The 72,089-nt window shown below is 43.5% G+C and overlaps 1 protein-coding gene across 20 annotated transcripts; it reads right to left on the minus strand.

The window, feature by feature from the left end:
• Positions 1-15,224: 15,224 nt before the first annotated feature.
• On the minus strand, positions 15,225-58,208 carry LOC145132834 (uncharacterized). Of its 20 annotated transcripts, none has more exons than XM_079067770.1 (6): positions 57,988-58,208; positions 56,860-57,824; positions 56,687-56,779; positions 56,445-56,514; positions 46,243-46,296; positions 45,506-45,957 (listed from the first exon to the last, which is right to left on the minus strand). In XM_079067770.1, the coding sequence occupies exons 2-5, from the start codon at positions 57,073-57,075 to the stop codon at positions 46,286-46,288; spliced, it is 390 nt and encodes a 129-aa protein (XP_078923896.1). In that variant the 5' UTR covers positions 57,076-57,824; positions 57,988-58,208; the 3' UTR covers positions 45,506-45,957; positions 46,243-46,285. The 20 variants fall into 20 exon arrangements, 9 of the variants coding, with proteins under 9 accessions (XP_078923896.1, XP_078923898.1, XP_078923897.1 ...); XR_013718257.1 differs by lacking the exons at positions 45,506-45,957; positions 46,243-46,296 and adding an exon at positions 55,331-55,953 and having other exon boundaries at positions 56,445-56,511; positions 56,860-57,258; positions 57,669-57,824; positions 57,988-58,205; XR_013718252.1 differs by lacking the exons at positions 45,506-45,957; positions 46,243-46,296 and adding an exon at positions 55,331-55,953 and having other exon boundaries at positions 56,445-56,511; positions 56,860-57,258; positions 57,389-57,824; positions 57,988-58,205.
• Between the last annotated feature and the right edge of the window lie 13,881 nt (positions 58,209-72,089).

Genomic DNA, 72,089 nt, shown 5'->3' on the forward strand with positions numbered 1-72,089 from the left:
ACAACTACAAGGTATGTAATTCTAGCCATCTTTCATGTTAAAAGTTCCCCATGTATGCTAGATAGGATTATGAACCTTGGAAATCATATTTTGCATGTATTATAGACAAACATAGATCCAAGGTTTTCTACGGTTGCATGTACACTTAGGAGTGTTAAAATGCTCAAAACCCATCAACCCTTGCTTGTCTTAGAAAATTTATTTCTTTAAAACATTTCTTTTTTGAAAAAAACTTTACCAAATCCCCAGTTTGAGTTCAAACACACCCGAGAGTATGTCTGAATCCCTCCAACCAAGGCTATGATACCAACTTGTAACGTCCCAAAAATAAGACCATAAATTTTTTTGTTTTTAGATTAATAAACATCAAACCATATCATTATCATAAAACCAAGTTATCAAAATGTATCGATACATCATTGATATCAGAGTAAAACACAAAATGCAGAATCGAGTGGTGTGTGCTCTACAATCATCCCGAGCTCTTCCCTTTGGAACCAAAAGTACCAGATACATAAACTGAAAACTGTAAGCACAAAGCATAGTGAGTTACCCAAGATACCACATACCATACATAATAGTCACATAATGGGCCATGCCCAGCATCGAGCCCCGCTCAGTATACAGATCGGGCCCCGCCCGACATACATATAAACATATAACATATAAACACATACACATGCAATAATCACAAAGATACATAACATACAAAATGGTCATCGGACCCCGCCCGGTAAGCATAAGAGTACATAACACATGCAAGAGTCACACACACATCTAGCATCTTAACATAATAAAATCACGGGTCGGCATTGGTGTCTTCTACCTGCCAAACACGGTGAGGAAACTCACATCGCACTGTTGAATCTCACAGAAAGAATCTCTCGCTGCTGGCCCGCTAAAATCCACGCGCTATCAATTACAAAATAATCATCCAATAAATAATTGGATCCCAACTCACAAAAAGAGTCTAAACTTGGGTAAAAGACCTTTTTACCCTTCCTTATGTTTGGCCCAAGGCCCACTCCCAATCCAAAATGTCCAAAAGCCCAAAATTCCATAATAATCATTCCAAGCCCAATTATGGCCCAATTTTCCAAATTGGGCCCAAATCTCTTTCATGGTCCTTTTCCAAGCAAACCTAAACAAGTATCAACCCAAAACCTGATGGCCCAACAACGCCCTAAGCATCTAAGTCCAAAAATTGCCCAAACCGAAGCCCAAGCATTCGAAACCCAATATGCTGAGTATGCGGGGCGTACTCAGCACGTATGCGCAGCGTACTTGCTTTAGGGCTTGTACGCTATGCATACCTACTTGTACGCCCAGCGTACTCCCCCATTTAGGGCTTGTACGCTAAGCGTTCCTACTAGCATGCAAGTCTATAAGGTCATATAATAGGCATACAAAGGCAACTCTCCTAGCATTCTATCATGCAAAAACTGACCAGATCCTTAGCCCTAACTAGCATGCAATTCACAGATTCACAGATCAAATCATATCAGATAACATGTATGAGTATTTTGGGAAAACTTACTTGAGCTCGGTCGATTGCATGCACCACACCCTTGCTTGTCTTAGAAAATTCATTTCTTTAAAACATTTCTTTTTTGAAAAAAACTTTACCAAATCCCCAGTTTGAGTTCAAACACACCCGAGAGTATGTCTGAATCCCTCAAACCAAGGCTATGATACCAACTTGTAACGTCCAAAAAATAAGACCATAAAAATTTTTGTTTTTAGATTAATAAACATCAAACCATATTATTATCATAAAACCAAGTTATCAAAATGTATCGATACATCATTGATATTAGAGTAAAACACAAAATGCGGAATCGAGTGGTGTGTGCTCTACAATCATCCCGAGCTCTTCCCTTTGGAACCAAAAGTACCAGATACATAAACTGAAAACTGTAAGCACAAAGCATAGTGAGTTACCCAAGATACCACATACCATACATAATAGACACATAATGGGCCATGCCCAGCATTGAGCCCCGCTCAGTATACAGATCGGGCCCCGCCCGACATACATATAAACATATAACATATAACATATAAACACATACACATGCAATAATGATAAAGATACATAACATACAAAATGGTCATCGGGCCCCGCCCGGTAAGCATAAGAGTAGATAACACATGCACGAGTCACACAAACATCTAGCATATTAACATAACAAAATCACGGGTCGGCATTGGTGTCTTCGACCTGCCAAACACGGTGAGGAAACTCACATCGCACTGTTGAATCTCATAGAAAGAATCTCTGGCTGTTGGCCCGCTAAAATCCACGCGCTATCAATTACAAAATAATCATCCAATAAATAATTGGATCCCAACTCACAAAAAGAGTCTAAACTTGGGTAAAAGACCTTTTTACCCTTCCTTATGTTTGACCCAAGGCCCAATCCCAATCTAAAATGTCCAAAAGCCCAACATTCCTCAACAATCATTCCAAGCCCAATTATGGCCCAATTTTCCAAATTGGGCCCAAATCTCTTTCATGGGCCTTTTCCAAGCAAACCCAAACAAGTATCAACCCAAAACCTGATGGCCCAACAAGGCCCTAAGCATCTAAGTCAAAAAATTGCCCAAACCGAAGCCCAATATGCTGAGTACGCTGGGCGTACTCAGCATGTATGCGCAGAGTACTCGCTTCAGGGCTTGTACGCTATGCGTACCTACTTGTACGCCCAACGTACTCCCCCATTTAGGGCTTGTACGCTAAGACTTCCTAGTAGCATGCAAGTCTATAAGCTCATATAATAGGCATGCAATGGCAACTCTCCTTGCATTCTATCATGCAAAAACTGACCAGATTCTTAGCCCTAACTAGCATGCAATTCACGGATTCACAGATCAAATCATATCAGATAACATGTAGGAGTATTTTGGGAAAACTTATTTGAGCTCGGTCGATTGCATGCACCACACCCTTGCTTGTCTTAGAAAATTCATTTCTTTAAAACATTTCTTTTTTGAAAAAAACTTTACCAAATCCCCAGTTTGAGTTCAAACACACCCGAGATTATGTTTGAATCCCTCAAACCAAGGCTATGATACCAACTTGAAACGTCCCAAAAATAAGACCATAAATTTTTTTGTTTTTAGATTAATAAATATCAAACCATATCATTATCATAAAACCAAGTTGTCAAAATGTATCGATACATCATTGATATCAGAGTAAAACACAAAATGCGGAATCGAGTGGTGTGTGCTCTACAATCATCCCGAGCTCTTCCCTTTGGAACCAAAAGTACCAGATACATAAACTGAAAATTGTAAGCACAAAGCTTAGTGAGTTCACCAAGATACCACATACTATACATAATAGACACATAATGGGCCCTGCCCAGCATAGAGCCCCACTCGGTATACAGATTGGGCCCCGCCCGACATACATATAAACATATAACATATAAACACATATACATGCAATAATCACAAAGATACATAACATACAAAATGGTCATCGGGCCCCACCCGGTAAGCATAAGAGTACATAACACCTGCAAGAGTCACACAAACATCTAGCATCTTAACATAACAAAATCATGGGTCGGTATTGGTGCCTTCGACCCGCCAAACACAGTGAGGAAACTCACATCGCACTGTTGAATCTCACAGAAAGAATCTCTGGTTGCTGGCCCGCTAAAATCCTCGTGCTATCAATTACAAAATAATCATCCAATCAATAATTGGATCCCAACTCACAAAAAGAGTCTAAACTAGGGTAAAAGACCTTTTTACCCTTCCCTATGTTTGGCCCAAGGCGCAATCCCAATCCAAAATGTCCAAAAACCCAAAATTCCACAATAATCATTCCAAGCCCAATTGGGGCCCAATTTTCCAAATTGGACCCAAATCTCTTTCATGGGCCTTTTCCAAGAAAACCCAAACAAGTATCAACCCAAAACCTGATGGCCCAACAAGGAGCTAAGCATCTAACTCCAAAAATGACCCAAACCGAAGCCCAATCTGTTGAGTATGCGGGGCGTACTCAGCACGTATGCGTAGCGTACTCGCTTTAGGGCTTGTACGTACGCGTACCTACTTATACGCCCAGCATACTCCTTCATTTAGGGCTTATACGCTAAGCGTTCCTACTAGCATGCAAGTCTACAAGATCATATAATAGGCATAGAAAGGCAACTCTCTTAGCATTCTATCATGCAAAAATTGAGCAGATCCTTAGCCCTAACTAGCATGCAATTCACAGATTCACAGATCAAATCACATCAGATAACATGTATGAGTATTTTGGGAAAACTTACTTGAGCCCGGTCGATTGCATGCACCACACCCTTCCTTGTCTTAGAAAATTCCTTTCTTTAAAACATCTCTTTTTTGAAAAAAAAACTTACCAAATCCTCAGTTTGAGTTCAAACACACCCGAGAGTATGTCTGGATCTCTCAAACCAAGGCTCTGATACCAACTTGTAACGTCCCAAAAATAAGACCATAAAATGTTTTGTTTTTAGATTAATAAACATCAAACCATATCATTATCATAAAACCAAGTTATCAAAATGTATCGATACATCATCGATATCAGAGTAAAACACAAAATGCGGAATCGAGTGGTGTGTGCTCTGCAATCATCCTGAACTCTTCCCTTTGGAACCAAAAGTACCAGAAACATAAACTGAAAACTGTAAGCACAAAGCATAGTAAGTTCCCCAAGATACCACATACCATACATAATAGACACATAATGGGCTCTGCCCAGCATCGAGCCCCACTCGGTATACAGATCGGGCCCTGCCCGGTATACATATAAGCATATAACATATAAACACATACATATGCAATAATCACAATGATACATAGCATACAACATGGTCATTGGGCCCCGCCCCGTAAGGATAAGAGTACATAACACATGCAAGAGTCACGCGAACATATAGCATCCTAACATCACAAAATTATGGCCCGGAATTGGTGCCTTCGACCCGCCAAACACAGTGACGAAACTCACCTCGCACTATCGAATATCACAGAAATAACCTCTGGCTGTTGGCCTGCTAAAATCCCCGCGCTATAAATTACAAAGTAATCATTCAATCAATAATTGGATCCCAACTCACACAAAGAGTCTAAAATAGAGCCTTTTCCAAGCAAACCCAAACAAGTATCAGCCCAAAACGTGATGGCCCAACAAGGCCCTAAGCATCTAAATCCGAAAATGGCCCAAACCGAAGCCCAATCATCCGAAGCCCAATCTGTTGAGTACATGGGGCGTACTCAACACGTGCGCGCAGCGTACTCGCTTTAGGGCTTATACGTTAAGCATACCTTCTTGTATGCCCAACATACTCACCCATTTGGCCAACTTCCATTTTTCCAGCTCTTAATCGATTAAGACCTCCATCCAAACTTAGATCTGACTTCAATAAGATGGTTTATCATGTAAATTTGCCAACTTTACGTGCATTCATGGCTTAATGAGGATCTTAGAGCTCAAAAGAACTTAATAAATGACTTAATACATTCATGATCCCATAAACACCATAAAGTTTGCACCTTTATGCATAAAGAACCCTCCAAATATCCAGATCTACAAGATTTGGCTTTTAATACGGCCTTAACCCATCAAGACCAACCAAAAAGGGACAAAGAAGCATAAAATCATAACATGAAAATATCTAATCAAAGAGTTGACAATGAATGAACTTTATACCTTAAAAGACTTGCAAAAGGAGTGATGATTCTGGATCTATAAACTTCACACTAAGGAATGCACCTTCAATCTTCTTCTATCCCTTCAAAATGAGCAAAATAAGCACCAACTTCATCTCAAGAGCTCAAAGACACAAAATGATGGCTAAGGGTCGAAATTTAGGGTTTATGAGGTATGGGGGTTGGTAAAGAGCCCAACCCTAGGGACTTGAGGAGTTTATATAGGGTGCAACACCCTAAAATTAGGGTTTCATTAAACCCTCATATGCCCAGCATACGAGGCATCGGTCCTGCGATCAAATTACCATGTGATATGCCCGCGTACTAGCTTCTCAGCTAGTACGCTAAGCGTACCCAATTGTACGCCCCGCGTACTAACCCCAAGGACCAAATTGCAATAATTAAATACAAAGGGGATAAAATGAACATACCCAAACCCAAGTGTTACAACAACAAGAAAGAAGTTTTTGGGGTCCAAGCATTAATGGTGTATGAAACATCCTAAAAATACAACCGAAAAATTTCGTTTTAAAAATCATTAATAAAGCCATAAGTATCATCAATCATATAAAAAGTCATAAATCATGTATCCCGCGAATATAATAACATCTGTCAATGTATCAAAACCATATGTCAAAACATCAGAGTGAATCATCCCAGGCTAAAAACTGTGGTGTGTGCCATGCAGTCATCCCGAGCTCTTCCCCTTACTAGCGGAAGTACCTGAAACCAAAACTGAAAACTGTAAGCACGAAGCTTAGTGAGTCTCCCTAAACTACCACATACCATACACATGATCACATAATAACATACATTGGGCCTTGCCCTCTACATCGGGACCCGCCCGACATCGGACCGAAGTCCGACATCGGCCCCGCCCGGCATCAGACCGAACTCCGGCATCGGGCCCCGCCCGGCATCAAACTGAAGTCCGGTATATATATCACATATCAACAAGCATATAACATAAACACATATCATAAACCTATAAACATTCCTCGGGCTTGCCCTGACATCGGACTGAAGCCCGGAATACATATACATAACATATAAGCTAAACATTCATCGGGCTTGCCTCGGCATCGGACCGAAGTCCGGAACACATAAACAAATACATGCGAGAATCACGAAGACATCAAGCATACAAAAATTCCTCGGGCTTGCCCCGACATCGGACCGAGGTCTGGAAACATATAACTACATCGGGCTAACCCTGGCATCACTAACATACATAAATGAGCCGGCATTGGTGCCTTAGACCCGTTCCTAGGAGGAAGACTCACCTCACAAAGCTGATTGTTGAATCTCTCGGTAAGGAATCTCTATTGGCTGCTCCCACGACTCCCCGAGCTATCATTACCAAATAACACTTAGTCAAAATCCAAACAATCCTTCTTAGGGTAAAATGACCATTTTACCCCTGATCTAAATGGACCCATGACCTAAGCCCAAATCCATAACATGAAGGCCCAAATCCATATATTCTCACTAAGCCCACTAATGGCCTACTTATGGCCCAGTTTTCTAAATTGGGCCCAACTTCTCAAATAGGCCTTCCCTCAAGTCCAATATGCAATAAAATCCATTATCAGCCCAAAAGAATAATCCACTAAGGCCCATAATCAACTAGTCCAAGGAAATGGCCCGAAAAGGCCCACTATCGCAATGAACGCATGGCGTTCCTCTTTGGTTTTGATCGCGAGCCCAGTGGGAACGCAGCGCGTTCCCAAGACCTACGCAGGGCGTTCGCATCCAGTTTTCAAAAATGGCCATTAAGCACTTACTGCTTAAGTCATGCTATCCTAACACAGATCCAAGCTATCTAGGACCTCTAGAATCATAAAGTCACGGACTTGGTGACTTTACATGTCCCCCTTAAGTCCAAATCTGAAGGAATAGCAATCAACTTCCATAAATGTGGTCATAACTCTTGCATAAACCCATTAAGACCTCAAAGATCGAAACTTTACAGATGTAGGGACACCATTAGCATCAAGGGTGGAAACCCTAGGCATATACATGAATTTGAGTCATAAAGATCCATTTTTGGGACTAAAAATGTCCAAAACATCATCATACTAGATCTAAGCATACTTAAGGAAAGTTGTGAACTTTATACCTTCAAAGAGTCACAAATGATGATGCCATCCCGGATCTATGAGCTCAAGATACTCAAGTTCCTCTTCACTAGCTTCTTCTTCCTTCTTCCAAGCTTCTAAGCTCCAAAACAAACTTCACAAGGCTACACACACAAGAATGAGAAAAGGAGGCTATCTAGGGTTTTCTGAGGTTGAGAGGCTGGTCAGGAGGCCATGGCTTGAGTCATAATGTTGTTTATATAGGTCCCAAACCCTAAAAATTAGGGTTTGCATTCAGCGTAGGAACGCATCGCGTTCCTCAGGGGAACGCTCCACGTTCGGGCTCCGCCTCCAAAATCCAAGGTTGGCAGAAATGGTCCCTCCTTCCTCCAAATTCCATAATAATAAGGTCCAAAAGCAGTATTTCAATATGTAAATGAACAAAATCTAAATAATACCTGGACTGGGTGTTACATTTCTCCCCCACTTGATTCAGACTTCGTCCTCGAAGTCCGTTGCGTTTGGAAATAACTCCGGGTAATGCTCCTTCATCTCCTCCTCGGGCTCCCAAGTCCATTCCGAGCCCTTGCGTATGGCCACTGTACCTTCACCAACTCAACCCTTTTGTTCCTTAGCTCCTTCGTCTTCTTATCGAGAATAGTTACCGGTCTCTTGATGTAATTCAGGTTGTCATCAACCTGAATGTCCTCTAAGGGCACAACTGCCGAGTCATCCACTAAGCACTTCCGTAACTGAGAAACATGGAAAGTGCTGTGGATCTGGCTGAGCTCTGCTGGAAGATCCAAATGGTAAGCAACCCGACCTACCCGGGCCAACACCCTGAACGGACCGATGTATCTGGGCCCAGCTTTCCCCGCTTCCTGAACCGGATGTCACCTTTCCAAGGTGACACCTTCAGGAGGACCATGTCGCCCACTTGAAACTCTAAGTCTGAACGCCGCTTGTCGGCATAGCTCTTTTGCCGAATTTGAGCAGTCTCGAGCCTGCACCGGACCTGCTGGATCATCTCAGTAGTTTTGAGTACTACTTCAGTACTCCCCATGACTCTCTGACCGACCTCGACCCAACAAATTGGGGTCCTACATTTCCTCCCGTAGAGCATCTCAAAGGGAGGTCGGTCTATGCTGGCATGGTAACTGTTGTTATACGAAAATTCCACTAACGGAAGATACGTATCCCAACTACCACCGAAATCCAAAACACATGCGCGCAACATGTCCTCGAGAGTCTGAATCGTCATCTTGCTCTGTCCATCCGTTTGAGGGTGGAAAGCGGTGCTGAAGTGGAGACGAGTACCCATCTCCTCGTGAAATCGCTTCCAAAACCTGGAAGTGAAACAGACATCTCGGTCTGACACCACCGAGACAGGCACTCCATGTCATGCAACTATCCAAGCAAGTAGATCTCGTCCAGCTTCTCAGCCGATATACTCTCCTGGATCGGGATAAATTGAGCACTCTTGGTCAACCGGTCTACTATGACCCATATCGAATCTACTCCACGTGTGGTCCTAGGAAGCTTGGTGATGAAATCCATAGTGATATCTTCCCATTTCCACATGAGAATGTCTAGCGGCTGCATCTTGCCGTGTGGTCTCTAGTGCTCGACCTTGACCTTCCTGCAGGTCAAGCACCGCTCTACATACCATGCTACGTCTCGCTTCATGCAGGGCCACCAGTAATCAAGGCGAAGATCCCAGTACATCTTCGTCACCCCGCGATGGATGGAGAACCTCGACTTGTGGGCCTCATCCATCAGAACCTGTCGTACTCCGCCCCAGTACGGAACCCGAACCCTCCCATGCAGGGTCAACAACCCTCGGCTGTTATAATCAAATGAGGCCACCCGGCCTACGATCTGCTCGTACTTTTGGCGCTCTTCCTTCAGGCCCTCAACCTGCGCCTCTCTAATCCGATCCAGCAATGGAGTAATCACTGTCATCCTCAGGCATATATCTCGAATCGGAGCCGTCACTGCTTTGCGACTCAGGGCATCGACCACCACATTGGCATTGCCCGGGTGGTAAAGGATCTCACAATCATAATCCTTCACCACATCTAACCACCGACGCTGCCTCATGTTCAGATTCGGCTGATCCATGAGGTACCTCAAACTCTTGTAGTCTGTTTAAATGGTATAATGGACCCCATAGAGGTAATGCCGCCAAATCTTGAGGGCGAACACCACCGCCCCCAATTCTAAATCATGCGTCGGATATTTAGCCTCGTGAGGCTTCAGCTTCCTCGAAGCGTAAGCTATCACATGACCCCACTGCATCAAAACTGCCCCCATGCCCGTGATTGAAGCGTAAGATGGATAATGCTCTCTGGACCTCTATGGGTCCAGATCTGAAGTCTAACACATAAAGGGACCATAAACTCATCAATTCAAGCCATAAAAAAGTTATAGAAAACCCTAGATTCATAGATCTTAACCAAAACAGAAGGAGAGTTCGATTTGCTACCTCAATAGTGCAGATCCAAGCTTGAAAACCACGGATTGGCAATCCTCTTGACCTCCTTTAGCTGGAAACACCTTCTTCTTTGCAAATCAACACCAAAAAGGATTAAAATGGCTTGCTCTCACACACAACTCGCCCAAGCTCTCTAGGGTTTCTCTCTCTGGACTGGTAGCGGCAAATGAGGGCTATAAGGACCCTTAAATAGGGCACAAGCCCAAAGATTTAGGGTTTCTGTACACAGCGCGGACTCGTCGAGTCCACCCATCGACTCGTCGAGTCCCTTCATTAATCCAGTCAGCAAAATGCGATCCTACTCGACGAGTCTAGGCGTCAACTCGTCGAGTCCCTCCTCATAACTCAAAATAAATGAATAACATAAAATACCTGGGAATCCGGATGTTACAATTCTCCCCCACTAGAATCAGACTTCGCCCTCGAAGTCTCGCTCGGCAAACAACTCTGGATGCTCCTCCCGCATCTCTAACTCCGGCTCACAAGTCAGCTCGGACCCTCTCCGATGTTGCCACTGGACCTGAACCAGGGGCACCTCCTTGTTCCTCAGAACCTTGATCTTCCGATCCAGGATTGCGATCGGTCTCTCAACATAATTCAGGCTCGCATCCACCTGAATATCCTCCAGCGGCACCACCGCCGACTCGTCGGCTATACACTTCCTCAACTGAGACACGTGGAAAGTATCATGAAACTGGCTCAACTCTGCAGGTAGCTCCAAACGATACGCTACCCTTCCCACCCTCGCGGTCACCCTGAACGAACCAATGTACCGGGGCCCCAGCTTGCCCCTTTTCCTGAATCGGATCACTCCTTTCAAAGGAAACACCTTCAGGAGTACGAAGTCTCCCACCTGCAACTCAAGCTCGGATCGTCGCCTATCCGCATAACTCTTCTGGAGGCTCTGAGCTGTCAACAACCTCTACCTGACCCGCTGTATCTGCTCAGTCGTCTGAAGCACTATCTCAGTGCTACCCATCACGCGCTGCCCTACCTCTCCCCAGCAAATGGGAGTCCGCCATCTCCTCCCGTACAACAACTCGAAGGGAGGCATACCAATACTCGAATGGTGGCTGTTGTTATAGGAAAACATAGCCAACGGCAAGTACGTGTCCCAACTTCCTCCGAAGTCCAACACACATGCTCGAAGCACATCCTCGAGCGTCTGGATCGTCTGCTCACTTTGTCCATCCGTCTGTGGGTGGTAGGCGGTACTGAAATGCAACCTCGTACCCAACTCCTCATGGAACTTCGTCCAGAACCTGGAAGTGAAACGTACATCTCGATCTGACACAATCGAGATCAGTACTCCATGACGCGATACCACCTCTCTCACATACAACTCGGCCAGCCTCTCTGCGGAAGAGCTCTCACTGATAGCAAGGAAGTGAGCGCTCTTCGTCAGTCGGTCAACAATCACCCAAATTGCATCGACACCCCTCGCGGTCCTTGGCAATTTGGTGATAAAATCCATGGAAATCTGTTCCCACTTCCACTGGGAACCTCAAGTGGCTGCAACTTGCCATACGGACGCTGGTGCTCGGCCTTAATCCGGCGACAGGTCAAGCACCTCTCAACGAACCACGCAACATCCCTCTTCATACAGGGCTACCAATAGTCTTTCTTCAAATCCAAATACATCTTAGTGGCTACGGGATGGATCGAGGACCTCGATCTATGCGCCTCCTCCATCAGAATGGTACGTGCCCCGCCTGCATATGGCACCCAAATCCAACCTTGAAAGGTCATAAGCCCTCGGCTATCGGTAACGAACTCAGACACCTGCCCGATCACCCGCTCCCTCTTACGGTTCTCTGGTATTACGACCTCTGCCTGGGCCTCCCGAATGGTGTCCAACACCGGAGTCATCACCGTCAATCGCATACAAGTGTCTCGAATCGGGGCACTCTCTGCCCTACGGCTCAGAGCATCAGCTACAACATTAGCTTTGCCCGGGTGGTACAGGATCTCACAATCGTAATCCTTCACCACATCCAACCATCTCCTCTAGCGCATATTCAGGTTGGGCTGATTCATCAAATACTTCAAACTCTTGTGGTCCGTGTATATGGTACACCGAACCCTATACAGATAGTGACACCAGATCTTGAGGGCGAGCACCACTGCCCCCAACTCCAAATCGTGCGTGGGATACCTCGTCTCATGAGGCTTCAGCTGCCTCGATGCATACGCTATCACATGCCCTATCTGCATAAGCACCGCACCCAACCCCGATATCGATGCGTCGCAGTACACCACAAAATCCTCCATTCCCTCTGGAAGGGATAACACTGGGGATTCGCACAATCTCTGGCGAAGAGTGTCAAACAAGGTCTGCTGCTCCGAAGCCCACGAAAAAGCAACGCCCTTGCAGGTCAACTTGGTGAGAGGCACGGCGATCTTGGAGAAATCCTTGATAAATCTCCGATAGTAGCCGGCCAACCCCAGAAAACTCCTGATCTCGGTGGGTGATCTCGGCACCTCCCAACTCATCACAACCTCAATCTTGGCCGGATCGACCAATATCCCATTCTGGTTGACGAGATGCCCCAAGAACTGGACCTCCCGTAACCAGAAGTCGCACTTGGAGAATTTGGCATAGAGCCTCTCCGATCTCAAAACTCCGAGAATCTCTCTCAGGTGCTCCCCATGCTGCTCTCTAGATCTCGAATACACCAACGTATCGTCGATGAATACAATTACCGATCTGTCCAACATCGGTCTGCATACCCTGTTCATGAGATCCATGAACGCTGCTGGTGCATTGGTGAGCCCAAAAGGCATCACAACAAACTCGTAGTGCCCATAACGAGTCCTCAACGCCGTCTTCTGGATATACTCATCTGGTGATATCCAGACCTCAAGTCTATCTTGGAGAACCAAAATGCTCCCTGCAACTGATCGAATAGATCATCAATCCTCGGTAGTGGGTAACGGTTCTTGACTGTCAACTTGTTCAACTCCTGGTAATCAATGCACATCCGGTGTGAACCATCCTTTTTCTTGACAAAAAGGATCGGCGCTCCCCAAGGTGAGCTACTCGGTCTGATAAATCCTTTCCCCAATAGCTCCTGAAGCTGTGAGGATAACTCCTGCATCTCTGGTGGCGCAAGGCGATAGGGCGCCTTGGCGATAGGTGCCGCTCCCGGAACCAAATCGATGCGAAACTCCACTTGCCTCTTGGGAGGCACACCCGACAACTCCTCGGGGAAAACATCCGGGAACTCACGCACTATCGGCACATCACTAACCGAACCCGACCCTTCTGCGGCCACCCATGAATCCATCACATAAGCCACAAACCCGCTACAACCCTGCTGTAGGCTCCGCCTTGCTCTAGCAGCCGAACAAAATGCTGACCCAGAGCGGGTACCATCGCCGTACACCGTAAGTACTCCCCCACTAGGGTCTCGTATCGTCACCAACTGTCGCTCGCAGTCTATAACAGCCCCAAATCGGCTCAACCAATCCATGCCCACTATGATACACACGTCCCCCATCACAATCGGGACTAGATCTATCGAGAACTCAACACCGAAGATCTCGAGTACACATGCTCGAATCACATCCGTAGCATACACCGCTCGCTCGTCAGCTATGGAAACTCGTAAAGGTCGACTCAACGCCTCCCGCTGGATACTGATGTGCTGACTAAACGCTAAAGACACAAATGACTGACTCGCACCCGAGTCAAATAACACCAAAGCAGGTACATAACTCACAAGAAAAGTACCTACGCATATCATAATATAAGCACAATATCTCAAACTTAGCATAAATAAATGAAAGAATACATACCAGCCACAACATCGGGCGCTGCACGGACCTCCTCCGCTGTCAACTGGAAGGCTCTCCCGTGAGCCTTCGGTGCCTCGGATTTCATTGGCCGAACCTCAGTAGCTCTCACGGCAGCAGGGGCAGATCCCTGCGGTGCTCCCTGTGCTGTCCCCCGCATCTGCGGACACTCGGCCTTCCGGTGTCCGGTTTGGTTGCAATGAAAGCAAACCATGAACCCCTTGGGGCAATCCTTGGCTATGTGCCGATTGTGCCCCTCCTTGCCACATTTGTAGCAAGCACTTGATCGACAAACCCCATCATGTCCCTTGCCGCACTTCCCACAAGTGCGGCCCTTCTGGCCTCCAGATCTCGAATCGGTGGGCTTTGCCCGCTTGGCTGCCGGTTGAGACTGTGTCGGTCGCCGGTCCCTCCCCTGAGACTCGGCCTCCTCCCGGGCCTGAGTCTCCAGCTCGATCTCCCTCTTCTAGGAATTTGCCTAGAGCTCAGCAAATGTCTGGTATGACGAGTTCGCCACGAACTCCCTGATATCCCTCCTCAAAATGCTCAAGTACCGGCTCATACGTGCCTACTCAGACGACACGTGCTCAGGGCAAAACAATGCCCTCTCATGAAACATCCTCGTAATCACCGTCACAGACTCAGTTCCCTGCTTGAGGGACAAGAACTCCTGGGCTAAACGTTCCCTCTCCACAGGGGGAACATACTCATCTCGAAACATCGTGGTGAACCTTTCCCAGGTCACCGCAGCAAGCTCCGCCGTAGTGAAGTCTGCCGTCACAAACTTCCACCAGTCCTTCGCCCCCATGCGAAGCTGGTTCAGTGTAAACCGAACCCTCAGATGCTCCAGACACGAGCAGGTGTAGAAGCATCCCTCGATATCAGAAATCCATCTCATCACAGTAATCGGATCCTGCGTCCCATCAAACTCTAGTGGCTTCGTGTTGCTGAACTCCCGGAACAGCAACGAGACACCCCCTTGAGGTCTAGCAGCAGCAACAGCTGCAGTAGCTGCAGCAGCAACAGCCTCAGTAACCGCTGCGTACCGCTCATCAAAGGTCTCAATCAATGTGGTCTTGATAGACCCAAACATCTCCGGAATCTCGACTCGGATCGCCGCAGCCACCTCATCGTGGATCATCTGACGAAGCTCCTCGCACTCACGCCACTCGTCTCAGGTCTGTGGCGTGTCCCAACCATGATGTCTCTGAAATACAAACATAAAATATTAGAGACTCGCTCGAGTATACTCGCACTCAATCACTCAACCCTACTTGTTCCCTAGTACCCTAAGGATTCTTACTTGGACTGCGCACTGATCCGGTGTCTTCAGTAGTACGGGCCCTATACTACCGTCCACACCACATCAGTATTCACCCCAAGTCCTCCTCCTAGGATCCCAGATCACAAGTACTCTACATCTCGCTGGCATAGGCTACCCTTCGGTAGACCTCTCATAAGCTCCTCACTGCTACCTACTCACTCTCAAGCATCACATAGCAGCAGAAATCTTCCTAGGCTAAGGCATCACAAATCAGGCCAATCTAGTCCTAATATGAATACCTAGCCTACTCTAGCATGCATAACATATCATAATATATCTCATAGCATATAATGTAAGGGTATTTTGGGAAATCACCGTTCAGGCGCTGGCTGATCGTACACACTGTTCCTTTCTGCTTTTCTCAAAGTCTTTTACTCTTTTAAAAAAATTGTTCCTTTTTATGAAAAACTTTCTGAAATCCTCAGTTTGAGTTCAGATACGTCCGAAGGTGCATCCGAATCCCTCAAACCAAGGCTCTGATACCAACTTGTAACAACGTAAATTTCCAAAACAATTTTCATTTTTAGAACATACTTTTATTCATAAGGTAATATCAAACATAATGTATCCAATGTTATCATAACAAAACATATCCCAGAATCTCAAGACATAAACTCCATAAGTGTGTACGGATCATGCCGGCGCCTTCCCGCGATCCTCGCTAGTACCTGAAACACATAACACAACAACTGTAAGCATAAATGCTTAGTGAGTTCCCCAAAATACCACATACGCACATACGCCACCCAAGGCTATAAGACCTTCCGGTCACTGTGTCTCAGAGGACTTCCGTCCCACAACCCTGGTAGACCTTCCGGTCCTACCCGTAATGACCTTCCGGTCAATATCATCTTGACCTTCCGGCCCATATCATAATGACCTTCCGGTCCTTAGCATTCATAACATACATAACACATTCATATCATATAACAACATACATCACATACATCTCATAGCATATAAGACCTTCCGGTGACACATAGGTACCACTCTAGGTACAGTATAGTGAGAAGACTCACCTCGTACGAAGTCGGATAAACTCTCGTGCTTGACGTCCCGACCTAGCCTCCTCCTATCATCCGAATAACATTCCTGATCAATACCCTCTCATAGTCTCATCTCTAAAGATTGGGTAGAAGGCCATTCTACCCCTCCCTGAACTCTCCTGAATCAGCTTGACCAAAACCCTAAGGTCAACTGAAGTCAACGGTCAAACTTTGACCCGACTCGTCAAGTGCACATGGGCGACTCGGCGAGTCCATGCGGGTCCTCTGAATCCTTCTAGCCTCACTTGGCACGTCGAGTCATCCCTTCACTCGACGGGTTACACCTGTCATGAATCGCGGGGCAACCCCGACTCGACTCGTCGAGTCCACTTATGAACTCGGCGAGTAGCGTCCATGACAACACTCAAATGACCTTCTGAGGTCAGATCCGCTTCTCTAACCTATAGATCTGACCTTTCCAAACCCACTAATCACGTTGAGGTGAAACCTTTACACTCATGCAACACATATATGGTTCCTTTTGAAGAAATAGCCTCAAAAATGGCAACCTAAGTTCACTCCTTCCATAACACTTCATAAAGCAAGATGGATAATGCTCTCTGGACCTCTATGGGTCCAGATCTGAAGTCTAACACATAAAGGGACCATAAACTCATCAATTCAAGCCATAAAAAGGTTATAGAAAACCCTAAATTCATAGATCTTAACCAAAACAGAAGGAGAGTTCGATTTGCTACCTCAATACTGCAGATCCAAGCTTGAAAACCACGGATTGGCAATCCTCTTGACCTCCTCTAGCTGGAAACACCTTCTTCTTTGCAAATCAACACCAAAAAAGATTAAAATGGCTTGCTCTCACACACAACTCGCCCAAGCTCTCTAGGGTTTCTCTCTCTGGATTGGTAGCCACAAATGAGGGCTATAAGGACCCTTAAATAGGGCACAGGCCCAAAGATTTAAGGTTTCTGTCCACAGCGCGGACTCGTCAAGTCCACCTATCGACTCGTCGAGTCCCTTCATTAATCCAGTCAGCAAAACGCGATCCTACTCGACGAGTCTAGGCGTCAACTCGTCGAGTCCCTCCTCATAACTCAAAATAAATGAATAACATAGAATACATGGGAATCCGGATGTTATAGAATCTCAGTTGGAGACCTCAGAACCTCCCACTGCATCACGGCCTCTATCTTGGCCGAATCGACTAGAATACCCTTCTGGTTGACAAGGTGCCCCAGAAACTGCACCTCGCGCAACCAGAACTCACACTTGGAGAACTTTGCGAATAGTCTCTCCCTCCTCAGAGTCTCCAGCACCTCCCTCAGGTGCTCCTCATGCTGCTCCTGAGTCTTTGAATAAACCAAGATGTCATCAATGAAAACTATCACAGACCGGTCCATCATCGGTCTGCACACGCAGCTCATGAGGTCCATGAACGCGGCTGGAGCATTGGTGAGCCCAAATGGCATCACCACAAACTCATAGTGTCCATAACGAGTCCTAAAAGCTGTCTTCTGGACATCCTCGTCTCTGACTCGCATCTGGTGATATCCCGACCGCAGATCAATCTTGGAGAACCAAGATGCACCCTGTAGCTGGTCAACCAAATCATCGATCCTCGGGAGGGGATAACGGTTCTTCACCGTTACCTTATTTAGCTCCCGGTAGTCTATGCACATACGATGTGACCCGTCCTTTTTCTTCACAAACAGGATCGGGGCTCCCCATGGTGAACTGCTCGGCCTGATAAATCCCTTGTCTAGAAGCTCCTGCAGCTACGTAGACAACTCCTGCATCTCGGGATGAGCCAACCGATATGGTTCCTTGGCTATCGGAGCTGCACCAGGGACTAGGTCAATCCTAAACTCAACCTATCTCTCCGAAGGTATCCCAGGTAAATCCTCCAAGAATACGTCCGAGTACTCTCGTACAACCGGTACGTCATCGACTGTCGGCTTACCCTTATCCCGAGTATCCATGACATAGGCGACATAACCCGCACAACCTTGCTGAAGGTAGTGCCTCCCTCTCCCTGTTAAGCATAGAGTCAATCCACACTGCGGCCTCTCACCCTGAATCATTAACCCTCCCCCACTAGGAGTCCAAACCCTCACTAGCTGCTGCTCCCAGTCGATCACTGCCCCATTGGGGCTCAACCAATCCATACCCACTATAACCTTATTCCCGCGTAGGGGAATAGGAACTAGATCCACTGAAAACTGCTCATCAAATAACTGTAGTGTACATCCTCCCACCAGTCACGTGCCCTATCCTTCAGAAGACAGGACGCAAGTCGAACCTTGTCCCCCTCGGGACATCTGCTGGTGCGGAATGCGTTGGCGACATCTGCCAACCATCTGGTACTCACAATGGGGTCCCGAGCCCCGTGGTAATCAGGAGCTCCACAAGCTCTGAACTCCCTGAATGTCAGTATGCGCGACCCTATCATGGCCGCCATCTCAGTACGGAAGGCACTCAACTTCTCATCCAAAAGCTCCATAATACCCTCCTTGATCGTGCCGAAGATCACAGGAGTCTGATCCAGAATATTGCGCATAATCTCAGACGAGATGAACTCCCTAGTCTGATCGTCTAGCCGATCGGCACCAGAACCCGAGCATGATCCCTCACCGGCGCCTGAACTGGCGACTGGTCTAGTGCGTAGCGTCACCATACTGAAAATACACCATAACAAACATCAGTATACTCATCATAACTCGAGGGATCTTACACACTACAATTTTCCTGGGTTCATCTCAGCCTTCCTTGAATCGAGTACGGATCCTCTGCTTTCAGTAGTACGGGCCCATACTACCTTCCACATCTATCCGTACTTTCCTCAAGAACTGCCTTGACTCCACCAAGTCCCTTCTACTACTACTACTACTACTACTACTATTATTCTCATGCTAATATCATCCTAGGCTTGCCCTAGGGTAATCACTGTGACAACCCGAAAATTTTATTCTTGTAAAAGTCAATAAACGTCAAACATATCGTGTAAAGGTCAAACTCATTTCTTATTTTATATGGCTAGATTAATGGGTTTTAAGTGTATAAACCTTGTACCAAAGGTGTTGGATGTTTAAGAAGGAAAACTTTTAGAACCAAGAACCCTCACATCTTTTTCTTTCTTTCCTCGGACCGCAAACCTTCGGATTCTATCTCCTTGGGAAGGGTGTACGACCGTAATCTCGCATCTTATCGTTTTGGGTTTCGTTCTCGGCCACAAACCGCCTTCGGGCCGTGATCATGCTTCGGCCGTGAACCCTCGCATGACCGTGAACCCTTCTCGGCCGTGAACCCGAGGATCTTATCTCCTCAGGATGTGTTTACTACCGAAGACTCTTAAGTATACATACAAATATGACTGACTTTTACCTCACTTCTTCATTCTAGCCGTGAACTCATCCATTCTCTCTCAAGTATCATCAGCCAAAAACCCTCCTCTCTCCTCAAGATCATAAGAAACGCCTTCCTTCTTGTAGTTCATATGGATCTCTCTTGATTTCAACCTTGATTCATCATCATTTGTCAAGAACATCAACTGTTCTTGGGCCGTGAACACCTAGATGGGCCGTGAACTCAAGAACACTAAGTGTACTTAGGCTGTGAACACACAGCCTGGCTGTGAACAACAGGAAGCCCTCCATCTTTGCTTCTAACACCCTTATTTGTAAGTTAAACTTGCAAATTAGTTCGATTCCCTAGCATTCTTATGAGTATATTCATTAATAGTATACCTATATATTATATGAATCGTGTTTAGGACTCATTTTGTTAGAAGGACTTCACTTGTGGAGCTAACGTCCTATACCAAATCTTCAATCGAATCCCCACCATAAGGTGAGTTCATGCGCCTTCATTTTTATGATTTTTAACTGTTTTAGGGGGGAATACCATTTGAACACAATTAAAATTGTGTTAATATCTAAAATGCTTTTAAATGTTTTTAAAGTTTTTAAATTTTTATAATTATCAAAAATTACATATTTATATATGTGTAAATTATATAATTTGGATTTAAAAGATTTAGAATATATAATTTGACCCCATTTCTTGTTCCTTGTTTGGTTGTCGGCTTGGAGTAAAGTTATATAATCGAAGGTCTAATTAATCACAGTTATATAAATATTACATTTATATAAATATAAAAGGGTTTTCAAACTGTTTGGTACTATTTGGTACAAACAGTGAACTTCATGGAATAACAGTATTACCGATTCTTACCAACAGTTAAACTATAATAGGTATAGTTTAGAGAACTCATTCATTGGTACTTAACGGAAAATGAGTAGAAAACATTAATCAGAAGACAACCATATAAACTATATCTTATATAGTTTATGAAACTGACCTACTGAGTATTTATTACATAGTAACTTGTCAATATTCTATACATAATCATCAATATATCATTTGTGAGGCAACCTTCATGTACTTTTATAAGTACCCCCAAGTCCTGAAATTATAACCAGAGTCTCCTGGAGGGAGAGCGCGACACTTGTGTATAGATCTATACGGGACTGATAATCCCGCACCAGAGCTGCTTGCAACAGCTAGGTCGGCAGACCTGTGGTGACAAATGTCCTACCAATTGCGACGCCTGAAGAACGTCGTGTTCAGGCGATCCTAGGTCACCAAGTATGGTTATAATAACTCACACTTTGATATTGAATAAAATGATTAGTGTATGAATAAGTAAAACTTCACATAGTTTTATTTTTATAAAACTATCACATAGTATTTTATCAATATATATACGGAATACTATTTTCGTATTGGAAAACGCCTTTTCTTTATGGTTTTATGTAAACTATAACAAAGTATACCACTTAAGAACACAAAAGCTTTCACTCTTTTGCTTACCGTAAAATATAGGAGTATTTTATGATGCTATAGCAACAAAACTGAAAACTTATCAACTTCGTATATCTAGAAGTTTTAGAATCAAACATATAATTAAAATACTATAGGAGTATTTTAGGTACCATAAATAACTTCGATGAAAACTAAAAGATCCTTACTGGTGAGTCTATAATTACTAAGTGTTTACGTTAAAGTTATATATAGTTGAGATTTTATAGACTTAGAATAGGTGATTTTCACTCTACTTCCTGTTCCTTGTTTGGTTGTGGTTTTAGAGTATGATCACTTATTCGAAGGTCTATTTGATATGGATTATATATAATCGGTACACACTATGTGATTATAGAAAGACCAGAATGGAACATCTTCGTAAGAATGTATTTGTAGCGAAAATGTTTTATTAATCTCGTAGATTCTTTAGAGCTTTCTATTATCGTGTAAACCACTTAGATAGATGTAACCACTCCATCACAACAACCAACGGAGGAATCAACGAGGATCCAATAGAGTTTCATTAGGAGGATTCCGAGATAGAAAAAATTGAGGAGTAAAGAAACTATAGAAACCACCAAGTACCTTTACCTTATTAAGGGCACCGATAAAAAAGTTCGCATAAACTTCCGGGATTCAAACTCTCCATTATGAAGTAATGTGGGGTCAGTGCCAAAACATGACGTATGACGGTACGAAAATTCAATATACCTACGAACGAGAAGAACACCATATAGATACCTGGAGAGAACAACATCTTTACCGCCATGAGTAGAACAGAGAATAGAGGAAAACCACGCGTGATGCATGCGAAGTGTTTGAGTACCTTTTGCGTCACTCTAATAGCTAATAAATTAATACAACCTAGTGAGTTAGTGATTATACTACTCACGTTAGGTATTAAGCTTATCGCCTTTTCCCGTCAGAACTAATAACAGTAAATCGGATCATGAAATCTCAATTGAGAGTGATTATTTATATAAATTCATGAGTCTGTTTTATGTAGACTCTGTTATGAATTGTTTTCAAATCTTTTCGAAAGTTGGAACATGATATCCACCCAGCAAAACTTAGTTCGGACGACACTCGATTTATAACCATTCTAAAAACTTACTTCTACTCTTTACCAGGACTGCATCATAGGGATGTAGGTCGAAACATTGGGAACCATATAACAAAACAAAAAATTTATATGTATATATAAATAAGTAGAATGAAACTAGAAACAACCATCGTTGCTCACGAGCTCGTTTTCTCATCTTGTAACGGAATCATGCCTCCGAAGAAACGTAACCAACCCACCGGCAAAACACCAATCCTTCAAATAGATTCGGCTACGTTTCAAGTTGCGGTCACAGCAGCCGTAGCACCTGTCATGGCTCATCTTAATGCTAACACCACAAATGTTAGTGGAAATGTCATCGGCAATCCCGATCGTGGTGATAACCAATTTCAGCAACGAGCGCCTACTTGTAAAGACACTCCGGACCTCAAACTTAATATCCTGAAACGAAAGTTCGAGAACGAGAAAGGGAGTTGTTCAACTCAAGGACCTACCGAAGGGCAACAAACTGGGGCAGTCAATATCCCCATCAGCCCTGCTATCCCAACACCGACCACACCGTACCTAGGAAACCTCCCATACTGCAGCAAGTGCAACTACCATCATTATGGAGTCTGCCGAGTGCCGCATTGCAATATATGCAACATGAGGGGGCACACCGCCCGCTCCTGTAGGATTCCGAATGAGTACCTTACTTCAACCACCAATGTTGGAATCAGTCCAATATGCCACCTTTGTGGTGAAATAGGACATTTCAAGAGGGACTGTCCAACATAGAAGAATAATGGGGGAGCAGGAGGAGTTTGACCCCAAAGCATGGGGAGGCATCAAGAAACCCTGCTATATTTTTGGTACGCTTCCAAACCCTAATAATTAATCATAATTATACTTACTCTCTCGTTCGAACTAAATCACAGCACTCATATAAAACTAGGAACCCTAACAGGTAAAGCTGTGATGGCTTAGTGTATACATTAGGGTCATTTATAATTAAGATTTGTAGACTTAGAGTGAGTGATTTCGCCTCATTTCCTGTTCCTTGTTTGGTTGTGGATTTAGGGCAGGGTCACTCAATCAACTGTCTTTCCAATCTTAATTATACATGACTTGTGTACACCAAGCGGTTATATAGAGATCTAGTAGGGATCATTTCATGAAAGTTCATTATTTCAAATTATCAGAACCCTCGTATTGTTAGTGCTTGTTAATTTCGGAGCAAAAAGTTCGCGGTAATAATACCACGGACAAAATCGAAAGCACTGAAAACATATGTGCATAAAATAACACATCGTCATGATAATCTTTTCTTCCAAATCGACTTAATATGTATTACGTCGAGAAGTTTCGACATCATCATCCGACATGGTTTGGCTTGGTCCTCACCATGCAAAATTCATATGCTGTGTAAAAGAACTTTTCCCTTAATCAACCGTCAGATGAAATTCTTTTAATCTATAACGGCAAACCTAATACGAACCCTTATATCATCTCTCGCTTCAAAACTTCATAAGTACCCATGCGAGTGGTACCACACCCTCCTAGCCTACTCAGTAGATAGGAAACTTGATGTGAATAGCACCAGAGAATTCTCAGAAGTCGGTAACCACCAGAAGTATCCCCAATAGATCTCATAGGGAGATCACTTGTGCCACAAGTCAAGATCGAGAATAGAGATTAAGAACTCATGGGTTAACCTATCACTACTAAGTGTATACGCAAGAGTGGTATATAATTTATACTCAACAAGATTTAGGATGTGTGATTCCGCCCTATCTCATGCTCCTTGTATGGTTGTGGACTTGGGGCAGAGCCACCCATCCGAACGTTTTGTCAATCTTAATTATATACGACTTGTATACACGAGGTAATGGTGGATGAGCCAAGTATGAGTCTTATCATGAACATCAAAGCAAAAGCCCGCAGGCTTACTACAACAACCGGAGATACCTGAGTGGAAGTGGTAGCGGATTGAAATGGGCTTCATAATCAAGTTACCCAAAGCAACATATGGACTTTTCTTATTGGAAAACGCCTTTTCTTTATGGTTTTATGTAAACTATAACACAATATACCACTTAAGAACACAGAAACTTTCACTATTTTGCTTACCGTATAATACATCAGAAAATATAGGATTTTCTGGGAAAAACGTGTTTACCTTATCAAATAACGAGAAAAAAAATTTTAGTTATAAACTAATACTTATGAACTCACCAGCTTAAATGCTGATCCTCTCTTTCAAAATAACTTGTATTCTCAGGGAATCCAGTAGACAGGTACACTCCCAGAGCTTTTGAGAAGACAACTTAGTACCGTGCTGCGTCTTTTGTCTTTTACTGTACCTACTTTTGATGTCAAATATCTAATGTTTGGAACACTCATGTAAAAACTTATACATTATTAACGTAATGGTTGTTGTACTTTGATTACTATAATGCATGTGTTGTGATACTTGACATGAAGTCACCCACCCCCGGACGTTTCCGCCGTTCTGGTTTGGGGGTGTGACAATCACCAACCCACTCTCCACTATCAGCTGCATAAGAAGTCCCTCATATCTCCCCCTAACTAGCTCGTGAATACCATTACATATCACTAAGATTAGATAACTTTTCGAATGAGAAATCCTACCCTACAACGGTTGGACTCAAAAAATAGAGTTAGACCTAACCTTCTGAAATTATTTAGTCCTTGCAATATGTAACTTAACATATTCGTTTACTAGTTAGTAAAAGATAACTAAGACTCCTAAAAGCACAAAGCACGCAGCATTCGAGCATCGAGTAAACATAATCAAGCATATCCTAATCAGGCCATCATATCACTGACTAATTTGTACTAGCATGCAGTTCATAAAGCTGATACATATATAACAGGAACATAAGGCATCCTTCCTAGATCCTTAGTCCTAATCTAGCATGCAGCTTTCATAAACATATCATAACATAAACTTGTATGGGTAATTTGGGGGTACTTACTTGAGCTCGGCTAATTGCATGCACTACACCCTTTTTCTCTTTTCAAAGTTCTTTTCTCTTTTAAAAATGCTTTTCAAAATTCTTTTTATAAAGATGATTTTCTATTGAAAATTTTCATACCAAGTCCTCAGTTTGAGTCCAGACACACCCGAGAGTGTGCCCGAATCCCTCAAACCAAGGCTCTGATACCAACTTGAAACATCCCAAAAATACAACCCAAAAATTTCGTTTTAAAAATCATTAATAAAACCATAAGTATCATCAATCATATAAAAAGTCATAAATCATGTATCCCGAGAATATAATAACATATGTTAATGTATCAAAACCATATGTCAAAACATCAGAGTGAATCATCCCAGGCTAAAAACTGTGGTGTGTGCCATGCAGTCATCCCAAGCTCTTCCCCTTACTAGCGGAAGTGCCTGAAACCAAAACTGAAAACTGTAAGCACGAAGCTTAGTGAGTCTCCCCAAACTACCTCATACCATACACATGATCACATAATAACATACATTGGGCCTTTTCCGCTCGACATCAGACCGAAGTCCGGCATCGGGCCCCGCCCGGCATCGGACCGAAGTCCAGTATACATATCACATATCAACAAGCATATAACATAAACACATATCATAAACCTATAAACATTCCTAGGGCTTGCCCCGACATCGGACCGAAGCCCGAAATACATATACATAACATATAAGCTAAACATTCATCGGGCTTGCCCCGGCATCGGACCGAAGTCCGGAACACATAAACAAACACATGCAAGAATAACGAAGATATCAAGCATACAAACATTCCTTGGGCTTGCCCTGGCATCGGACCAAAGTCCGGAAACATATAACTACATGGGGTAACCCCGACATCGCTAACATACATAACCGGGCCGACATTGGTGCCTTAGACCCGTTCCTAGGAGGAAAACTCACCTCACAAAGCTGACTGTTGAATCTCTCGGTAAGGAATCTCTATCGGCTGCTCCCACGACTCCCCGAGCTATCATTACCAAGTAACACTTAGTCAAATTCCAAACAATCCTTCTTAGGGTAAAATGACCATTTTACCCCTAATCTAAATGGACCCATGACCTAAGCCCAAATCCATAACATGAAGGCCCAAATCCATATATTCTCACCAAGCCCACTAATGGCCCACTTATGGCCTAATTTTCTAAATTGGGCCTAACTTCTCAGATGGGCCTTCCCTCAAGTCCAATATGCAAAAAAATCCATTATTAGCCCAATAGAATAATCCACTAAGGCCCATAATCAACTAGTCCAAGGAAATGGCCTAAAAAGGGCCACTGTCACAACGAACGCAGGGCGTTCCCTTGTGGAACGTTGGGCGTTCCTCCTTGGTTCAGATCGCGAGCCCCAGTGGGAACGCAACGCGTTCCCAAGACCTACGCAGGACGTTTGCGTCTAGTTTTCAAAAACGGCCATTAAGCACTTAATGCTTAAGTCATGCTATCCAAACACAGATCCAAGCTATCTAGGACCTCTAGAATCATAAAGTCACAAACTTGGTGACTTTGCATGTCCCCTTTAAGTCCAAATCTCAAGGAATAGCAATCAACTTCCATAAATGTGGTCCTTACTCTTGCATGAACCCATTAAGACCTCAAAGATCAAAAATTTACTGATGTAGGGACACCATTAGCATCAAGGGTGGCAACCCTAGGCCTATATACAAATTTTAGTCATAAAGATCCATTCTTGGGACTAAAAAGGTCCAAAACATCATCACACTAGATCTAAGCATACTTGAGGAAAGTTGTGAACTTTATACCTTCAAAGAGTTCCAAATGATGATGCTATCCCGGATCTATGAGCTCAAGATACTCAAGTTCCTCTTCACTAGCTTCTTCTTCCTTCTTCCAAGCTTCTAAGCTCCAAAAAAAAGCTTCACAAGGCCACACACACACACGAATGAGAAAAGGAGGCTATGTAGGGTTTTCTGAGGTTGAGAGGCTTGTAAGGAGGCCAGGGCGTTGAGTTATAATGTTGTTTATATCGGTCCCAAACCCTAAAAATTAGGGTTTGCATTCAGCGCGGGAACGCAACGCATTCCTCAGGGGAACGCCCCGCGTTCGGGCTTCGTCTCCAAAATCCAAGGTTGGCAGAAATGGTCCCTCCTTCCTCCAAATTCCATTATAATAAGGTCCAAAAGCATTAATTCAATATGTAAGGGACCAAAATGTAAATAATACATGGACCGGGTGTTACACTGTATGTGTTCTTTTTAGGAAGAAGACGACCAGGAGAGAGAGAGAGAGAGAGAGGTAGTTCCCCTTCTTTATTTGATTTAGTGTTTATATTTAAATAAAAGAGAAAAATGTTTAATTAAATGGAACAAACAAATTAAAAGGGTAGATTAGTCTTTTTAAGTTCAACATGGACCAATTTCACAATGAAACTAGCTGAAAGGGACCACAAATCCAAAAAAGTCGAGGTGTGGACGAAACCTAGAAAAAATGCATACCACATGGAAAAGACTAAATTACAATTTTGATCCATTTGGTTTCAAATGCCTATTGAATGTAGCATATAAACCAGTCCGGAAATCGGACCGTACCGGGTCGGAACCAATAAACCAAAAACCAAATAAGTTGTATACTGAGAACCAAAAACCAGACTAAATAGAGCTCGGTTCCACTAAAAATGTGCTATCTAAGAAAGTGTATGGAATCAAAACCACTCCGGTATGAAAACTGAAACCAAATAAACCGTAAACTAAGAACCGAAATTTGACCGAATACCACTAACTGATTCCGGTTCTGATTGAGTTTTGATTCCAGTTTAGTTATCCGGTTAAAAAAACTCATATATAGATTAATGTCTCTAAAATGACCATTTTATTCCAACTTTTTTTTCTCATCTTAATTTTTATTATATAGTTACATATTATATGTTTTAATAAATAAGTACTCTCTTAACTTTTTTTTTTAATTATTCAGTATATATGTGTGTTAAATATATAAATTTCACAAGAAATATTACATACCAACAATTTGTATTATGTTATTTAATAAAAAATATAATATCAATAAACCTTTCCCGACAAACGTGTCATTACCTCTCGTTATATATATATTAAATCCAAGGGACCTTATGAATAGTAATCTTTTTTGCTTTAGGTTTTTGCCACAAATGTTTGATGAATTTGACATTTTTAGTCCTCGAAGTGAAAACTTTTACATTTTTAAGTTTTGATTAAGTTTTTGTGCCTTTAAATTTTTGCCACAAATCTTTAGTGACTTTGACACTTTTCGTCCTTGCAGTCCAATCTTTTATATTTTGATGTTTTTGCCATAAATTTTTAGTGACTTTGACACTTTTCAACCTTGCAGTCAAAACTTTTACATTTTGACATAAAAAAACACAAAAAACCTCCTTTAGACTTTTGCCACCATATTTTTCCAACTTTGACAACTTTTACATTATAGCCACAACATTTTTGGTTTTTCTCCATCAATGTTCTTTATTTTTGTTGTACACTTTTGAAATCTAATTTTAGGGGGTGTCGGTTTTCTCCCTTATTTGTGGCGATTTACACTTTCAATAAATATTTTAAAGTTTGCCGATATTTAACTTCTATGACATAGTCCAAAAGCGGCGGAGCCGCACGTCCTTTTCTAGTTAACATTAAAAACTGGGAGGATCAAGAAATAGAATTTATATTAAAGCAATAGCTATTTTAAGATTTTATAACCATCTAACCTAGTTTATTTTCATTTTAACATTCTAGTAGACAACCAAAAAATGATTAATCACTTATAAAAATAGAAACTTTGGCAAAAATTCAACAATGAACTATTTTAAACCATAGAACCAAGGAACCATTATTTTTTCAAGTTTTAGATCTTATTATTTATCGAAAAAAAAATTAAAATATAGAAATTCATACCTTTTTATCTTCTTTCCATTGATATCAAATTTGATAAATTTTTTTTCTTTTTTTATCTGTTCAGATTCACATTGTGAATCCACACTATAAATCATTAATTTTGTATAAATTCACGGTATGAATCTGCACAGATTCATAGTGTGAATCTGCACAGATTTCACAGGGTGAATCTGTACAGATTCACAATGTGAATCTGAACAAATTCACAGTGTGAATCTGAACATATCAATTTTTTTATTTTTTATTTTTATTATTTTTTTATCAAATTTGATATCAATAGATGGAGGATAAAAAGCTATGAATATCTATATTTTTAGTTTTTTTTTATGACAAATTTGCTCTAAAAGTTGAGAAAAGATTGGTTCCTTGGTTCTAAGGTTTAAAATGGTTCCTTGTTGAACTCCTCCGGTAGCTCCAACCGATAAGCCACCTTGCCCACACAGGCCAACACTCTGAACGGGCCGATAAACCTAGGGCCCAGCTTGCCCTGCTTCCTGAAGCGGATTACACCATTCCAGGGTGACACCTTCAGAAGCACCAAATATCCCACCTGGAACTCGAGCTCAGAGCGTCACCGATCCACATAACTCTTCTTGCGGCTCTGGGCCGTCAGCAATCTCTGTATAACTTGTTGTACAAGCTCGGTCGTCTTGAGCACTATCTCTATGCTCCCAATGACTCTCTGGCTGACCTTGCCCCAACAAATAGGAGTCCACCACCTCATCCCATATAGAAGCTCAAAGGGAGGCATGCCAATACTGACATGATGGTTGTTGTTATAAGAAAACTTAGCCGACAGGAGATAGAAGTACCAGCTCCCACCAAAGTCAATGATGCAGGTACACAACATTTCCTCGAGCGTCTGAATAGTTCGCTCGCTCTGCCCGTCTGTTTGCGGATAATATGTAGTACTGAAATGTAACCGAGTACCCAACTCCTCTTGAAACTTCTTCCAAAACCTGGAAGTGAAACGAACATCCCGGTCCGACACAATGGAAGTGGGCACCCCATGCCGAGCCACCACCTCTCGGACATAAATCTCATTGAGCTTCCCTGCAGAAGAGTCATCTCTTATGGCTAGAAAATAAGCACTTTTCGTCAAACGGTCCACTGTCACCCAGATAGCATCAAAACCCCTCGCAGTCTACGGTAATTTTGTAATAAAATCCATGGTGATTTGCTCCCACTTCCATAGTAGAACCTCTAAGGGCTGAAACTTGCCATGAGGGCGCTGGTGCTCGTCGTTGACCTTCCGTCAGGTCAAACATCTCTCTACAAACCAGGCCACATCTCTCTTCATACGAAAAATCTCGATTTGTGGGCCTCCTCCATCAATACTTTCCAAGCCCCACCAGCATAAGGCACCCAAACCCGCCCATGAAGAGTCAAAAGCCCACGGTTGTCGATACCAAAAGCTGAAATCTGACTCATCACCCACTCACTTTTCCGATTTTCTTCCTTTATGGCCTCCGCCTGCACTTCTTTGATAATCTTCAAAACTGGGGTCATCACAGTCATCCTCATACACAGATCCCGAATCGGGGCACTAACCGCCCTCCGGTTCAAGGTGTCGGCCACCACATTGGCCTTATGTAACACTCAATTCAAGGCACTTTTCATTTTGACCCTAGGTTTGTAAATGTTTTGCAGATTTGGTCCCTATGGGGCAGTTTTTCCAATTCCGGAAAAGTTAGGGTACGGTGGGCGTACTCCTCGTACATTGGGCGTACACAATCAGAGGTCAAACCCTAAATTTTAGGGTTTGGACCCTATTTAAACGACATTATGACCCATGATCCTCTCATTCCTCAGCCTCCATTGCCTTTTTGATCCTATTTCGAAACCATATCCCTTATTGAAGAGATTTGACCTTCTTGTGTGTGTTGGTGGGATTTAAAGAAGAAGAGCTTGGAAGAAGGAGCTTTGTCCAAAGGAGAGTTGTAGATCCAGATTCCTCTCATCATTTACAGCTTCATTGAGGTATAAAGCTTTGAAAATCCTCCTTGATTGCTTAGATCTAGTCTTTATGAAGTTTTGGTACCATTTTGGTCATATGATGAGATCTAGTAGATTCCTTCCACTCCATAAGTTAGAAATTGTTTCTCTTGATTTTTCTGATGTCCTTAGTCCATAAAGTTGTCATCTTGATGGTTGTGGATCAACCATGCATGTGTTTATGTCATTATGGTGAAAGTAGAATGCTAAAAGTGAGGTTTGGGTCCTTTTGAGCCTTGTAAAGGCTCCAAGTTCATGACTTTATGGATTAAAACGTCTAATAAGACTTAGATATGAAGTTTGGGCTTTTGGTTGTAAGTATTAAGCACTTAACGAGAAAAGTTCTTAATGGGAACGTACGTTGCGTGTACGATGCATGGTCCTCGATCTTACATTCTTAGTAGAACGTTGGGTGTACCCGGCTCGTACGTAACGCATACTAGTGACTCATGAGTATGCAGGGCATAAGCCTGAGTACGCAGGGTGTACTCAGCTGCCGTTGACTTCGGTTGACTTTCTCGGTTTGGGGCACTTTTGGGCTAAAAGAGTTTTGGGACCTATTTGCCATTGTCCTTCTGATTTTTGGGCCATTTCTAGCCCTTGGGCCTTCTTGGAATTAGGCCCATGATGGGTTTTTGGGCTCAATTAGGAACTTAGGCCATACTAGGCTTTTTGGTGCTATTGGATTGGGCCTCGGATTTTGGGTCAAGTGAGGAAAGTGTAAAATGGACTTTTACCCTGAATGTTGGACAATCGGACTAGGATTCCAGCTATGGGATGTGGACCAATTATTAATTGGGTATTATTTGATGATGCTAGCACGGGGATTTTTCCTGATCGGCAGTCTGAACTTTATCTGAGATATTCAACAGCTTGAGGTGAGTTTCCTCACCGTGCTTGGCGGGTCAAAGGCACCAATTTCGACCCATGGTTTATTATGATTAGGATGCTAGTTGTCTGTGTGACTCTTGCATGTATGATATTTGATATGTATACCAGGAGGGGCTCGATGCCAGGTGGGGCCTGATGAGTATATTATATGTTATTTATCTTTGTGATTCTTGCATGTGTTTATATGTTTATATGTATATCGGGCAGGGCCCGATGCCAGGCGAGGCCTGATGAATGTGATGAGGCGGGGCCCATCTCATATTTCTGACATATTTGTTCTGAGTGGGGCTCGATGCCGGGCGGAGCCCGATGCCGAGTGGGGCCCGTTATATGTTTGATATGTATGGTATGTGGTGTTTTGGGGAACTCACTAAGTTTCATGCTTACGGTTTTCAGTTTATATTTCACGTACCTCCGAATCCAAGGGGAAGAGCTCGGGGTGATCGCATTGCGCACACCATGATTTCCGCTTTATATGACTTTGATGTATTGGGATGTTTGATTGACATATTTTGATTTTCTTGTATGGTTTTTATAAACACATTTTGATTGATGGTTTTATTATAATTAAATTGAAATTTTTGGTCTTAATTTTTGGGACGTTACAAGTTGGTATCAGAGCCTTGGTTTGAGGGATTCAGCCATACTCTTGCGTGTGTCTGAACTCAAACTGAGGATTTGGTAGATTTTTCATAAAAAGAATGTTTTATAACAAGAATTTTCTAACAAAATAAAGGGTTGTGGTGCATGCAATCAACCGAGCTCAAGTAAGTTTTCCCAAAGTACCCATACATGTTTTATGAGATGCTTTGATTTGTGAATCTGTGAATCGCATGCTAGTTTAGGTCTAAGGATCTGCTTAGGATTTGCATGATAGAGTGCTAGGAGAGATGCATTTATATGCCTATTGTATGAGCTTGTAGACTTGCATGCTAGTATTGATTATTCAGTGATAGGATGCCATGTTTAGGGTATGCTTGATTTCGGTTACTTAATGATCGAATGTTGTTTGCTGTGTGCTTTTTAGGAGTTCTCACTAACTGTTGATAACTAGTAAGTGAATATGCTAAGTTACATATTATTGAGACTAGATAATTTTAGAATGTTAGGTTTTAGTTCTATTGCACAACTCTTGTTTGAGTCCAACCATTGTAGTGTGAGACCTTTCATTCGAATAATTATCTGGTGTCGGTGGTATGTAATTGTATTTGTGAGCTAGTTAGAGGGTGTTGGAGGGATTTTCTTCTGCATCTGATGGCGGAGAGTGGTATGGTGATTGCCCTAAGAAAACTTAGGAAGAGATCTAGTGATGAGAGCCTTGTCTTGTTAAGGGTTGTATGTATGGATAATAGGGTGACTTGGAGGTTTCGAAGCGATCCTTGAGGAAAGTATGGGTAGATGTGGAAGGTAGTATAGGCCCGTACTATCGAAAGCAGAGGATCCGTACTTGAGTCAAGGAAAGTTGCGATGATTCCAGGAAGCTTGTAGAGTATGGGATTCCTCGGTGTATATATTTTCGTGTGTTCTGATGGTTGGTCTAATTTCAGTATGGTGATCACTCGAGGAAGACCTGGTAGCGGTTCTGGTACTGGTGAGGGTTCAGGTTCGGGTGTTGGAGTTGGACAGTTGGATGATCAGATGAGGGAGTTCATTTCGTTAAAGATTACCCGTAGTATTCTCGAGCAAACTCCTATGATCTTTGGTACGATCAAGGAGGGTATCATCGAGATTTTAGAGGAGCGCTTGGGCTCATTCCGTTCTGAGATGGTAACGATGATGGGAGCTCGCACTTTGTCTTTCCGTGAGTTCTGGACATGTGGAGCCCCAGAGTTCTTCGGGAATAAGGACCCGATCGCGAGCAGACGTTGGTTAGCGGATGTCGCTAATGCCTTCCACACCAGCAGTTGTCCCGATGGGAGGAGGTAGGACATGCCTTGGGAGGCGAGGCGATTGAGTCCATGACTTGGGAGGATTTTGTGATAAGATTTCTGGCCAATTTTACGCCTGTGATTGAGGTACAGCAGTTAGCTAGGGAGTTCTAGGACCTTCGCCAGACTACTGAGACGGTGGCTGAGATCACTGCTATGTTCTGCGAGAGGGCATTTATGGTTCCGCAGTATGTGGCGGATGAGGAGATGAAGAAGGCGAGATACCATGAGATGTTGAGGAGTGATATCCGACAGTTTGTGAGCCGATCCGGTTGCAAGACACTAGATGATATGATAGCGAGGGCCAGAGAGAGATAGATGGACTTGTAGATAGAAGAGGAAACCGGATCAGGTTCAGGGTTCAGAGGGTTCAGACAAGAGGCCCAAGGTTTTTGACTCGAGATCGAGAGGCCAGCATGGTCGGGGCCGCTGTGGCGAGTGCGGCAAGGTGCACGATGGGGCGTGCAGGGTGGGTGGTTCCGGTTGCTTCAAGTGTGGCAGGACGGGTCATATTAGCAGGAATTGCACTGCTACCACCACCACCACCGAGCCATCTGACCTGATTTGCTTCCATTGCAATTAGAGGCGCCATAAGAAGGCCAATTGCCCGAGTTTGGAAGCATAGGGACTAGTGGTAGTACCCGCTCAAGCGACTCTACGGATTACTGATGGCCATCAGGGCAAAACGAATACGCCTGTTGTGAGGAGCAGGGCTTTTTAGCTGACAGTCGAGGAGGCTCGCACATCACCTGATGTGGTGACGGGTATGTATCTTCTCCTTATTTCTTTATTTATGTTGATTTTTCTTCTTATATTTGTGTTTTTTGTTTTAGGATCGTTCTTCGTGAATGGTATCTCTACCTTGGTATTGTTTGATTCGTGGGCTACCCGATCTTTTGTATCTCTTGTGCTCAGCAAGAGGTATGTTGGTGCTCCAGGGGATCTTGATTGTCCATTAGAGGTTGAGATTGCGGATGGTTGATATGTTCATGTATCAAGGGTTCATTGGGGTTGTATTCTAGAGATTTTCAACGAGCAGTATCCGAATGATTTGGTTCCTATCCCTTTGTGTGGGAACAAGGTTATTATAGGGATGGACTGTTTGAGCCCCAATGGGGCCATGATTGATTGTGAGCATCAGATGGTATGCATTCGGACCCCGAGTAGGGGAGAGTTAGTGGTTCAGGGACAGGATGCTCAGCGTGGGTCGATTCTATGTTCAACAGCTAGGGCCATACGTTATCTTCAACAGGGTTGTTCCGGATATGTTGCCTATGTTATGGATACCCGGGAAAAAGGTAATGCGATTGTGGATGATGTGCCAGTCGTTCGGGAATACCCAAATGAATTTTCGGAGGACTTGCCTAGAGTAACTCCATAGAGGCAGGTGGAGTTTAGGATTGACTTGGTTCCTGGTGCGGCTCCATTAGCCAAGGCATTGTATCAGTTAGCTCCTTCGTAGATGCAGGAGTTGTCTACACAAATGCAGGAGCTGTTAGACAAGGGATTCATTCGACCGAGCAGTTCGCCATGAGGAGCACCGATCCTGTTTGTGAAGAAGAAGGATGGGTCGCATCGGATGTGTATTGACTACCGGGAGCTGAATAAACTAACGGTGAAGAATCGTTATCCACTTCTAAGGATTGATGATTTGTTTGACTAGATTCAGGGTGCATCTTCGTTTTCCAAGATTGATCTACGTTCGGGTTATCATCAGATGAGGTTTAGAGAGGACGATGTGCAGAAAACGACCTTCTAGACTCGTTATGGTCATTACGAGTTACTGGTGATGCCCTTTGGGCTCACCAACGCTCCAGCCGCATTGTAACATCCCGATGTTCAGGTACTTTTAACTCTTTCATGTCATGATAATTGGTCTAGTGGTTGCAATCTTGGGGTTTAGACACGGCATGTTGGACGCACCAATACGGCGTGTCTAGACATTAAAAGACACGTGTTTTGGCTGAGCAACACAACGTGTTTTCCCTCTGGGCATGACATGTTAACCGTTGTGTGTGAAACCCTAATATTCCGGGGTTTAGTCTCCTATTTAAGGATTATGGGGGCTAGGGTTTGTCCACCCTCAGCCCCCATCTACCCTCTCAAGCTCAGAAAGAAACCCTAATCTTTTCCTCTCCCATTTGTGAAGATAGTTGGTGTTTGGAAGGAAAAAGGTGAAAGAATAAAGCAAGGATTCAACTAGCTAGCATCATACTTCAGTGTAGCACTCTCCTGGACTATTGTAAGGGTCAAAGTCCTGATTTTTATCATTCTTATTCACTAGATCTTGAGTTATTCCCCCTTTTTCTCTTTGTAATGGGTTGATGCATGGAGGGATCTCATAAAGTTTTCAACATTATGAATCTCCAAGTCAAGGAGACCTTGTAGTGGCTTGGATCTGGTTTCAACCAAAGTTTTAATGTCATGCATGGAAAGTAGGTCATGAATCCCCTTTTGACCTATTCAAGACATGCATGTATTAAAAAGCACCAATCTTTGGAAGGGTTTAGGTGGTTGAACCACTTCTGGAAGGAAAGGACTTTGGATCTTGAGGATTAAGGACTTTATGGTTAAGCCCTTGAATCTTCAAGCCTTGTGGATGGGTTTTTGAACCCTTGGAGTGGTCCAGATGGATAAATTTGGAAACTTTGTCCTTTTTTATAGCATTGGAGTCTAGATTTGGGCCTTGGAGTCCCTGGTATCGAAGGATCGACTGAATGTATTAAGTTCGGAAAAAGACTGCGTGTTTGCAAGCCAACACAATATGTTGACTGGGGTTTTCCCGACCATCTGATTGCTAACAAAACACGACGTGTTTGCTAGTACACACGACGTGTTGGGTCAACATGGAATGTTGACCTTGACCATTTGACTTTGAGTTTGACCAAGTTTGACCTTGAGGGTTAGGTATTATGGGTTTTGATAGAACTGGTCATTTGATGGTTGTAGGCATTTGAGTTGAGAGTTGCGATTCGGAGTCAGACCTTGTCAGTTATGTGCGTCTTGTGAGGTGAGTCTTCCTCACTGTACTTGCAGGTCGAAGGCACCAAGGCCGACCCTTTGGGATTTGATATCCTGTTATGTATGCTATAGTGTTGTAGTGATCTGTCAGATCGGTATCCTGGTATTTAGGATGTTGCTATGCTTAGTGATCTGTAAGATATGTCTTTATGTTTACTGGTTGGTTAATAGTATGTTTATCTGTATTATGTGAACATGATTGGTTAGTGGTTAAGGCTTTACTGCTTTATGCGTAAGCCAACATGTCGGGGCATTCCGACCCGATGGTTGAGGGCCTAGGTTATTGCATCCCGAGGATGATTGGACCCATAGTATGTTGGCATTCCAACTCGATGGTTAAGGGCCCTGGGGTATTCCAACCACAATGGTTGATTGGACCCATAGTATGTTGTCATTCCAACCCGATGGTTGAGGGGCCTGGGGTATTCCCACCCGATGGTTGATTGGGCCCATAGTATGTTGTTTTGTATTTGTGCTATTTGTTATGTATCGGTGTTTTTGGGGAACTCACTAGGCTTTGGGCTTAAAGTTTTGGATTATGTTTCAGGTACCCTAGAGGATCGTGGGAAGGAAAAGGCGTGATCGTGCACCTCATCATGTTTTACTTATGATTTTGGGATTTCTCTGATATTGAACGTATTTTGAAAACATTATGTAAACAATGATGGTTTTTGGGCTGTTTAAAAGTTTAATTTTTTCATGAATTCTATGGATGTTACATGCATTCATGGATCTCATGAATCGCGTATGCAGACCCATGTTGAATCGGTCTGTAATTATGTTTATTGATGATATCCTGGTCTATTCCAATACCGAGGATGAGCATGAGGAGCATCTGAGGGAGGTATTGGAGACTCTGAGGAGGGAGAGATTGTATGCGAAGTTCTCTAAGTGTGAGTTCTGGTTGCTCAAGGTGCAGTTTATGGGGCACCTTCTCAACCAGAATGGTATTCTGGTCGATTCGACCAAGGTCGAGGCCATGATGAGATAGGAGGTTCCGACGTATTCATCTGAGATTCGTAGTTTCCTTGGGTTGGCAGGTTACTACCGGAGATTCATTCAGGATTTCTCCAAGATAGTGGTTCCTTTGACTCGATTTTGAAACCCGGAGACAGACACTATGTGAGGCGCTGATTTTGACCCTGACAGAGGGTGTTGAGGATTTTGTAGTTTTTTGTGATGCGTCGATCACGGCTATAGGTGCAGTTCTGATGCAGAGGGGTCGTGTTATTGCTTACGCTTCAAGGCAGCTGAAGCCTAATGAGGAGAATTACCCTACGCATGATTTGGAACTGGGGGTTGTGGTATTCACCCTCAATATTTGGCGACATTACCTCTATGGGGTCTGTTGTACTATTTACACATATCATAAGAGGTAGAGGTATTTGATGGATCAGTCGAATTTGAACATGAAGCAGCGCTAGTGGTTAGACGTGGATAATGATTATGATTGTGAGATCCTTTACCATCTGGGGAAGGCCAATGTGGTGGCCAATGCTCTCAACCGCAAGGCGGTCGCAACTCCGATCAGGGATATCTATATGAGGATGACAGTGATTACTCCACTCTTAGAGCATATTCAAGAGGCTCGGGTTGAGGCTATGAAGGAAGAGCACCGGAAGAGTGAGCGCATAGTGGGTCAGGTGGTTTCCTACGATTATGATAGACGGGGGTTATTGACTCTTCATCAGAGGGTGTGGGTTCCGTATTAGGGCGGTGCAAGTTAGTTTCTGATGGAAGAGGCGCATAAGTCGAGATTCTCAATTCATCCCGGGGCGACAAAGATGTATAGAGATCTCCGTCCTGATTCTTGGTCGCCCTGTATGAAGCGGGATGTTGCTTGGTATGTGGAGAGGTACTTGACTTGAAGTAAGGTCAAGGCTGAACATTAGCAACCTCACAGCAAGATGCAGCCGTTAGACATTCCTGTTTGGAAATGGGAAGAGATTACCATGGATTTCATTACGAAGCTTCCTCGGACAACGCGCATAGTGGATTCGATATGGGTCATCGTGGATCGATTGAACAAGAGCGCGCATTTCATTTCGATTCAGGAGATTATTTGTGCGGAGAAGTTGGTCGACATTTACATCAGGTAGGTTGTGGCACGAAATGGGGTGCCGGTTTTAATGGATTTAGAAAGGGATGTCCGGTTTACTTTCAGGTTTTGAAAGAGATTTCACGAGGAGTTGGGTACTCGTCTGCACTTCAGCATGGATTTCCACCCGCAGACTAACGGACAAAGTGAGTGGACTATCCAGACCTTAGAGGATATGTTGCGGGCATGTGTATTGGATTTCGATGGGAGTTGGGATACGTATCTCCCTTTGGCGGAGTTTTCGTATAACAACAGTTATCATGCCAGCATTGATCGACCTCCTTTTGAGATGCCATATGGGATGAAATGCAGGACCCCGATATGTTGGGGTGAGGTCGGACAACGAGTCATGGGGAGTTACAAAGTGGTACTCAAGACTACCGAGTTGATTCAGCAGGTTCGGAGTAGACTTCAGACAACACAGAGTCGGCAGAAGAGCTATGCCTACAAGCGCCAATCAGACCTAGAGTTTCAGGTTGGGGATATGGTTCTCCTGAAGGTGTCACCTTGGAAAGGTTTCATCCGATTCAGGAAGAGGGCCAAGTTGGGCCCCAGGTACAATGGTCCTTTCTTGGTTTTGGCCCGGGTGGGTCAGGTTACTTATTGCTTGGATCTTCCTGAGGAATTTAGTCAGATCTTTATCACGTTTCACGTCTCTTAGCCACGGAAATGTTTGGTTGATGATTCCACAGTGGTTTTATTGGAGGATATTCAAGTGGATGATCGCCTGATTTATATCGAGAGACCGGTGGCAATTCTCGATCGGAAGATGAAAACCTTAAGGAACAAGGTTGTTGTGTTGGAGAAGGTGCAGTGGCAGCACCGCAGAGGTTCAAAATGGACGTGGGAGCCTGCGGACGAGGTGAGAGAGCATCACCCGTAATTATTTGTGAAAGCGAAATTCAAGGACAAAGTCTGATTAAAGCGGGGGAGAATTATAACATTCGATTCAAGGTACTTTTCCTTTTGACCCTTGGTGTGTAAATATTTTGCAGATTTGGTCCCTAGGGGCAGTTTTGCCAATTCCAGAAAAGTTAGGGTAAGATGGGCGTACTCCTCGTATGCTGTCGTACGCACTCAGAGGGCAAACCCTAAATTTTATGGTTTGGACCTGATTTAAACAACATTATGACCCATGATCCTCTCATTCAGCGACCTCCATTGACCTTTTGGTCCTATTTCGAAACCCTAGCCCTTCTTGAAGAGATTTGACCTTCTTGTGTGTGTTTCTAGTGTGTGTTGGTGGGATTTCAAGAAGAAATCTTGAAAGAAGTAGCTTTGTCCAAATGAGATTTGTATATCCAGATTCCTCTCATCATTTCCAGCTTCATTGAGGTATCAAGCCTTGAACTTGCTCCTTGTTTGCTTAGATCTAGTCTTTATGAAGTTTTTGTCCCATTTTGGTCATATGATGAGATCTAGTGGATTCCTTCCACTCTAGAAGCTAAGAGTTGCTTCTCTTGATGTTTCTGCGGTTTTTAGTCCATAAAGTTAACATCTTGATGGTTTTGGATCAACCATGCATGTGTTTAGCTCATTATAGTGAAAGTAGAATGCTAAAAGTGAGGTGTGGGTCTTTTTGCGCCATGCAACGGCTCCAAGTTCATCACTTTATGGATTAAGACGTTTAATAATACTTGGGTCAAAGTTTGGGCTTTTGGTTGCAAGTATTAAGCACTTAATGGGAAAAGTGATTAATGGGAACGTACGTTGGGCGTAAGCTGCTCGGTCCCCGATCTTGCATGCTTTGTAGAACGTTGGGCGTACCCAGCTCGTACGCAATGCATACTAGTGACTCTTGAGTACGCATCAGCTGCCGTTGACTTCGGTTGAATTTCTCGATTTGGGCCACTTTTGGGCTAGAAGAGTTTTAGGCCCTATTGGGCCATTAACCTTCTAATTTTTGGGACATTGCTAGGTCTTGGGCCTTCTTGGAATTAGGCCCATGATGATTTTTAGGCCCAATTAGGAAGTTGGGCAATATTGGGCTTTTTAGTGCTATTGGATTGGGCCTCAGATTTTGGGCCAAGCGAGGAAAGGGTAAATTGGACTTTTACCCTGAGTGTTGGACAATCGGACTAGGATTCTAGCTACGGGATGTGGACCAATTATTAATCGAGTATTATTTTATGTTTCAAGCGCGTGGATTTTTCTAGATCGGCAGTCCGAACTTTATCTGAGATATTCAGCAGCTTGAGGTGAGTTTCCTCACTGTGCTTGGCGGGTTGGAGGCACCAATACCGGCTAATGGTATATTATGATGAGGATGCTAGTTGTCTGCGTGACTCTTGCAAGTATGATATTTGATATGTATACTGGGTGGGGCCCGATGCCAGGCGGGGCCTGATGAGTATATTGTATGTTATTTATCTTTGTGATTCTTGCATGTGTTTATATGTTTATATGTATATTAGGTGGGGCCTGATGAATGTGATGAGTCGGGGACCATCTCATATTTCTGACAGATCTATTCCGAGAGGGGCTCGTTATATGTTGGATATGTATGGTATGTGGTGTTTTGGGGAACTCACTAAGCTTCGTGCTTACGATTTTCAGTTTATGTTTCAGGTACTTCCAGATCCAAGGGGAAGAGCTCTGGGTGATTTCATCGCACACACCACGATTTCCGCTTTATATGACTCTGATGTATTGGGATGTTTGATTGACATACTTTGATTTTCTTGTATGGTTTTTATAAACATGTTTTGATTGATGGTTTTATTATAATTAAAATGAAATTTTTGGTCTTGATTTTTGGGACGTTTCACCTTGCCTGGATGATACAGAATCTCACAGTCATAATCTTTCACTACATCCAACCACCTTCTCTGCCTCTTGTTCAAGTTAAGCTGGTCCATAAGATATCTCAGGCTCTTATGGTCTGTGTAGATGGTACACCGAACACCATAAAGATAGTGGCACCAAATCTTGAGAGTGAAACCCACCGCCCCCAACTCCAAATCATGAGTGGGATACCTTGCTTCGTGAGGCTTCAGCTGCCTCGAAGCGTATGCAATCACATGCCCCCTCTGCATCAACAGAACACCCATCCGTGCAATGGATGCATCATAGTAGACCACGAAATCATCAACTCCCTCGGGAAGGGCAAGTACCGGTGCCACATATAGTCTCTAACGAAGAGTCTCGAATTATGCCTGCTGCTTAGGCCCCTAACTGAACACAACATCTTTCCCTGTCAACTTAGTGAGAGGAACAACAATCTAGGAAAAGTCTCGAATGAATCTATGGTAATATCCCGCCAAACCAAGGAAGCTCCGAATCTCAGATGGAGATCTCGGCACTCCCCACTGCATCACCGCCTCTATCTTGGTTGTACTGACCAAGATACCGTTCTGGTAGACGATGTGTCTCAGAAACTGCACCTCGCGCAACCAGAATTCACACTTGGAGAACTTGGCATAGAGCCTCTACATCCTCAAAACTCCAAAAATCTAGCGCAAATGCTCATCGTGCTGCTCTCTTCTCTTCAGATAAACCTGAATGTCATCGATGAAGATGATCACCAATCAATCCAACATGGGCCTGCACACCCAGTTCATGAGATCCATGAATGTCGCAGGCGTGTTGGTGAGCCCAAAAGGCATCACCACGAACTGATAATGTCCGTAACGAGTTCGGAAGGCAGTCTTTTGAATATCCTCCTCTCGTACCCTCATTTGATGATAGCCAGGCCTCAAAGCGATCTTGGAAAACCAAGATGCCCCTACAACTAATCGAAGAGATCATCAATCCTCGGCAATGGATAACGGTTCTTCACCATCAGCTTGTTTAACTCACGGTAATCAATACACATCCGGTGTGAACCATCCTTCTTCCTGACAAAGAGGATCGGTGCTCCCCAAGGAGAACTGCTCAAACGAATAAACCCTTTTCCTAACAGCTCCTGTAGTTGTGAGGGTAACTCCTGCATCTCAAGAGGTGCAAGACGGTACCGTGCCTTAGCAATCGACACCGCACCCGGGATCAGATCAATCCGAAACTCCACTTACCTCACAGGATGCACACCCGGTAACTCCTCGGGAAAAACATCAGGAAAATCATGTACAACAGGAACATCAGAAATTGAAATCGATCCCTTTTTCTCAATCTAAGTATCCACTACATATGCCAGATAACCCATACACCCATGTTGCAAACTCTGCCTCACCCTGGCGGCAGAACAGAAGGTTGATCCTGACCTAGTGCCATCACCATAGATGGTCAACACTCCCCCACTAGGGTCTCAAACTATCACCATCTGACGCTCACAGTCAATCAGATCCCCTAACCGGGTCAACCAATCCATATACACAATCACACATACATCTCCCATCGCGATAGGGATAAGATCTATCGAATAACCAACACCAAAAATCTCTAAAACACAACCCCGGTAGATGTCAATAGCGGAGACCGGACACTCACATGGTTAGACTCTATCAAGGGCTTGCTCAAGGCCTCCCACGCAATACTAAATGCATAACAAAAAGATGACGATACAAAAGACCGAATCACACCCGAGTCAAACAGCACAATCACATGTACGTAATTCACAAGAAAAGTACCTACACGATCAATAACATAAGCAATATAAATAAATCAGTAGAAAAATAAAGAACACATACCAGCGATGGCATATGGAGCTACTCGGGCCTCTTCTGTTGTCAATTGAAATGCTTTCCCTCGATCCCTCAGTGTCTCGGCCTTCCCATGCCGACCATCAGTAATACGCAGGGTCGTAGGGGCCGAAGCCTGAACCGCCCTAGATGCAAGCTAAGGACACTCGGTCCTCATATTTCCTGTTTGATTGCAATTGAAGCATAACCGAAATCCCTTGGGGAATTCCTAGCCAAATGCCCCTCCTTGGCACACAGGTAGCAAATCGTCCCTAACCGACAAGGTCCCTCATGCCCCTTCCCGCACTTACCGCAAGTGCGGCCCTTCTGGCCTCCAGCTCTTGAGTCAGCTGGCTTGGGCCTCTTAGTTGTCGGATGCGACTGCACTAACCTCCTATCTCTTACATGGGTCTCCCTCGCCTCCCTAGCTTGGGTCTCCAGCTCAATCTCTCTCCTCCTGTCATTGGTCTACAAATCAGTCAATGTCTGATATGAAGTGTTCTCCACGAACTCACGGATATCCCACCTTAGAATACTCAGATACCGACTCACACATGCCTTCTCAGTAGACACGTGCTCAGGACAAATTAAGGCCCTCTCATGAAACATCCTGGTGATCTTATTCACCGTCTCTCTCTTAACCACGGGTACAAAATCATACCTGAACATCTCAGTAAATCTCTCCTAGGCCAGTGCAGAACACTCTGCAAGGGTGTAATCAATTGTCACAGACTTCCACCAATCCTTCGCTCCCAAGCAAATCAGGTTCAGCGCGAAACGAACCCTATGATTCTCTATACATGAGCAAGTGTAAAAACATTCCTCAACATCAAAAATCCATCTCATGGAAGCAATCGGATCCTGGGTCCCATGAAACTCGGTTGGCTTCGTGTTGTTGAACTCTCGGTACCACAACGAATCACCCCCCTGCGGTCCCGCAACAGCAACAACTGCAGTGGCTGCGGCAGCAGCAACCTCATGTCGGTGTCATAGATCTCGTCAAAAGTCTCAATTAGTGTGGTCTTGATAGACCCAAACATCTCTGGAATAGCCCCTCTGATTGCTACGGCCACCTCGGCAGCAACAATCCTGCGGATCTCATCATCATTGGCACTCGGCCTCTCGGGATTGCTAGAGCTTGAACCTCGGGTAACCACCATACTGAAACACACAAGAAAACCATCAGAATCACGCTTAAGCGCATACACAAACACCCACACACTCCTACAAGTTCCTTATGATTACTTCTTGAGTCGCGTACGGATCCGGTGCTTTTACTAGTATGGGCCCAATACTACCTTCCACACCAACCTGTATTTGTCTCGAGTCATCCTCATAAGACTCTAAGTCACAAGGACTCTATTTCCCCAGATCAGCTATACACTCGCCCTGCTGCTTCCTTAGAACCACGACTAAGCATCTAGACACTAACTCTAGACTGCTCCCCAGCATTGCACCGTCTCACAAGATCCCCATTGTCCTCGCCACTTGCGCATGCTAGTTATACATGATACGAGTCTCGATAAAAATTCGAATAAATAATTCTACCTCAAATCCACAACCAGACAAGGAACAGGAAGAAAGGATAAATCAGGCATTCTAAGGCTATAAAATCCTAACTGTGTATAATTACACAACATACACAAAGCAAATAGCAATGGCATATTCAATCTCGAAAGAACGAACTCCTAGGCTAAAAGGCATCACAAATCAGGCAACACTATTACACCATTCCTGCAGGATCCTTAGCCTACCACTAACTAGCATGCAATTCTATTAGGTCATAAAATATCAGCTCTACACTACTTATAATATAAATTGAGGTATTTTAGGTAACTACCGCTCGAGCTCTGGTTGATTGTACACATTGCTTCACTGGATTTTTCTCCTGTAAAAATCTTCATTTCCTTGAAAAGTGTTTATGAAAATCTTCAGATCCTTAGTTTGAGTTTGGAATTACCCTAGAGTTCATCCAAATCCCTCAAACCAGGGCTCTGATACTAAATTGTAACGCCTCAAATTTTAAACCAATTTTTTCATTTTTAAATTACCAAAATATTGTTCATGAACCAAGTCATCAAAAAACATAAGTGTCAATTACAAATTATCATCATAAAATATTAGAGTATTACAGACTGCCCCAGTAACAAATCTCCAGCAAGTGTGTACAATCAGACCTTCGCCTTCCCGCGATCATCAGAAGTACCTGAAACACATTATCAACAACTGTAAGCACGAAGCTTAGTGAGTTACCCAAGATACCACATACAACACAATTTAAATAAACAACTATGGGTTATCAGCAACCCTAGAGACTATCTGGCAGTCCCAGTGGGCAACAACATGCCTTATGGGTTATTAGCAACCCTGGAGACTATTCGAAGTCTCACTCACACATAAACAACATAATACAAAATAACAGTTAGACCCAGTTGGTCATCACTAATACAGGTACTCTACCACACATGTCAGAATAAGTGAGGAAACTCACCTGATACTGATGACATATAAATCTCACACCCGAACTGTCGGAACTAGACTCCGCCTAATAACACAACAATTAAACCTAATTAATAATTAAGGTCATCAACTCAACTCATAAGTCCAAATTGCACAACTAATCCCCTTAAGGGAAAAGACCATTTTGCCCCCTTCAATGGTCCAAAACCCTAAATTTGACCAAAAAGTCAAAAGTCAGCAAAAGTCAACTACCCAACGCGTACGCTGGGCGTACTCCTTCTTATGCGGGGTGTACAACTCGATCAGCGGCCAATCGGGAACGGGTCTGGCTATGCGGGGTGTAGCCAGGAGTACGCCCGACATACTCTGCCTGATCCACATTTATCATCTTTTATGTCTTAATCCATTAAGACACATATCCCAACTTCATATCTGACCATAATAGCATGTCTTGACCCAAAAAGTCACCGAATTTAAGCCTTTGCATGGATAGAAAGGACCCAATAAACAAAACTCTAACTTTTATCACACTCGAAGTCACTTAACTCATGAATGGGCCATGGGAAATGATCAAGCAACTGTAACATCTGGATTCCCAGGTATCTTATTTTAAGTATTTATCTTGAGTTTTAAGGAAGGACTCGGCGAGTAGGCGCTCAGACTCGCCGAGTAGGAACGCGCATTTCTTGTCTGATTTAATGAAGGACTCGACGAGTCGATGCGTGGACTCGGCGAGTCCGCGCTGTTAAGTGAAACCCTAATTCTCGGGGCATGTGCCCTATTTAAAGGCCTTTATGGCCTCCATTTGCGGCCAATGCACCCCAGAGAAACCCTAGAGAGAGCAGTAAGAGAGTTGAGAGCAAGAAGAGGCTAATACATCACTTTTGGTGTAGTTTTGCTAGAAGGAAGAAGGAAACACCCATCTAGAGCGTGAAGGGAGCTTGGATCTGGGCTAATCATCTTGAGAGTTCATCTCTGGAGGTATAATCCCTTCTATTTCGTGTTGATATGATAGATTTCATGATTTTAGGGTTTTTACTTCCATTTTATGTAAGATCTAGTGAGTATGAGGTCCCCTTTGTGTTAATAGCATCAGATCTGGACCATGAGAGGTCCATAGAGTCACTATCCCTCAGCTTTATGCAAGCAAATGAAAGATTGGGGACTAGGTTGCCAGTTTTAAAGTTATTTCTCCATTTATGACTTGTTGTGGGTTGCATGCACGTAAAGGTTGCACCTTTACGTGATATTTGAACATTTGAAGGGTAGATCTGATAGTTAGGGAAGCAGATCTGACCTTAGGAGGTCATTTGAGGATGAACATGGAGGCAACTCGCCGAGTCCATAAGTAGACTCGACGAGTCGAGTCGGGGTTGCCCCGCGATTCGTGACAGGTGTAACCCATCGAGTGGAAGGATGACTCGACGAGCCAAAAGAGGCTGAAAGGATTCAGAGGACCCGCATGGACTCGTCGAGTCGCCCTTGTGCACTCGACGAGTCGGGTCAAAGTTGACCCTTGACTTTCGTTGACTTTAGGGTTTTGGTCAAGACTGATTCAGGAGAATTCAGGGAAGGGTAGAATGACCTTCTACCCAATCTGTAGAGATGAGATCATGAGTGAATATTGATCGGGGATGTTATCTGAATAATAGGAGGAGGCTAAGTCGGGACGTTGAGCACGAGAGTTTATCCGACTTCATTGAGGTGAGTCTTCTCACTATACATTACCTAGAGTGGTATTTATGTGAAGACCAGAGGGTCATGTATGCTATGTGTATATATATGAGTTATGTGCATTGGTTTATATGTATGCCATGTGTTGTATAGACCGGACCGGAGGGTCCAACGATATAGACCGGACCGAAGGGTCCAACGATATAGACCGGACCGAAGGGTCCAACGAGCTATGACCGGACCAGAGGGTCCAACGAGCTACGGGACTGGAGGGTCCCGCTGAGACACATCGACCGGAGGGTCGTATTGTAGCCTCGAGTGGCGTATGTGTTGCATGTGGTATTTTGGGGAACTCACTAAGCATTTATGCTTACAGTTGTTGTGTTATGTGTTTCAGGTACTAGCGAGGATCGCGGGAAGGCGCCGGCATGATCCGTACACACTGAGAGGATTTATGTATTTGAGGATCTTGGGATTTGTTTATTGTGATAACATGTGATACATTGGATTACTATGATATTTTATGAATGAAAGTATGTTTTTAAAATGAAAAATTGTTTTGGAAATTTACGTCGTTACAAGTTGGTATCAGAGCCTTGGTTTGAGGGATTCGGGTGCATCTTCGGATGAATCTGAACTCAAATTGAGGAATTGAGAAAGTTTTCATAAAATAAACAATTTTTCTAAGAGAGTAAAAGATTTTGAGAAAGGCAGAAGAAAGCAGTGTGTACGATCAGCCAGCGCCTGAACGATGATTTCCCAAAATACCCTTACATTATGTGTTATGAGATATGTTATGATATGATATGCATGCTAGAGTAGGCTAGGTATTCATATTAGGACTAGAGTGGCCTGATTTGTGATGGCTTAGCCTAGGAGTTACTGCTACTATGAGATACTTCGAGAGTAAGTAGGTAGCAGCGAGGAACTTATGAGTGGTCTACTAGAGAGTAGCCTGAGTTTAGTGAGATATAGAGTACTTGTGATCTGGGATCCTAGGAGGAGGACTTGGGGTGAATACTGATGCGCTGTGGAAGGTAGTATAAGGGCCCGTACTACTGGAAACACCGGATCGGTGAGCAGTCTAAGTAAGAATCCTCAGGGTACTGATGAACAAGTAGGGTTGAGTATCGAGTGCGAGTATACTCGAACGAGTCTCTGATTCTTTTGTGTTGTATTTCAGAGACATCATGGTTGGGACGCGCCACCACCCAGGAGGCAGTGGTACCAGTGGTACCAGCGATGAGGAGATTCGTAGGTTGATTCACGAGGAGGTAGCAGCGGCCATTCGAGCTGAGATACCAGAGATGTTTGGGTCTATCAAGACCACGCTGATCGAGACTTTTGATGAGCGGTACGCTGCTCTTACTGAGGCTGTTGTTGCTGCGGCCACCGCAGCCGTCGCTGCTGCCAGGCCACAGGGGGGTGACTCGTTGCTGTACCGAGAGTTCAGCAACACGAAGCCACCAGAGTTTGATGGGACGCAGGACCCGATTGCTGCGATGAGGTGGATTTCGGATATCGAGGGATGCTTCTACACCTGCTCGTGTCCGGAGCATCTGAGGGTTCGGTTTGCGCTGAACTAGCTTCGCTTGGGAGCGAAGGACTGGTGGAAGTTTGTGACGGCAGACTTCACTACGACAGAGCTTACTGTGGTGACCTGGGAGAGGTTCACCACGATGTTTCGAGATGAGTATGTTCCCCCTGTGGAAAGGGAACGTCTAGCCCAGGAGTTCTTATCCCTCAAGCAGGGAACTGAGTCTGTGACGGTGATTACGAGGATGTTTCACGAGAGGGCGTTGTTTTGCCCTGAGCACGTGTCGACTGAGCAGGCACGTATGAGCCAGTACTTGAGCATACTGAGGAGGGATATCTGTGAGTTCGTGGCGAACTCGTCCTACCGGACATTTGCCGAGCTTCAGGCAAATGCCCGGAAGAGAGAGATTAAGCTGGAGACTCAGGTCAGAGAGGAGGCCGAGTCTCAGAGGAGGGACAGGCGACCGGTACAGGCGCAGCCGGCAGCCAAGCGGGCAAAGCCCGCTGATTCGAGATCTGGGGGTCCGAAGGGCCGCACTTGTGGGAAGTGCGGCAAGAGTCACGAGGGGGTGTGCAGAGCTGGGGTGTGTTACAAGTGTGGGAAGGAGGGGCATTTCGCTAGGGATTGCCCCAAGGGATTCTCGGTTTGCTTTCATTGCAACCAGACCGGCCATCGGAAGGCCGAGTCCCCTCAGCTACTACAGGGCTCAGCACAGGGGTCTACACCTGCTGCTAGAGCTATCGAGGTCCGGCCAGCGAAGGTCGGGGCACCGAAGGCTCGCGGGAGAGCCTTCCAGTTAACAGCGGAGGAGGTCCGCGCAGCGCCCGATGTCGTGGCCTGTATGTATTCTTTTACTTACCTATTTTGAGTTTGAGATTTTGTGCTTATATTGTGTTATGCTTAGGTACTTTTCTTGTGAGTTCTGTACCTGCGTTGGTGTTATTCGACTCGGGTGCGAGTCGATCTTTCGTGTCATTAGCATTTAGTCAGCACATCAGTGTTCAGCGAGAGGCGTTGAGCCGACCTCTACGAGTTTCTATAGCCGACGAGCGAGCGGTGTATGCTACTGATGTGATCCGAGGATGTGTACTCGAGATCTTCGGCGTTGAGTTTCCGATTGAGTTGGTCCCGATTGCGATGGGAGATGTCTGTGTCATCGTGGGCATGGACTGGTTGAGCAGGTTTGGAGCGGTTATCGACTGCGAGCGACAGTTGGTGACCATACGAGACCCTAGTGGGGGAGTTCTTACGGTGTACGGCGAGGGTACCCGTTCAGGGTCAGCATTTTGTTCGGCTGCTAGAGCGAGGCAGAGTCTACAGCAGGGCTGTAGTGGGTTTGTGGCCTATGTGATGGACACACGAGTAGCAGCGGAAAGACCTAGTTCTGTTGATGATGTGCCGATAGTGCGTGAGTTCCCGGACGTTTTCCCCAAGGAGTTGTCGGGTGTGCCTCCCGAGAGGCAGGTGGAGTTTCGCATCGATTTGGTTCCGGGAGCGGCGCCTATCGCCAAGGTGCCCTGTCGCCTTGCGCCACCAGAGATGCAGGAGTTATCCTCACAGCTTCAGGAGTTGTTGGGGAAGGGATTTATCAGACCGAGTAGCTCACCGTGGGGAGCGCCGATCCTTTTTGTCAAGAAAAAGGATGGTTCACACCGGATGTGCATTGATTACCGGGAGTTGAACAAGTTAACGGTCAAGAACCGTTACCCACTGCCAAGGATTGATGATCTGTTTGATCAGTTGCAGGGAGCGTCTTGGTTCTCCAAGATTGATCTGAGGTCTGGATATCATCAGATGAGAGTGCGTGATGAGGATGTCCAGAAGACGGCGTTCAGGACTCGTTACGGGCATTACGAGTTCGTGGTGATGCTTTTCGGGCTCACCAATGCACCGGCAGCGTTCATGGATCTCATGAACAGGGTGTGTAGGCCGATGTTGGATCGATCGGTGATCGTGTTCATCGATGACATATTGGTGTATTCGAGATCCAGAGAGCAGCATGAGGAGCATTTGAGGGAGATCCTCGGAGTTCTGAGATCGGAGAGGCTTTACGCCAAATTCTCCAAGTGTGATTTCTGGTTACGAGAGGTCCAGTTCCTGGGACATCTCGTTAATCAAAATGGGATATTGGTCGATCCGGCCAAGATTGAGGCGGTAATGAGTTGGGAGGTGCCGAGATCCCCCACCGAGATCAGGAGTTTTCTGGGGTTGGCCGGCTATTATAAGAGATTTATTAAAGATTTCTCCAAGATTGTCGTGCCTCTCACCAAGTTGACCCGAAAGGGCGTTACTTTTTTGTGGGGTCCTGAGCAGCAGGCCTCGTTTGAGACTCTTCGCCAGAGGTTGTGCGAAGCCCCGGTGTTATCCCTTCCAGAGGGAATGGAGGATTTTGTGGTGTACTGCGACGCATCGATATCAGGGTTGGGTGCGGTGCTTATGCAGAGAGGGCATGTGATAGCGTATGCATCGAGGGAGCTGAAGCCTCATGAGACGAGGTATCCCACCCACGATCTGGAGTTGGGGGCAGTGGTGTTCGCCCTCAAGATCTGGCGCCATTACCTGTATGGGGTTCGGTGTACCATATACACGGACCCCAAGAGTTTGAAGTATCTGATGGATCAGCCCAACCTGAATATGCGCCAGAGGAGATGGTTGGATGTGGTAAAGGATTACGATTGTGAGATCATGTACCACCTGGGCAAAGCTAATGTTGTAGCTGATGCGCTGAGTCGTAGGGCGGAGAGTGCCCCAATTCGAGACACTTGTATGCGATTGACAGTGATGACTCCGGTGTTGGACACCATTCGGGAGGCCCAGGCAGAGGCCGTGAGACCGGAGAACCGCAAGAGAGAGCGGGTGATTGGGCAGGTACCTGAGTTTGTTACTAATAGTCGTGGGCTGATGACCTTTCAGGGTCGGATTTGGGTGCCGTATGCAGGCGGGACGTGCACCACTTTGATGGAGGAGGCGCACCGATCGAGGTTCTCGATCCATCCCGGGGCCACTAAGATGTATTTGGACCTGAAGAGGGACTATTGGTGGCCCTGTATGAAGAGGGATGTAGCATGCTTTGTTGAGAGGTGTTTGACCTGTCGCAGGGTTAAGGCCAAGCACCAGCGTCCGCATGGCAAATTGCAGCCACTTGAGGTTCCCCAGTGGAAGTGGGAACATATTTTTATGGATTTCATCACCAAATTGTCGAGGACCGTGCGGGGTGTCGATTCAATTTGGGTGATCGTCGACCGGCTGACGAAGAGCGCGCATTTTCTTGCTATCAGTGAGAGCTCTTTTGCTGAGAGGCTGGCAGAATTGTATGTGAGGGAGGTGGTATCGCGGCATGGGGTGCCGATCTCGATTGTGTCAGATCGAGATGTACGTTTCACTTCCAGGTTCTGGAAGAAGTTCCACGAGGAGTTGGGTACGAGGTTGCATTTCAGTACCGCCTACCACCCCCAGACGGACGGACAGAGTGAGCGGACGATTCAGACACTCGAGGACATGCTTCGAGCATGTGTGTTGGACTTCGGGGGAAGTTGGGACACGTACTTGCCGTTGGCTGAGTTTTCCTACAACAACAGCTACCATTCGAGTATTGGTATGCCTCCCTTCGAGTTGTTGTATGGGAGGAGGTGCCGGACTCCCATTTGCTGGGGAGAGGTAGGGCAACGTGTGATGGGTAGCACCGAGATAGTGCTTCAGACGACAGAGCAGATACAACAGGTTAGACAGAGGTTATTGACGGCTCAGAGTCATCAGAAGAGTTGTGCGGATAGGCGACGACCCGAGCTCGAGTTTCAGGTGAGAGATTTCGTACTCCTGAAGGTGTCTCCTTAGAAAGGAGTGATTCGGTTCAGGAAGAGGGGCAAGCTGGGGCCCCGGTACATCGGTCCGTTCAGAGTGACCGCGAGAGTGCGCAGGGTAGCGTATCGTTTGGAGCTACATGCGGAGTTGAGCCATATTCATGATACCTTCCACGTGTCTCAGTTGAGGAAGTGTATAGCCGATGAGTCAGCGGTAGTGCCGCTGGAGGACATTCAGGTAGATGCGAGGTTGAACTATGTTGAGAAACCGATCGCGATTTTGGATCGGAAGATCAAGGTTCTGAGGAACAAGGACGTGCCCCTGGTTCAGGTCCAGTGGCAACATCGGAGAGGGTCCGAGCTGACTTGGGAGCCGGAGTTGGAGATGCGGGAGCAGCATCCAGAGTTGTTTGCGGAGCAAGACTTCGAGGGCGAAGTCTGATTCTAGTGGGGGAGAATTGTAACATCCGGATTCCTAGGTATCTTATTTTAAGTATTTATCTTGAGTTTTAAGGAGGGACTCGGCGAGTAGGCGCTCAGACTCGCCGAGTAGGAACGCGCATTTCTTATCTGATTTAATGAAGGACTCGACGAGTCGATGCGTGGACTCGGCGAGTCCGCGCTGTTAAGTGAAACCCTAATTCTCGGGGCCTGTGCCCTACTTAAAGGCCTTTATGGCCTCCATTTGCGGCCAATGCACCCCAGAGAAACCCTAGAGAGAGCAGTAAGAGAGTTGAGAGCAAGAAGAGGCTAATACATCACTTTTGGTGTAGTTTTGCTAGAAGGAAGAAGGAAACAACCATCTAGAGCGTGAAGGGAGCTTGGATCTGGGCTAATCATCTTGAGAGTTCATCTCTGGAGGTATAATCCCTTCTATTTCGTGTTGATATGATAGATTTCATGATTTTAGGGTTTTTACTTCCATTTTATGTAAGATCTAGTGAGTATGAGGTCCCCTTTGTGTTAATAGCATCAGATCTAGACCATGAGAGGTCCATAGAGTCACTATCCCTCAGCTTTATGCAAGCAAATGAAAGATTGGGGACTATGTTGCCATTTTTAGAGTTATTTCTCCATTTATGACTTGTTGTGGGTTGCATGCACGTAAAGGTTGCACCTTTACGTGACATTTGAACATTTGAAGGGTAGATCTGATAGTTAGGGAAGCAGATCTGACCTTAGGAGGTCATTTGAGGATGAACATGGAGGCAACTCGCCGAGTCCATAAGTGGACTCGACGAGTCGAGTCGGGGTTGCCCCGCGATTCGTGACAGGTGTAACCCGTCGAGTGGAAGGATGACTCGACGAGCCAAGAGAGGCTGAAAGGATTCAGAGGACCCGCATGGACTCGTCGAGTCGCCCTTGTGCACTCGACGAGTCGGGTCAAAGTTGACCGTTGACTTTCGTTGACTTTAGGGTTCTGGTCAAGACTGATTCAGGAGAATTCAGGGAAGGGTAGAATGGCCTTCTACCCAATCTGTAGAGATGAGATCATGAGTGAATATTGATCGGGGATGTTATCTGAATAATAGGAGGAGGCTAAGTCGGGACGTTGAGCACGAGAGTTTATCCGACTTCATTGAGGTGAGTCTTCTCACTATACATTACCTAGAGTGGTATTTATGTGTAGACCAGAGGGTCATGTATGCTATGTGTATATATATGAGTTATGTGCATTGGGTTATATGTATGCCATGTGTTGTATAGACCGGACCGGAAGGTCCAACGATATATACCGGACCGAAGGGTCCAACGATATAGATCGGACCGAAGGGTCCAACGAGCTATGACCGGACCAGAGGGTCCAACGAGCTACAGGACTGGAGGTTCCCGCTGAGACACATCGACCGGAGGGTCGTATTGTAGCCTCGAGTGGCGTATGTGTTGCATGTGGTATTTTGGGGAACTCACTAAGCATTTATGCTTACAGTTGTTGTGTTATGTGTTTCAGGTACTAGCGAGGATCGCGGGAAGGCACCGGCATCATCCGTACACACTGAGAGGATTTATGTATTTGAGGATCTTGGGATTTGTTTATTGTGATAACATATGATACATTGGATTACTATGATATTTTATGAATGAAAGTATGTTTTTAAAATGAAAAATTGTTTTGGAAATTTACGTCGTTACAACAACCATTTTTATGAATCCACAAGACCTAGAACATATGAAAGGATAACTATAATGCTTTGGAGTGCTCCATACTCACAGAGGTCCAATATTTGAGACATGAAGCTCATAAAACTTATCTATGGAGATCTAAAAGGAAACACATAAATGTATAAGATTTATACATTCAAAAGATGCACAAGGTGAAGTAGTCTCTGGATCTACAAGCTTACAAGCAACACCTTCTTCTTCACTAGCCTTCTTCTTCAACAAATGAGCACCAAAAACACTAATAAGCTCCAAACTCTCACACACAGAGCTTAGACTCGAGATTAGGGTTTTATGAGGGAATGGTAGCTGATAAGAAATGTCCAAGGGAGGCATAAGGAGGATTAAATAGAAAGCAAACCCTTAAAATTAGGGTTTTAAAACTGAGCTAGTATGCCCCACGTAACACAGGTACGCCCAGCGTACTAGCATGGCTTCCGTGATCCAGGTTTCTCACAAGTACGTTGCACGTACCTCACGTACGCCCGACGTATAGGTTGAAATTAAGCCTTTAACCACAAGGGACCATATATGCAAACTTTGAATAGGCTAAGGGCTCAATCGAAAATACCTGAAAAAATCAGATTTTACAAGAAACCAACAAAGATTGAATCTTCTAAATTCACTTGCAACAATTTTATACCTTTAAATTGACTTCAAAGCATGAGTTCTATGAATTCATAAGAATCAAGGGTTTACGAGGTATGTCATGACCCAAATAACTATTTTAGACTGTTTAGAAATACATTCCCCAAATTCTTTTTAGTTAACATCTATTATGTAAAATGTTGTTTCTTTTTTAGTTAATGGACTCAATGAGAACATGACTTAACCCCTTAAGTTATATATGAGTGTTTGCTTCCTTTTGACTTAGTAAGAAAGAACAACTTAATAGATCAAATCAATGGAAATGAGCATTTTCTCATTAAGTCCTAGTTTTGGCCCTTCCATTTTCACAAATAATTTAAATATCATTTATCAAGACACACATACTAAGGAAAAAATATAGCCTATAATTTTACCCATTGTTACATATCTAACAAGAAGTGAGAACCACCATACCTACATGTAACCATTTTGTCTCCAGTGATGTTAAAAGATAAAGCCCAAACTGTAGATGATTTTCTCGCTGCTAGTCATTATAGTAAAATTTTAGTAGATTACAATAAAAGCAACAAGGACATCCATTAGGCAACAAAAGGAGAAAGTAGATAGTTTTATGGTTTTACCAACTAAGATACGTTGTATATAATAAAAAAAACTAATCAACAAAATAAAGAAGATAGTTTTACGGTTTTACTTACTAAGATACAATCCAACATAGTAAAAACTAGATAGATAAGTATTGATGCATCCTTTTCAGCAGCGTGCAAGTTCCTCTGTATCGCATCGATAATCTGCAAAATAAATAAATAAATAAGTGAGTTGAGATAAAACAAACTTGAGTTTATTGAGGTGGGAGAAAAATAGACAATACAGGTAAGTTTGAGATATTAGAATATTGCCACAGGATTTCGATATCCCTCAGCTTTGCAAAGTAGAAATCACTTTCTTTTTCAAGACTATCCATTGTTATCGTTAACTCTATGATCTTCATAATGAATAATGATAGAATGTAACTATGTGAGCCTGCAAGTGTTGGATAATTTGGATTAATATTTATATGAGTGTGAACATGGTATGTGTTGATCATATACGGAGACACTTGGAGCTGAAGAGGGTTTAGAGGTCTTGATAGGTGGAGCTGTTGAGTGTGCAAAAGGTGGATCACATCTTTCGGAGGATTAATGCTTCATTGTGTTGGCAATGATTTCTTGGCATCTAGCTTACATTTTTCCCACCTTTGCAAGACTCTCTTCTTTCAGTAGGGATGTAACTATAGCAGGAAACGGAAGCAGGTAATTAACAACATCAACTAGTTATCCGATTTTGATTCATGTGTTACTCGAATTTAAAAAGGACTCGTATATAGTTAATGGTAGGACTAGGAGTCAGTAAGAACTTACTTGGGATGGCTACCCCCTAATAGAATTACAGTATCTCTACATCCATGGCATGAATTCAAGATTATCTAGCATCCTTCCTTTTACTAGCTTGCTCACTTTAATGCTTTGTAGCATAAATTAGTTACTAACAACATTCCATATACATAAAAAAACTAGTAGATTCTTTCACATAATTAAAAATATTAAAATATACACTACAACTTTCAAGAACAAAGTGTTCATCATTGTATTTAATTCGAGAATCATAAACACAAGTGGTGGAAGCATAAAGTGGGAGAACCTTTGTAATTTCCAGTTTGTTGAATACAAACCGAAGAACCTTATAGTTCTGAATCATATCGTACTATGTCTTGGCGTCAAAACTGACCTTGTGCATCGATTCCATTCCAGGATGTGCCTTATCGATTAGCTGACAGTGAACTACACTGGAGTACACCTACAAGAATCGGATTCGTTCAAATCGGTAGAGTTTAGTGATTCAAAGTACACATAATTCACGGTCTAAATGGAAACTACATCTAGAGTTGATAACACAAATCATGCCTACTACAATCAAATTTTTATCTATTATAGAATAGAGAAAAAAGGATGGAACATACCTAGCTATTGAAAGAGCAGGCGGCACAAGGCAAACCAGACAAGATGAGTGAGAGGATCTCCCTGCACGGCGGAGGATACCGGAGCACAAGAGGATTGAGTTCGGTGATTTGGGGTCGGTGCACTCAGAGTAAAGTCCGGTCAATTATGGCGTAAAGTGGAGACGTAAAGTGGAGACACGGGGGAATAAGCGATCACTTTTAGGGAAACTAAGTTAGGTCAATTTATTTTCTAAAAGAGGGAAACACAGGGTAATTAATTTGTATGTGATACAATAGAAAACAATAATTTACTTTTGTTGGTAAAATATTTTTATATTTACTAAGGAAAATATTTCCATAGCTAGTTGAACTTTTGTTGGTAAAATAATTTTTTATATTTACTATGGAAAATGTTTCCGTAGCTAGTTGACTACGGAATGTTCCGTAGCCAAGTAGTTATCGATTATGATTCCGTAATTATTTTATAAATTCAAAAACAAGTTGTATAAATAACTACGGTAAATTTTTTTGTAACAAGTTTCATAGCAGATTATCTATAAAATTTTATTGTGTAGCAAATTGCATAGGAAAATAACTATGGAATTTAATTCCATAGCCAACTAGCTATGGATTTTGATTACGTAATCAATTTTATAGCCAAGTAGCCATGAATATGGATTTTGTAATAAGTTTCATAGTGAACTTGCTGCAACCGATGATCTTTTAAAATATTTCGTAGTAAAATAACTATGGATTTTGATTTCGTAGCAATTAAGGATTTAGCTATGAAAATGAAAATCCATAGCAAAATAACTACATTCAACCATTGTATAGCATATTCCGTAGTATAATTAGCTACAATTTTCATTTCATAGCCACTTTCCGTAGCTAATGAGGATTTAACTATGGAACGCAATTTTGTACCGATTTTCATAGCAAAATAGCTACGATAAACCATTATGTAACATATTTTTTAGTATAATAGCTACGGATTTTGATTCCGTAACAACTTTTCGTAGCTATTTAGGATTTTTCTTGTAGTGTAAGTGTAGCGTCCTTTGTGTTTTTATGATTATGTATGTTCAATAAATAGACATAATTATAATAGAATCAGATTTAATCATATACAATTATACATTATTGGTTTGTCAAGATGAATATATATAAGGAAAAAAAAGGTAGATGTCGTTACAACCCACTTGGAAGGTAACACAAAAGAACACAACTTAGGTTCCACCTTTTGGAGCCACTAAGTTGGGAAAGTGCATATGATGATAAGAAAGTATTCGAATTTGATACGATCCCTAACGATTTACAATCTCAAAAGTCCCATCCATTATTCGATTGAAATTCCTTTTCTGGAAAAATGACCATTAATTCATGTTATTGTCTTAGTTTTTAATTATCTTAGTACTAAAACCATGTTTTGGTAAAAATAAAAATATCTATTTTATTACGTAAAATAGTAAAGCATTTTACATATGATTACAGTAAAAGTTACATCTCGTTATATAGATAGAACTTTGTTATATAAATAAACTATTATCCCTAACAATAATTTTATAATATTATGATGATTTGTAATTTAATATTACTCTAAACGTATTTGGTTATTCGCATTTATATAGAAAGAAAAATATGTTTTGTGCATTAATAATATTTTGATGATTTGTAATTTAATATTACTCTAAACGTATTTGGTTATTCACATATATATACAAAGAAAAATATGTTTTGTGCATTAATAATGGCATGTGCAAATTCAATATAGCACCGACATTCCAACACAACCCCGTGAAAGATGTAACCAACATAATGTGCCCATTCTTCTTTTGATTTCTGAAGGCAATTTTTTTTACTGGGTGATATGATTTGATGGCAATTTTGGAAAACTAATAGCTATAAATATATAGCATTATGCCGGACGGATATACAACGAAAATAGTGAAAATCACATGCCGTCTGCAAGAAAATATGAAGACTTTCCATAGCAATGATAAGAAAAAGATGGACAAAAGTCACCTTGCCTAACTTCTCTTTAATGTAAAATTCCTTAGTAGGCGAACCATTGACCAAAACGGAAGCTCTGCTAGAGGAAAGATCACCCCTAATCCATCTTCTCCACTTCCATTGGAACTTCATTTGCTCTATAACCAAGTTCAAGAAATCCCAACTCAAAGAATCAAAGATCTTGTCAAAGTCAACCTTGAAAATGAACGTTTTCTACTTGAACATTTTAATCCAAGAGAAGACATCATTAACTAAAAATGCATCATCCATACCTTCCACATAAGTTGTTTGCTCGGGACTAATAATCTTTTCCAACACTTTCTTAAGACAATCAACAAGAACTTTTGAAATCATCTTGTACAACAAGGTAAACCAACCTATAATCTTTTCAAGAGAGCGGATCTTGAGATTTTAGAATTAAAGAAGTGAAGGAGGAGTTGCACCCTCTAGCCAAGATACCAAATTTTCAAAAATTATCACAAACATAAAACCATCCAACTTAATCATCTCTCAATAATGCTTCAAGAACTTAAAAGTAAAGGCCTTAAGGCCCAACACCTTATCATTCCTACAACACCAAACATCACCTTTGATTCCAATTTTAGAGAATGACTTTCGTAAATGAATTTTGTCAACCTTAAAAAATTGTTTTGTTGTCTTTTCCTTGTTTTGTGTTTGAAGGTGAATTTGTACAAAATAAAAGTTTACGATGTTGGTGTTAATAATTTTGAGGTTGAAAGACTCGTTAGTATTTTAAATACGATAATGCTTCTTTTCCTTTCAACTATCTTGGCCTCCCGGTGGGAGCCAACATGAAACTTGCTAATCGTTGGACTCCAATTGTTTATATATTTAAGGCAAAATATCAAAATGGAAGGCAAAGTCTCTATCATTCGGTGGTCGTCTTACACTTTGTCACACCCCCGAACCGAAGAAACGGCGGAAACGTCCGGGGGTTAGGGTGACTTCATCTTGTAACACCATCACAGTGTATATAATTGAATCACGACAACATCGTCATCACACATACAATAATACAACCATCATTGTTTACATCAGTGTTTTGGTTTACAATATTACATTCCCAAAATATAAGTGTACGATGATAGCAAAAATACATCAAAATCCATGAGTTCTTGAAGGCCAACCAGCTTAACGATTTCCTAAGAATACAAGTTATTTTAAAAATGGTTAACATATATAATATTGGTGAGTTCATAAGCATATTTGTATGAAAAGTTTGTATCATTTTGTAAACACCAGAAAATCCGATATTTTCTGTAAAAAGAAATAAATGGTTTGAACGCTTTGTATCAGATCTTGTATTAAAGCATGTGTGTTTCTGTTTTGAAAATGTATAAAGAGTGTATTCCATAATTCCCATGTTTTCTGTTTTAAGTAGAAGGTAATGTATAATTGTAAGTTTTCCCAGAAAATCCGATATTTTCTGCCTGTAGAAGTTTTGTGGTCTTAAAACCCAAAGACCGTAAAATGGTGTTTGTATAGTATTGCAATTGTATAATTGTTTATGTGTTCCGTAAATTTTACAGTGAAGTTAATTTCTATGTGAGTCGTTATAACCATGCTTGATATGACGGAATTGCTTGTCATGACGTTTTTCAGACGTCGACTTATTTAAGGTAAGACATTTGTCACCCTAGAATGGCCTAGTTTAGCTGTAGCGAACAGCTCAGGTGCGGGGCTGTCAACCCCGTATAGATCTATACACAAACTTTCACTCTCCCTCCAGGAGACTCTGGTTATAACTACATGACTAAAGGTTGTACACTAGGTAGGTACGAATGAAAGAACATGTCTCACAAGAACCTTAACTATGTTTACGCGAATATTGTATCACACTATGTAACGCACTAAATAATGTTTCCGTGTATGTTTTAAGTTTACAAGGACCAATAAGCATGTAAATGGACTACAAAGGCCCAATAAACATGTAATGTATATTCCAGGCCTAATAAGCATGTAAAGTGGACCACTAAGGCCCAATAAACATGTATTGTATATTCCAGACCCAATAAGCATGTAATTAAACCACTAAGGCCCAATAAACATGTAATATATATTCCAGGCCCAATAAGCATGTAAATGGACCACTAAGGCCGAATAAACATGTAATGTATATTCCAGGCCCAATTAAAGTGAAAATGACGTATTTAGTCCTTTTGTTATTACATTGTTTGTTTTAGCTCAATTATATACCAAAACGACATAAAAGACCCACTTTTTGTAATGATGGCATTTTTGGCCCATTAAGCCGAAAATTTATATTTTAGGCCCATTTTTGGTAAAAATGACACTTTAGGTCCATTAAGACCAAAAATTTACATTAAAGGGCTTACTTTAAATAAAATAACATTTTTAGCCCACTTTTTGTTAAAATTACATTTTCGGCCCACTTTGATGAAACTTAACATTTATGGCCCAAAAGTTGAGAAATTTACCTTTTTGGCCCAAATTTAAAAGATTGACATTTTCAGCCCCTTTTTAACCGAAATTTACATTTTTGGCTCAAATTTGTTTAAAATGACAATTAAATCCACAAAAGTCAAAATTTTACAAATCTAGCCCATGAATACATGAAGGCCCAATTTGAGGCCCATTTTGTAAACATTTGCACTTTTTGCCCTTTTAAAACTATGAACTTCATAAAAATCCATTTTTATTTAAAAATAACCCATTTTGGTCCTCTTAAAACCGTGATTTACATAAGAACCTCATTTTTTGTTTATTTTGTCAAAAGTGACCCTTTTCAATATTTTATTAGTTTTTCAAACATCCTTAACATGTTTAATCCTTTCATCTTCATGATAAGTTGCATAAAGTGTTTTGATTTACAAACATCACCATATTTTTGTAGATCTTTCGAAATTTAAGAAGTTTTAACATATAAACACAACATATAACATGGAAAGCACACATAATCATGCATAAACACATAGATCTAACGCAAAGAAACTTGTATCCTCCCCTAAAACGTAGTAAAAACCAAAACCAAAGGGGTATGAACTCACTATGGGGTTTGGATCGGTTTTGATGAAGAGATGAGAGAGATTTCGGACCTAGCAAACTCCTTTGAGTAGATCTTGAACTTATGGGATTCTAAGTAACATTGATCATGAAATGGAGTGTTAAGAGAAGTAAGTTTAGCATGAACATGAAGTTAAATACCTTGACGAGAGAGTAGCTTACTAAGAGTGGTGATCTTTGATGAAGAGTTCTTGATCTCACACAAGCACACACGAAATTTAAGAGAAAGGATGGGTGAATCCTTGGAGTTCTAGAGAGAGTCTTTGATGTAGTTGTAATGAAAGAAGATGAGGGTGGTGGGATGCACCTTGGCCGAGAGTTAAGAAGAGAGAAAGAGAGAGAATGGAGTGGTTAGTACATGAAGGGTTTAAGCTCTAGAAATATGGGATTTGGTGCTTGGATTACCACTAAACATTAGTGAGGTGGCAACACCCTAATTATCCTCTCATTTTTCTTTTTTTCTTTTTTTTTTTTTGTTTTAAAACCGAGAATGGGAGAGGGGTAGGAGTAAAGATTAAACATTGGGCTTGAACTTGATAGCCATCGAAAACATGTAGCCTAATAAGAATTTTTCGGCCCATTGGGCCCTCTTATGATTTCACGGCCCAAAAGGGGTAAAAACAATGGGTTTTCGGCCCACTACAATTATTTATGTGGGTTTTGGACCAATAAGGCCCATAAAAACGAAGTGAGATATTTTAGGCCCATTAAGGCCCATAAAAAGTCTTATGGCCCAAAATGCTATAGTTTAATGAATGCGGGTCCAATTAGGGCCCAAATGAGGTTTCTTAGCCCAAAATAATTCAAATTGAGAGTTTATTAGCCCAACAGGCCCACTAAAAGAACCCTGGTCCAATCTGAGTTTGAACCGAAAATTAGGGTTACAACTGTAACACCGTAATTTTTCAAACAGATTTTTCATTTTAAAATCGCATACTTTTCATAACATATTGTATAGAAATCTCGTTTATTCAAATTACAAAGCACAACTCCATTAATAATCCAGGATCCTCAAAATATAACTCTTTCTTTGGTGTGTACAATCAAGCCGGTGCCGTCCCGCGATCCCGAGAAAACCCGAAACACATAACACATAACACGGTAAGCACAAAGCTTAGTGAGTTCCCCAGAATACCACATATAACACGTATTAGCCACTCGAGGCTATAACTTTGTGGGCCTACTGGCCCTAACTCTGTCGACCCTCTGGTCCTAGCTCTGTGGACCTTCCGGTCCTAACTCTGTAAACTCTGGAATACACACAACATAAATCACATAGAAATAATGCAGTGCAACATATCACATACATAGCATACAAGATACTTTGTCACATAACTCTACTTACCACTCAAGGTAAAGTATAGTGAGAAGACTCACCTCGCATGATGTCGGATACCCTCTCGTGCTCGATAACCCGACCTAGCCTCCTCCTATCAAAATGATAACATCTCTAATAAAAATCCTCTCATGTTCTCATCCCTAATAATGGGTAGAAGACCATTCTACCCCTCTCTGACCTCTCTTGAATCAGCTTGACCAAAACCCCAAGGTCAACTAAAGTCAACTCTAGTCAACGGTCAGACTTTGACCAGACTCGTCGAGTGCACTCGAGTAACTCGGCTAGTCCATGCGTGTCCTCTGAATCCTCTAAAAGCCTCACTCGACTCGTCGAGTTAACCTTTCACTCGACGGGTTACCACTGGTCACGAATCGCGGGGCAACCCGACTCGACTCGTCGAGTCCCCATATGGACTCGGCGAGTTCCCTCCATGGCAACACTCAAAAGACCTTCTGAGGTCAGATCTGTTTCTCTAACTTATAGATCTGACCTTCTTACACCCAACAATCACGTAAAGGTTCAACCTTTAAGCTCATGCAACCCTCTTATGCCCTTATATGAAGAAATAGCTCCTAAAATGGCAACCTAGATCCATAACCCCAAAGGGACTGCATAAAGCTGGAAGATTGGGACTCTCTGGACCTCTTAAGGTCCAGATCTAAAGCTTATTCCACATTGGGACCTCATATGCATCATATACTATCCAAGAAAGGGTAAAGAAAACCCTAGATTCAAGGATTTTACACAAAAACAGAAGGAAGGGGCGAAATACTACCTCAAAATGGAGATCCTTGCTTAGATGTCTCAGGATAACAACCTCCTTTGGTCCCTCAAGCTGAATCCCTTCACTTCATTTGAAAAACCACACCAAAATTACTTGATTTCATCACAAGAACTCTTCATTGGCTCCAATGGCGATTTAGGGTTTCTCACAGGAGATATGAGGCGCACCCAAGGTCATAAGTTCCTTTAAATAGGCTCCAACCCCGAAACTTAGGGTTTTCTCTGCCTAGTACCTACTCGGCGAGTCCATCCTTGGACTCGTCGAGTCCGCTCATTAAGTCCACGCGGCAATCTCGACTCGACTTGGCGAGTTGGTCCCTCAACTCGTCGAGTCCCTCCTCAAATCTCAAGATTAACATACACAATAATGTCCCTGGAAATCCGGTTGTTACAATTCTCCCCCACTTGAACTAGATTTCACCCTCGAAATCGCTCTTCCACAACATATAGATCTAATCCAATAACCAAACAGCACCATCGAAAGGGTCTCATACCACACAACTATCTTCCTCTCTGGACACCTAAATCCAAACAGGAACTCCTCCCTTGAAAAGGACAGACCCATCTGCCACTATGCTACCCCTTCTGACTCTCAAGAATCTGGAACTCTAGTAGCCTGACACACAGCCAGACCGCCCTCTCTAGATGTCACCACGTTATTCGCTCTGCGAATAACAAACCCCGATAGCTCACTGCCCCTCTGATTCTCTAGTGGGAACCGATAAAACAAGTCCATGCCCAAAACTGGCTACCGATCACTCGTCCCAGACATGATAAACAATCCAGATCATATACCAAGGAATGGAAGGATCACATCACACCAGGGACTCATCCACTGTACTGCAATCACAACCCTTCTGAACAACGAACCCTCAACACCCTGTCCTCAGACACGAACAATAACCATGCTTGTCCAGAAGCGTCCCCCGACATCTGACAAACATAAACCTCAACTCCCTTCTCAATATCCCTTTTCAAGACTAAGCACCAGGTCATCTCCCGACCCAGCAATTAAACCTCAAAGGGTTACCCATTGCATATCTCAACATGTCTCACTGACTTCCTTCCCACACTAGCTATCTCGGCCCGGTGTGACACACACAAGTCACGAAGTTCGCTTTTCCTCAAGCGAATACGGAATTCATTCACCCTCGACCTCTGTCGTCTAATACTCATTAGTTCCATACGTTTCGCGGTTTTCTCATACCCACGAATTGACCCACTTGGTCTAAGACACCAGCTGGAACCAATACCCCCTTCCAACGGAAATTCATTTATGAATCCGGAATCTCATTTTTTTCTACCCAACGCACCACCAGAGTCAAACTCAGACTCGAGAGTTTGGTCTGACCCAGAGTCGGAACCAATCAACTCGATGAAGCACTCAACTCATGACTCATGACCCGCAACCCGTACGTAAACCGCTTCTCCAATTCCCTTGGGTTGCGACAACCACAACTCAATTCAGAGTATAACGTTTCCTGACAAATATAGAGACCTCCATCTCTTTCCTGGTCTAGCCCCCAGGCTCCCGAATACTCAACCCAAATAAGGCTACTCAAGCCTAAGAACTCTCCTGCGTCATGCTCTGATCAACAAATAACGTGGCTCCCTGCCGCACCGTGACACCCTCTTACTGACTAGTGGGTACTACGTCTCCCCGCGGTATCACAACACCCTCTCGCTGACTAGTGAGTACTACGGCTCCCCGTAGTATCACAACACCCTCTCGCTGATTGGTGAGTACTACGGCTCCCCGCAGTATCACAACACCCTCTCGCTGACTGGTGAGTACTACGGCTCCCCGCAGTATCACAACACCCTCTCGCTGACTGGTGAGTACTACGGCTCCCCGCAGTATCACAACACCCTCTCGCTGACTAGTGAGTACTCCGGCTCCCCGCAGTATCACAACACCCTCTCGCTGACTGGTGAGTACTACGGCTCTCCGCAGTATCACAACACCCTCTCGCTGACTGGTGAGTACTACGGCTCTCCGCAGTATCACAACACCCTCTCGCTGACTCGTGAGTACTACGACTCCCTGCAGTATCACAACACCCTCTCGCTGACTAGTGAGTACTACGGCTTCCCGCAGTATCACAACACCCTCTCGCTGACTGGTGAGTACTACGGCTCCCCGCAGTATCACAACACCCTCTCGCTGACTGGTGAGTACTACGGCTCCCCGCAGTATCACAACACCCTCTCGCTGACTGGTGAGTACTACGGCTCCCCGCAGTATCACAACACCCTCTCGCTGACTGGTGAGTACTACGGCTCCCCGCAGTATCACAACACCCTCTCGCTGACTGGTGATTACTACGGCTCCCCGCAGTATCACAACACCCTCTCGCTGACTAGTGAGTACTACGGCTCCCCGCAGTATCACAACACCCTCTCACACTAACTCATTGAAATTGCAGCTCCCCGCAGCCTTACCGCACTTACTCTTACCACTCCACAATCTCATCCTCAGGTTGACACCATGCTGCGATCATTAACTCATGCTTCGTGGCCCAGCATAGAGAGGTACACACACACCCATCCGGGCTAAGCATCACTACTTCGGACGACCACCGTCGTGACAAAACCTCTTTTTCTCGCTGCGATTCGCGTTCTCAAATAAATCCATTTGATGTCAATTAGCTGAAGGGCCCCCACCGGAACCATAGACACTTGCTACTCCACTCGTCATCTGAAACTCAAAACTCAAAATAATCCGAGATTTAGGACATTAAACTCGGATACCCCGAAATACCATCACAACGCCTCGCAACGTCTTGACTCTACCACTGATCTCATACTCATGGCATCATACCCTGATACCGCATTGCTTCCTCGGAATCTCACAACCGATCTTTCTCTCGTGCCACTTGTAACCCCGGAATACTCCATCTCCCAAATTAAAACACGGAGAAATTGCCAACGACTCAGAACACGAAGATGACAATCCGAAACTTCCTCCTTTATTGCTCAAAACTCATGCAAGAATACTCATAACGACCCTGAAGTTGGTTGCCCCAATCAACTTCTTCCTTTCCCATACTGCATATAATAGCCCATACTCTGAACCAAAAATTCTCAACCGTTGAACTAACCTCACAAGCCAACCACCTCGAATTCACCATTTTCACCTTGAAGGATTCCTAACCATCACAAGGTCTCCGACCAACGGCCACTTGCCGTGGAGACACTCACATACCACATGCACTATCTCGCTCTGCCCCTCTCCTTGACCGCTAATAACCCTGGTCTCAGGAATCCGCACCGCATGCCTCTCTATCCAGTCCTCTAACCGCTCTTGAACAAATCTCTGATCTCCTCAAAAGTACCCGGTTCTCCCCCACTCAGGGTTCGAACCATCACCAATTGGTTCGCCAACAATCTGACCCACATACTGTTTTTACCAATAACATCGCACCTACTCTTGGAAGGTGATATGCAATACTCGATGATCTCCCCGATGGAGGTCAAGCAATTCCAAATACCCCGAATCTCTGATGAAATCCTCAGAAACTTCTCATCATGACTACCTCTAGTCATTCAGAATCTCGTACCATCCCACTACCGGACATCTCAACTGTCCAGTCATAACCCTGACTCTCAGTCTGAAAATAACGAACTAACATATTCCTCATCCTCGACTCTTCAACCAACGTTCCATCACGTAGGTTGTAATAAGAGTGGAGTCCTCATTACCACACTCGATACTCATCATAGACAATAAGAGCCACCGCCCCAATATGCTCTTCTTGATTGTCTGCCGCTGCAGCTAATACATGCCCTACTATGCTCAAATAGGGTGTATCCTTGTCCTTAACCATCTCAGTCCCCGCTGACAACCTGCTCATGCTCTAACATTACCTCTCGGTAGACATACTGCCCAAATACTTTGATGAAAGATCGTAACCAAAGCTACCCCACAGGGCTCACCCCCAACCTTGGAAACCGAAAATCTCAATACCTCTCTTGTTTCCCATAGGAACAGAAATAGCACCGCTCAGGTCACAGAAAATGACATCTCCACCATCGGCTGATTGCTCAACTCATGCCATAATCCTCCATAACCGCCATCTCTACTCATTCCTGAGTCTTGCGACTCCAATTGGCATCTCACCAACAATCCCTCGGAGCTAACTTGATTTCCCTTTTAAGGGATGCTCCACTAAAACTCGTTCATCATGGCCCTCTGGCCCCATACTCTTTCACATCTGATCTCGGTCTAACCAATCACCACAGAATAACTGGTAGAACCAATAACACTAACTGCCACGGGTCATGGTACTCGAACCATGTGGCCACCTCTCGATCTGCTATGAATCATGGTACCCGAACCATGCTATCTCTTCTCAATCCGCTACGAATCAATGTACTCGTACCATGACATCACCTCTCGATCTGCTACAAATCATGGTACTCGAACCATGGAATCACCTCTCGATCTGCTACAAATCATGGTACACGAACCATGAAATCACCTCTCGATCTGCTGCAAATCATGGTACTCGAACCATGGAATCACCTCTCGATCTGCTACAAATCATGGTACACGAACCATGAAATCACCTCTCGATCTGCTACTTAAAACCTCCGGAATGTTCCCTGTATCGAGTATGGGTCCTCTGCTTTCAGTAGTACGGGCCCATACTACCTGCCACATCTACCCATACTTTCCACACGGACCATCCCCGAGTTCCTAAGTAGCTGCTCGACCTTCTCAATCACCAACCCCGTCATGCGTGTTCGCTCCTCTGCGAAATATCCTACTCTGTCAGCGTACTCATCTGACTAGGGTCACCCTTTCCTAGGCTCTTCCTAGGTTCTCACACTTCTCCGCCATCAGCTGCCGAAGAACTCCTTATGATGCCAGCCATCTACCTCCTGAATATCGTCATATTCACTTAGTAGCTGACTCTCATCATCAAGAGTTCCACAAAGCACGAAGCAAGCAGCATTCGGGCATCGAATAATCTATACCAACATGTAAAACCACTCTAGGTCATTACCCACTTGCTCTCCTCATACTCAAAGGATACCACCGAACCCAAGCAACTATACCCCACGCGGGCATCTGACTACTCCCTCAGTAGACTCCTCAAATGCTCATCTAGGTATCTCTCCTAGATTACTCCTCTACTCAAATCCCTCTCTAGAGGATTCCTGCTGGATACTCTTACTCAGCACATGCTCGAAAGCACATCACAGATAACAGTAACTCCTAGGCTAAGGCATCACAAATCAGGCCACTCTAGTCCTAACATATGAAATACATAGCCTATCTCTAGCATGCATAATATCTCATAGCATATCTCATAAATATCTCATAATACAAACGTAAGGGTATTTTGGGAAATCACCGTTCGGGCTCTGGCTGATTGTACACACTACTCCAACTCGTATTCTTTTAGAAACTCTTGCTCGCTTTAGAAAAATCATTTCTTTGAAAATTTTTCTCAAATCCTCAGTTTGAGTCCAAATTTACCCGAAGGCGCATCCGAATCCCTCAAACCAAGGCTCTGATACCAACTTGTAACACCATAATTTTTCAAACAGATTTTTCATTTTAAAATCGCATACTTTTCATAACATATTGTATAGAAATCTCGTTTATTCAAATTACAAAGCACAACTCCATTAATAATCCAAGATCCTCAAAATATAACTCTTTCTCTGGTGTGTACAATCAAGCCGGTGCCGTCCCGCGATCCCGAGAAAACCCGAAACACATAACACATAACACGGTAAGCACAAAGCTTAGTGAGTTCCCCAAAATACCACATATAACACGTATTAGCCACTCGAGGCTATAACTCTGTGGGCCTACTGGCCCTAACTCTGTCGACCCTCTGGTCCTAGCTCTGTGGACCTTCCGGTCCTAACTCTGTAAACTCTGGAATACACACAACATAAATCACATAGAAATAATGCAGTGCAACATATCACATACATAGCATATAAGATACTCTGTCACATAACTCTACTTACCACTCAAGGTAAAGTATAGTGAGAAGACTCACCTCGCATGATGTCGGATACCCTCTCGTGCTCGATAACCCGACCTAGCCTCCTCCTATCAAAATGATAACATCTCTAATAAAAATCCTCTCATGTTCTCATCCCTAATAATGGGTAGAAGACCATTCTACCCCTCTCTGACCTCTCTTGAATCAGCTTGATCAAAACCCCAAGGTCAACTGAAGTCAACTCTAGTCAACGGTCAGACTTTGACCAGACTCGTCGAGTGCACTCGAGTGACTCGGCGAGTCTATGCGTGTCCTATGAATCCTCAAAAAGCCTCACTCGACTCATCGAGTTAACCTTTCACTCGACGGGTTACCACTGGTCACGAATCGCGGGGCAACCCGACTCGACTCATCGAGTCCCCATATGGACTCGGCGAGTTCCCTCCATGGCAACACTCAAAAGACCTTTTGAGGTCAGATCTGTTTCTCTAACTTATAGATCTGACCTTCTTACACCCAACAATCACGTAAAGGTTCAACCTTTAAGCTCATGCAACCCTCTTATGCCCTTATATGAAGAAATAGCTCCTAAAATGGCAACCTAGATCCATAACCCCAAAGGGACTGCATAAAGCTGGAAGATTGGGACTCTCTGGACCTCTTAAGGTCCAGATCTAAAGCTTATTCCACATTGGGACCTCATATGCATCATATACTATCCAAGAAAGGGTAAAGAAAACCCTAGATTCAAGGATTTTACACAAAAACAGAAGGAAGGGGCGAAATACTACCTCAAAATGCAGATCCTTGCTTAGATGTCTCAGGATAACAACCTCATTTGGTCCCTCAAGCTGAATCCCTTCACTTCATTTGAAAAACCACACCAAAATTACTTGATTTCATCACAAGAACTCTTCCTTGGCTCCAATGGCGATTTAGGGTTTCTCACAGGAGATATGAGGCGCACCTAAGGTCATAAG

This window comes from Lactuca virosa, chromosome 8 (assembly GCF_052849685.1).
Source record: "Lactuca virosa cultivar CGN04683 chromosome 8, Lactuca_virosa_CGN04683_v6, whole genome shotgun sequence".
Lineage (NCBI taxonomy): Eukaryota > Viridiplantae > Streptophyta > Magnoliopsida > Asterales > Asteraceae > Lactuca > Lactuca virosa.

Bases quoted from the DNA above. Each gene is read 5' to 3' on its own strand.
- LOC145132834 (XM_079067763.1), bottom strand. From the start codon at position 57,075: ATGATCAACACATACCATGTTCACACTCATATAAATATTAATCCAAAT. The intron at 56,780-56,859 runs GTATTGTCTATT...TTTATTTTGCAG, and splicing joins CTAATATCTCAAACTTACCT to ATTATCGATGCGATACAGAG. The intron at 56,515-56,686 runs GTAAGTAAAACC...TATAATGACTAG, and splicing joins CTATGTTGGATTGTATCTTA to CAGCGAGAAAATCATCTACA.